Source organism: Podarcis filfolensis (assembly GCF_964270895.1).
Source record: "Podarcis filfolensis genome assembly, chromosome: 8".
Lineage (NCBI taxonomy): Eukaryota > Metazoa > Chordata > Lepidosauria > Squamata > Lacertidae > Podarcis > Podarcis filfolensis.
Window position 1 is genome coordinate 23890993 of NC_139611.1, and position 70881 is coordinate 23961873.

At 45.5% G+C, this 70881-nt stretch overlaps 3 protein-coding genes and 2 long non-coding RNA genes across 6 annotated transcripts in view; 4 read left to right on the forward strand and 1 right to left on the reverse strand.

Moving 5' to 3' along the window:
* The first annotated feature begins 9782 nt into the window (after positions 1–9782).
* Positions 9783–16304, forward strand: LOC310768504 (guanylin-like). Its single transcript, XM_083626630.1, has 3 exons — positions 9783–9909; positions 12372–12555; positions 14777–16304. Exons 1-3 carry the CDS (start codon positions 9838–9840, stop codon positions 14839–14841), a joined length of 321 nt encoding a protein of 106 aa, XP_083482756.1. The 5' UTR covers positions 9783–9837; the 3' UTR covers positions 14842–16304.
* A 3278-nt stretch (positions 16305–19582) lies between these two features.
* LOC310768175 lies at positions 19583–20996 on the reverse strand. Its single transcript, XR_014551195.1, has 2 exons — positions 20713–20996; positions 19583–20103 (listed from the first exon to the last, which is right to left on the reverse strand). It is a non-coding gene; the product is annotated as an uncharacterized lncRNA (long non-coding RNA).
* Positions 20997–39158: 18162 nt separating this feature from the next.
* LOC310768035 lies at positions 39159–40032 on the forward strand. The gene is made up of 3 exons (XR_014551169.1): positions 39159–39240; positions 39763–39858; positions 39952–40032. It is a non-coding gene; the product is annotated as an uncharacterized lncRNA (long non-coding RNA).
* Positions 40033–45833: 5801 nt separating this feature from the next.
* On the forward strand, positions 45834–63175 carry LOC310768094 (uncharacterized protein; the record flags this gene model as incomplete). The annotated part of the gene is made up of 17 exons (XM_083625804.1): positions 45834–45947; positions 46422–46528; positions 47188–47289; positions 47793–47894; positions 49493–49676; positions 50028–50134; positions 51191–51289; positions 51795–51896; positions 52915–53016; positions 54449–54550; positions 54974–55148; positions 56134–56237; positions 58232–58324; positions 59535–59663; positions 60378–60549; positions 61649–61755; positions 63138–63175. Exons 5-17 carry the CDS (start codon positions 49606–49608, stop codon positions 63173–63175), a joined length of 1401 nt encoding a protein of 466 aa, XP_083481930.1. The 5' UTR covers positions 45834–45947; positions 46422–46528; positions 47188–47289; positions 47793–47894; positions 49493–49605.
* Positions 63176–65861: 2686 nt separating this feature from the next.
* LOC310769399 (kelch-like protein 38) overlaps positions 65862–70881 on the forward strand; it is a 5358-nt gene continuing 338 nt past the window's right edge. The window contains exons 1-5 of one of the 2 annotated variants that reach the window (XM_083628714.1): positions 65862–65978; positions 67034–67148; positions 67246–67324; positions 68161–68388; positions 69695–70881. The exon at positions 69695–70881 is cut by the window's right edge and continues 338 nt beyond it. In XM_083628714.1, coding sequence (XP_083484840.1) covers positions 67082–67148; positions 67246–67324; positions 68161–68388; positions 69695–70881 — 1561 coding nt within the window. In that variant the 5' untranslated portion in view covers positions 65862–65978; positions 67034–67081. Of the gene's footprint in view, positions 65984–67033; positions 67149–67245; positions 67325–68160; positions 68389–69694 lie in introns of both variants that reach the window. The other variant, XM_083628715.1, reaches the window with a different exon arrangement.

Here is a 70881-nt window from a genome sequence, read left to right on the forward strand (position 1 = left end):
GAAAAGGTCGACAACTATGGGAAATGGGGCAGGGGGGTCACTGAAGGGAACTTTGCACCACGGGTCCGGATGTGCTTAAGACAGCCTGCTTCTGTAACATTCTAAGCGAACAGAAATTAAATAATAGAACAGGTCTTTCAAACAGGTACCTTTGAAGACAAGGCCAACCCATGTATGAGACAAGGTAAGGTGCCCACCTTAGGCGGCAGGTTCCACAGGGCAGCAGATCTCAATGTTACTCTTTCTTCCTCCCTTGTTCATGATCTTCCCTCACTCCTTCCTCCTTGGCAGCGAGGGAGCACCATTTTGAGGTCCACCTCGGGTGCCAAAACATCTTGGGCTAGCCTGTTTAAAGAGGATGCTGCCAACCCACATAGCATAGCTATCCGAAGAAAGTTCTGCTCCACCCAGTACATAGCTAAACTATGGGATTTGCGACCACAAGGTGATTTTCATTTCAATCTTAGTGACAAATCAGTGTCCTTGGTTTGACCTGTGGGCAGCAAGTAAGTTTAAAGAGTAGGGATGGGAGGGAAATTTAATTCAGTTTTCATTGAAAGGTGAAACTACCTAACTTTCTCCTTCTCCTTCTCCTTCTCCTTCTCCTTCTCCTTCTCCTTCTCCTTCTCCTTCTCCTTCTCCTTCTCCTTCTCCTTCTCCTTCTCCTTCTCCTTCTCCTTCTCCTTCTCCTTCTCCTTCTCCTTCTCCTTCTCCTTCTCCTTCTCCTTCTTCTTGAATGTTTCAGGAATGCTTCCCCCATCATTTATTTTATTTTTGCCACCCCTTGCCATTGGTTATTTGGTCCTGCTTGAGTCGACAACTGCTGCCGGGTGATCATTTTTTTTGACACACAAGACTTCAGAGGGAGGGAAGGAAGCATTGTTCTCACTCTGTACTGGCTTCACGGTGGCACCATATGATGGCATCTGAAGCCTACTCACAATGAGGGCAGTCTTCCCTGGCCCTCGCTCTGGAATCTTGTTTTTTTTTTTTAAATAAATTTTTATTGGGGTTTTACAAAAGAAAAAAATAAAAATTCACAGAATAAAAAGCCATAGATAAAAGTAAACATTACAAAAAAGAAAACACACAAAATACACAAAAGAAAAACAACAGCTAATTAAGAAAAGCTAAATTTGGAAAAAGAAATAAAACAAATCCATTTTTCCCAGTATCCTCAAATTCATGTGCTTATGTTCTTGACCTCCTCACACCTCCCCCTTTTGTATTCCCGTTTACATACTTGATTCAGCAAATTCTTACCCTTTTTCAAATATTTTAACTTTATACCATAACATATTATACGTCGATATTTTTAACCATTTATCAATACCTTTTTTACATAATCTTATTAACTTTTGTCACTGATTACCACTTATTACCAATCCAAGCATAATTTCAACATTCATTAATTTTATAGTATTTCTGAAGATAGTCTTTAAATTTCTTCCAGTCTTCTTCCACCAACTCTTCTCCCAGGTCTCGGATTCTGCCAGTCATTTCCGCTAATTCCATATATTCCATCAACTTCATCTGCCACTCTTCCAGGGTGGGTAGCTCTTGTGTCTTCCAATACTTTGCGATGAGAATTCTTGCTGCTGTTGTTGCATACATAAAGAAAGTTCTGTCCTTCTTTCGCTCTGGAATCTTGGGACATGGGGGGGGGGAGAATCTTGCCCAGCAACACCAAAGAACGTGATTTCTGCCACTGCTCATTTCACCCTGTAATTCAGCTGTGCCCCCTCCCCAATCCCCCATACGTGCCCCCTTGCAACCTGCAAACAGGGTGGCAAAACTGGAAGACGGGAATTTCTCTCAGTATCAGTTGCCTCACTTGCATTCCACCCTCGCCTGCAGTCATGTTTTAGTCGCAGGGCTGGAAATGGCTTGGTTCGATGTTGTAAAACAGGGTTCTCTCTGCTTCACTTCCAAAGAGCTCAGGGAACCCTCCTACTTTGAAATATAGAGCAAGGTTTCAGTTTGAGGGCATCTGTTCTGGTGCCTTGACTGCACTGGAACCTGATCGGATTATGCTTACAGAGGAGCTGACCCGTGACAGTCCCAGTGAAAATTTACCAGCTTTTTAGTGTGACTTTCTCCGAATGCACCCATTCTTGTATGCATTTAGAAGTTGGCTAATTTGGCTAAGGGGACTTAAGAAGTTGGGACTTGAGTGGGGACGTAAGATGGCTAAGAGGGCTAAGAAGACTTAAGTGGGCCAAAGTGGGCTGAAGTGAACTGAAGTAGGTCTGTTAGGGCCTATGTGGGTTGAAGTGGGCCAAAGTGGGCTAAAGGGACTTAAGTTGGCTAAGTGGCCTTGGCATTGATGCACATTCCTGTCTGCTCTCCAGCTAGGATTGCAGGAAAGTGCCTGCTAGACCTGACTGGGTCTTCATAGAATTGGGTATTCATGGAATTGTTGAATGGTAGAGTTGGAAGAGGACCCAAGAGTGATCTAGTCCAACCCCTTGCAATACAAAGAAAAAATCATTGACAGATCACCACCCCTATGAATTGCATGATGCAAGTCACCAGCATTTCAGATACAGGTCTTTTCCATGATCTAAGGCTACCACGGTCATTGAACAGGTGAAGAAAAGATGGTGGCCCCATGCAGACATCTTCTGCGTGCAATTCCCCAGGAAGGGGCTGCATGTTATAATGCAAAACTGTTTCTTGAAAGCATCTTACAAGGTTTCTTTTCTTTTCTTTTAACTGCATGGCCACAGAACACCTCTGATCAGCTTAAAATATTAAAGGAAGAAACAGTCAGCTCTCGGATAATCTCATAAGCACTTTTCTTTGTGAAAGTAGGTGGAATCTTTTTTTTTTTAAGGGACAAACAGAGCAGTTTGTAAAACAACAGCAACAAAAACTAACATCTGAAAATGGCAGTGGGGTCCAGAAACACACCCAACCTTCCCATCCCTAAGCATCACTCATGTGGGTTGAAGGTAAACCCTTACGACGATGTTTTTGGGAAAAATGCTTTCTTTAGTTGTAAATTAGTATGTACATAACGCAACGAGTCTCTTATTTGGGTCCAAAAGTACAGACTCGTCAGTTTATGGGTGGAAGAGAAATAGGCCTCATGACAAGGACCTCCAGAATAGCCTGGTGTAAATGTAAATGTCTGGGATGGTCCCATGATGAATGACATCAGCTGCCACTTAGAGAGGTGCCATTTGGGTAACATTTTAACTCCTGGAAAGGGCAGCAAAGGCACATGAGGGCCCTGACTCCTAGGTAATAACAGTACCATAAATATGATGAGGTAGCGAAAGGAAGGAAGAAGGTGTTTTTACACCGACCACCCGAGCTGGGTTGCAATCTATCCAGAATGCTGTAGCTTTCAGAAGATAATCCTAGTAGGACCAACCAAAATGAGAGAGGCGGATTTCATAATATATTTTTTCACCTCACAGTACTCATCCCCTGTGTCGGTGATTGGTGGGAAGGATCCTGTGGCATGGGATGAAAAGGATAATCAATTCAGAATTAACGGAGGAACAATTGCCCTCACTCGGGACGGTCTTCACAGCAGCACCAAATCCAATTGCCTACATCGGGGATGGGGAACCTGTGGCCCCTTCAAATGCCACTGTATTCCAGCTCCTATCAGCCCTAGCCAGCATGGCCAATGGTCAGGGATAACAAGGTTGTAGTTCAGAAACATCTGAGGACCACAGGTTCCCCACTCTTGGCCTGTATTAGATAGCCTATTCTGAGTGAGGGTAATGCTTGCAGCAGTAGCAACTAGTGGGCAACTAGGTGGGGCAGAAGGCAGGGAGCCCAACAACAGGTGAAGCCCAACAGCCGGAGGCAATGACCAGCCAAGCCAACTAATTCTAGGTTTCTTTCCCATTCTTCCATCTATTTCCATTCTCGTAAGATTAAGCACAAAGAAAATGGCAAGCAGGGATGCAAGTAAGACAAAAGCTATCCTTAGATTGACACCAGTTTCCCAAAGATAACAAACATTCATTTGACATAGAACCGTTATCCAATTATAGTGTGGCTTTCTCCCCCTCCCTAAAAGAAGCTCAACAACTTTGACCTGAACCCCCCAAAACAGGGCGTTCATTCCTAAAAAAAGCCTGAACCCCCCAAAAGGGGGTAGATCACTTCCAGTTTTTAACTCCGTGAGTAGATCGCAGTCTCTTGGGCGTTGGCCACCCCTGAATTATAGAATCAAAAACTGACAGCCTTTTCCTTAGCTCAGAAGCCAATAATATGTAACGTTTTCTTGTAGTTTGTTCAGCTAATAACTCTATACAGCTTGGAAGCTTGCATGCCTTTATAGCAAGAATGGGGAACCTCAGAACCCTGGGGCAAATGTTGCTCCCCCAGGCCTGTCTACCTGGTATTTGAGGCTCTTCTCAGGCATTACTCCCTCCCTAGACCCGACCCTTTACAACCCGAGGGTGTGACTCAACAAAATCTGGGCCTGTCTCCAGCTGACTTGGGCGAAACCCAGATCCCTCCAAATCAGTCCAATCTACCTTGCCCTTAGGACTCTGGCTGAATCCAGTGCACATCCCTAATATTTTCCTTCATAACACACGTTTATAAATGTGTTTTCTCTCAAGGAAAGCATTTCTAAAGTCTTAGGAAACAGCATCCTATTTCCATTTCCTTTCCATTTCATGTGTGCTCAGATCTTCTGTTCCATCTCCTTCTTTGTGGGGTGGGGCATTCAATGCACAAAAGCTTAACATTTAAATTGTACACATTTACACACATTTTGTGTGTGTTTTGCATGCATTCTTCTCCTGAATGACATATATTTGATTTTGATTTATTAGATTTCTATGCTGCTTTTCATTCAAGTGTTTTGTGGTATTCATTCTTTACATTAAATATTTGTGTGTGTGTGTGTGTGTGTGTGCATTTCTCGAAGTGCCACTGTACTGCAAAAATTTAGGGAAGCATTCTGACTCGTAGTTCTGTTCTGATCTACACAGAAGTCCAGAACTGGTGAAATGGGTCAGTGGATTGTAAAAAAAAAAAAAAAAGTGGACAAATGATGTTCTCCTCTTTCCCATTCTAAATATATTTTGACTTTTGCTTGTTTTTTTTTTTAGTCAAGAATTGCATTAGAACATTGAGAAAGTGTGAAATTGTGTGAATAGTTCAGCTCCAAATGGCATCTTACTCCAGGAGCTACAGATCAGGTTAGTTTGTACCAGAATTTGTAAATATCACATTTCTTAAGCCTCCCCATCTGAAATCTGCAGCGTTTTAACAGAAACCAGAGAGGTAGCTGAATAAGACATGCTGTTACTATCCCACCAGGCCTTGATTGATGTGGTCAGCAGATTGCATGCAGAGCCACATGGAAGTATGAAAAATTAATCCAACACTTGAGCCTTGGTTTGTTAGCAATGTCACGGGTCAGCTCCTCTGTAAGCATAATCCGATCAGGTTCCAGTGCAGTCAAGGCACCAGAACAGATGCCCTCAAACTGAAACCTTGCTCTATATTTCAAAGTAGGAGGGTTCCCTGAGCTCTTTGGACACACACTGCTTTCCATTAGGGAATATTGCCTAAAAATGGGTATATTAATAGAAATCAGCCCTAAAATGCTGGTGAGTTTTAATGGGGACTTGAAAAAGAAATCCATAAACTGATTTGGAGTACTGCCCTTAAAACTGGAGAATTGGGGAGAAGGTGACATGAGCAGAGTTGCCCTGCCCCCCCCCTGCGCATGCTCAGGTTGGTGTCCTTCAAAGAACACGTCAGAAGTCAGTTCCTCTTCTGATATATGAAAGGCAGCTGCGTCAATTGGCCCCAAGGTTGACATGGAAAAGTTAAACAATAAGCCTTCATCACCATTATTTGCAAACTTAAAATGTTGAGCAGACCTTCAAAGATGTGTGACTACCACCCCAAATAAAGCCCTCATGGTCTGTCCTCCTGAGAAATGGGGGGGTGGGGAGTTCTCAGGATCCTGGTCCCATCCATCTCCATAATCCTATGATTCTATTACTATTGTCGGCTTCCATGGTTTATGAATATGTTTATTGCGTGGCAAGTCCCCTCCCCCCATGAGAAATGAAGACACTGGACACATTATTTAAGGTTAATGGGCATAAAAAGGCCACAAATTTATTGATTACAGAATTGAAAGGTATTGGCCTTAGGCATTGGCTCCTATTGACTACCCGGCATGGAGACCGGGAAGGGTTATCCACAAGCCGTGGAAGTCCTGTTGAAGTACGCCAACTAGGATCCCACGGGTGTCACCGCTCGGGGGCGTGCCGGGGGCCCTTACCTCCCTAGGTTTCAGACAAGGCAACGCCCCCCGGAGTCCTCTACCGGACTACCCTTTCCCTTGGGGAAGGTGATGGCGCTTCCTTCCCCCCATTCATTTGCATAACAATTAACCCCTGCCAATGCCTAACCGCCAATACCGTGGAAGTTGTGACGTTTGCTACGAGGTAGGCGAAAAAACCAAAAGGCTTGAAGTGTGCCAACTTGGAAAAATTCCTACCAGGCCCCTTGCGGCGACCAACCGAAGTCCATAGCAAGGTCATAGCTAGCTAATCCTAAAGGGTGGGTGGGATGGGAAAACCGCTCGGCTGGGAAAGGGAAAAGAGGGCGGTCCCCGGGCGTGCCTGGCCTTAAATGGGCGAGGCCCCGCCTCCCCAGCCCGCCGATTGGCGGACGGGGTGGAAGGCACGCCCGGGGATTCCCTGTCCACGCGGGGGCAAGATCCCGCCCCCGCGTGTGTGGGTGGAGGGTTTAGCCCGCAACCCCCTCTCCTCCCAGGAGGAAATGGCTTTCTGCTTGGAGTGGTTTTGTTTTAAATGAATTTTAGAGTCCTTGGGTTGAATCTAGAGTTCAGGAGATGTAACAGGCCTGTAGGATGCTGGCTACCTAGCCTCTCCTCCCCATGGGACAGTATAGCCTGAGAAATTGTCCCGTTCCCCCCCCCTCACCGGTCCACAGCCCACTCCATTCAGTAGGAACCACCAATCCTCAGCCCACACCAACCTGCCCATTTCTGAAGATCTGCATCAGGAGACCTGCTGTGGTCGCTGCTGCCTTCAGAACTGCAGGTGGTGGCCACTGGAAGCGAAGCCTTCTTAGTGGTGGCACCACAGTTGAGGGATGCCATTTCCCAGGATGCCCTGTTGGTGCTGACTCTGTTTTCCTTTCGGCAGCCCATCAAAACTTCTTTTGTTGTCCGGGGCTTTTAATGGGAAAGTTTTAACTATGCGTTGATTGCTGCCTTTATGAGGTGCTCCTTCGCATGTCTACTCAGAGGTAAGCCCCACTTAATTCGATGGGACTTACTCCCAGGCAGATGAGAACAGGAGTGCAGCCTCGCAGTTGGTGTAATTTCAATTGGGGGTTTTAAATGCATCAATTGTTTAATATGCGAATTAAACAAATTAGGCTCCTCCCACCCACTTCCCCTGCTTTTGCATTACAGTGGTACCTTGGGTTACAGACGCTTCAGGTTACAGATGCTTCAGGTTACATACTCTGCTAACCCAGAAATAGTACCTCGGGTTAAGAACTTTGCTTAAGGATGAGAACAGAAATCGTGTGATGGCGGCAGCGGCAGGCCCCATTAGCTAAAGTGGTTATTCAGGTTAAGAACAGTTTCAGGTTAAGAACGGACATCCAGAACAAATTAAGTTCTTAACCCGAGGTACCACTGTATAGCATTGTTTCGGCTGCCTTGGAAGCTTCTACTGAAAGGTGGCCTTGGAAAAATAGAAATAAAATAAACAGGTCGTCGTAGGTTTCCCTTGAGCCAAGGGAAAGTTAAACATAAGCAACTGTAAAGCAGGATGGAATGGGTTGTTACTTTATATATACTTTCAGGAATGTTTATTATAGGGCGAGCAGTTGCACAACTCCTATCTACTTCAAAACTAAAACATGGCCTGTATCTTTTGCTGCCAGGAAAGAACATGTAGCTACCTCCAAAGTACAACATGGCAAAATACAAAAACAAAAAAACCCTTTCTTCACGTAATGGTTTGCTTTTCTTAGTGGAGGGCTGCAGTTGCAGGCTGAGGGCAGTCAACAGCAGCAAATCTTAAACTCAGTTCTCCGTGTTTCCATGTTAGTTTACTATTTTTCTTCTTCTAAAAGTCTCCATGAAAACTCACCCACATTTTAGCACACGTATCTGCTAGCCTACATATTCTCGTGCCCAACTTCCCCTAATACAGTCATACCTCGGGTTACAGACGCTTCAGGTTGCGTTTTTTCGGGTTACGGATGCACCAAAACCCAGAAGTACCGGAACGGGTTACTTCCGGGTTTCGGCGGCCGCGCATGCGCAGAAGCGCTAAATTGTGCTTTGCGCATGCGCAGAAGCGCCGAATTGCATGCGGATTGCAAATGCTGTGGGTTGTTAATGTGCTTCCCGCACGGATCATGTTCGCAACCCGAGCGTCCACTGTACAGACATTCTTACAAAGCAATGTAATGTATTTTTGCATGTCGTTCTCACTAATAGGTGGAATCTAGACACATATAAAAAACTTGGTGAAAATGCTTTTGTTTTAAAGCATTTTGAAAAATATATTAAATTTGCCATAAGCTCACCATCGCCATCTAGTGTCACATTTGTATAATGCACTTAAAACACACTTAAAACATTATATTTGAAGCTGTATAGTTGAGTCCATAGATGCATTTCAATGTCCACTTCTGGGCCATAGCATATGTATTTTTGTACACATTCCTTGGCTGGAGATCCTGCATTGCAAAATTCAAAGAAATGTGAATTTCAAAGGATGGCCTTATTTCAGTATACAAACAGTTTGGGGAAATGCATAGTGAATAGATTTGACTTTAAATGTGAACTGAAATGATCTGGAGAACACCAGGTTGGGGAAAGCTCCCATTTGGATTACAGTAATGTTTTGCACATGGGGCCACCCTTGAAGATGATACAAAAGCTTCAGTGACTGCCAGAATGTTAACCAGTTCTAAAGGAGTTGCATTAGCTTCATACCCACATCTGAGCCAAATCCAACACAAAAATGTAACATCAATTGAAAACATCAGTAAAGTCTGGGGGTAAAACAAACACTGTCCAAAGACCTGCCTGAACTTCATGGATTTTGTAAGACAGGCATAGGCAAACTCGGCCCTCAAGATGTTTTGGGACTACAATTCCCATCTCCCCTGACCACTGGTCCTGCTAGCTAGGGATGATGGGAGCTGTAGGCTCAAAACATCTTAAGGGCCATCTGAAGGGCACAACTCCTGTCTGTCTTCAATTGGCAAGGAGTTCCACAGGGCAGGGCCTGCCACATTAAAGGCTCGGTCCTTTGTGAAAGCCAACTGAACCTCAAGGGCATAGACGACCACCCAAATGACCCATCAGATCTCAGCGATGGAGGTGGAGCATAAGGAATTAAGCGGTCCTTCTTTTGGCCCAAGCACTTTAGGGCTTTGTGAATTCGCACCAAAACCTTGAAGCTGGTTCAGACCCTATTTGAAGTGGGAGTTGCTCAGCAGCCTACAGGATTGGTGTGTTTCCCCTGCCCTTTGGCTCTTAAAGCTATCCACCCATCACCTGCTGGCGACTCCATCCCAGCTGGGATATGGCAAGCAAAGTTCGTAGAAGGAAACACTCTTCTGACGAAGTGCCATAAAACAACAAAGATGTCAATGTTTTCTGGGCGGAGGCATTTCTTTGGGGCTATCACACTTCACAAACTGCCTAGGGGGTTGTCACCATCCTAGCCGGTGCCAATATACCTTAGTTATTCAATAACTAGAGGGCATCCTTTAAAAATCCAGCTCCGTCGCTGTCGAGCCAGTCCGCCCTGACATTCCAAGTGAGAACCAGAATCGTGACTCACCATGAACACCTACCTGGTGGCCACAGTCTGCCTGAGTGTGCTGGCCGTCCTCTCAGATGGGGTCGAAGTCAAGGTAAGAGTTGTGGAATCCTCCCAGGAGCGCCGTTCTGCCCTTATGGCATCACCTTGAAGGAAAGGGCTGTAGCTCAGTGGCTAGAGATCTTGATTCCTAGATGCCCTCGGTCCCAGGGTGACTCCTTGGCATCTCCAAATAGGGTGGAGATACACCTTTCCCAAAGACCCTGGGCAGCTACTGCCCGTCAGTGTAGGTGACAGCAAGATGTAAGTAATAATGTTCTGACCTGATACAGGGCAGCTTCCTTTGTTCATATTTGGACAGCTTTCCATTTAGAACTGGAATCCTTAGTTTTAAGGGAATGGACTATAGCAGAGGATTAGAGCATCAGCTTTGCAAGAGAAAGCTCCCAGGTTCAGTCCTTGCCATCTCCAGGAAGAGACCCCAATCTAGAACCCTGGAGAGCTGCTGCCAGTCTGTGTAGACCAGGGTTTCCCAAACTTGGGTCTCCAGCAGTTGTTGGACTACAACTCCCAAGTGTGGGAAACACTGGTATAGATTACGTTGAACCAGATGGGCCAATAATCTGACTCAATACAGGGCAGCTGCTTATTGATCACTTTGGGCTTTAACTCTGGGAGGTCTTAGATCCCGTGCATGTCCACTAAGAGCTGAACTTCTTCTTTTTTTCCAAGTACTAACCAGGCCTGACCCTGCTTAGCTTCTGAGATCAGACGAGATTGGGCGTGTGCAGGGTAGTATGGCCATAGAAAGAGGTGAACTTCTATAGTCTTAGTTGAAGGAGGCAAAACAAAGGAGACCCCTAAAGGAATAGCTTACAGCAAACAGTGGGTCCAGTTAATCATTTACCAAAAGATATGTACACAGTCAGACTATTAGCAGGAATTAGCAGTGAATTTACCAAGCAGCCACATGGCCGCTATTATTGAGGATTATTTTTCCTCTCTCTTCTTCGCTCTGTACTGAAATCCACCCCACCCAAATACTGGGAGAATCTCTAAAACAAATTATGGATTTGGACCTCGCACAGTTGGACACACCCTTCCTGTCACACCACTTACATGCCTTTCTCCTCCTTTCCTTATTGATGGGCATGTGTGCATTGAAAAACAACCACACTGCAACAAAGCAGTTTTGATGTGACTGTACAGTGGTACCTCTGAATGCGAACAGGATCCATTCCGGAGCCCCATTCACATCCAGAAGTGAACGCAACCCTTGTCAGCGCGTCTGCGCGTGTGCGGGTCATGATTCGCCACTTTTGCGCATGCACGTGACGTCATTTTGACTGTCTGTGCATGCGCACAAGGCAAAACCCGGAAGTAACGTGCTCCGTTACTTCCAGCTTACTGCAGCGCGCAACCCAAAAATACTTATCTCGAAGCTACTTCAACCCAAGGTATAACTGCACTGTGTGGTTGCCTGGAGATTCTTTCTCTGCTGTGTTTGAGCTGATGTGCACACGCATGCCAGCATATTGATAAAACACCCCATGAAAAGAATCTTGATACAGTTGGATGCACATTGGCAGGGCGGGAGACAATTTTCAGCCAGAGGGCCACACCTCTATTACATAAACTTCTAGGGGCCACATGATGGTGGGGAGGGAGTCAGAGGGAAAAAATGGCAGAGAAATGAATGTAGATTTTACCTTTGGGGCTAGTTTCTACACACACACGCGCACACACACACCTCTCTATATTCTATACAGGATGGGGGGAGGTGAGTTCATGTGGAAACTAGCCTAATGTACAAACATAAAATTTGGCCCCTGGAAAGTTGTCCACAGAGAAATGTGGACCTTGGGATAATTCTTTTTTTTTTTAAGGTTCCCTGTTCTACAGTAGCTTTATAGAGGGTTTGTGCATTGTTAGTTTTTAGCAGCCTCCAGGCAGGCTAGGCTCCTTGCAGAGCGCAGGATTTGATCAGGCAGCACAGCCTTGGAGGATGGTCTTCTGAGAACAGGCCTCTATCTTTATTGCTTTGCAAATACTTGCTAGGCAAGGATAAACCTTGCCCTTGAAATTTCCCAGCCAAGGGATTTACTTGAAGAGCAGGTTCCTTCACACAAACACACGCAGGTTTCTAAGTTACAGTTTGACCTTTTCAGTGGGTCTCCGTGCATGAGGATGTTCCTGGCAAGGCTCTAATGTGCAGTGGTGGCTGATGGGGCAGAAGGCAGGGGGACGACAACAGTAGGAGGAGACAGACCCAATGGCACACATTGCCCAATAATTCTGTTTGTCCCTCTGATGAATTCTGTAAGGGCAGATGACAACAGATCCCAATGTCTTCCCCCTCCTTCTTCCTAATGTAGATCTTCCCTCACCCCTTCTTCCCTGGGACAGATGGAGGCACCATTTTGGGGTCTACCTCAGGTGCCAAAATGTATCGGGCCAGTCCTGGCACTAAGACTGGGGAGGAGGGAGAAGGAACCTATTGCATGCCCTGCCGTGGGCAAGTGATGGTGATACTCTGTTCTAATTTCCCCTGGGCAGGTGGGAGACTACGTATTCCCCTTGGAATCAGTGAAGCAGCTGGAGGGCTTCTTCAAGGAGAGGTCCAAGAACGTACGCACGCGCATGGGCGCCACATTTGGTGCATGCAGAGACCCGAAAATGCCCTCAGAGTTTGCACCAGTCTGTGCATCCCCCAGAGCAGGAATACTGCTCCGACAACTCGGTATGTAGTGATGGTCAAGTGCATGCATGAGAAGGTGGGATGTCTCCTCGGCTTTGAACAGCCGGACAGTAGAGGCATATTCCAGATGGGCCTCTGTGCAAGTTTGCTTTGCAGCTACAATATCAGACCAGCTCTGCTCATCTTGCCCAACATTCTATTATCACAGTGACCAACCAGATGCCTGGGGGAAGCCCAGAAGCAGGACCAATGAGCCCAAGACCCCTCTTCCCATCTGCAATACTCAGATGCTGGTACTCAGAGGCATATCACCTCTACTCGTGGAGTGAAAAACTAGTAGCCATTGATAACCTCACCCTCCATTGATTTGTCTGATCCTCTTGTAATGCTGTCCAAGTTGGTAGACCTCACTGCCTCTTGTGGGAGTGAACCCCCCCAGTTTAACAGTTGACTCCTTGAAGGAAATGCTTTATCTAGACCCGTGGTTCCCAACAGAGGAGGGCAATTTGATTTTTAAGCGGGGCAATTTGAGAATGAGTCATTAACAGTTAATGGCCTTTTAGGCTTCCTCCACATGAATTCACGTTTGGAAGAATAAGAATTATATATCCGGGGGGGGGGGCGTGTCAGGATTTTAGAGATGCTTGGTGGCGCATGGCCCAAAAAAAGGTTCAGAACCACTTATCTAGACTGTCCTGAATCTTCCAACACTCACCTCATTGGATGGCCCCATTGGGTTCGAAAATTACAAGAGAGAAAGGTAAACTTTGATCCAGCAGAGATCATCTGGGGTCTTATTCCTCCTCCTCTCCTCAGATGGCTTTAAAGGGGGTTTGACAAATTCATGGGAGAAGAAGGCTATAAATGGCTCCTTGCCACAATGGCTTTGCTCTGTCTCCACTGCAACATTTTCCAGAGGAGTAACCAGGGATGTCTTAAGCATATGCGGCGCCAGGGTGCAAAGATCCGCCCGATGCCCCCCCCCTCAGGTTTCCCAGTCCCAGGTGTGCAGGAGGGCAGAGCCGGCCAACTGCCTCAGCGTCTCGCTGGCTCGGTCGCCCCCGAACTCGCGGCGCAGAGCCGCCCATAGCAGAAGAGCCTGGCGTTCCAACCAGCGGGTGGGCTCTTCTCGGGACTCAACTCTCGGGCCCCGGACTCTCGGCCTGGCGCCCCTGAGAGCCCGGCACCCAGGTGCCCCACATCCCTAGTGCATATGGGTAAGATGGCCCTGTTTCTATGTTGCTGCACAAACAAGAGAATTTTCTTGTGACACCTTGAAGAGTAACAGGCTTATGCTGGGGACTAGTCTTCAAATGGTTATGTCATAATAAATGTGTTAGACTCTAAAGTGCCTCTAGATTCCCTGTTGTTATTTTCCTACTTGCTAGGTGACAGGAACTGGGCAGAGGAGGAATGGTGGAGACCGCCTCCCCATCCTGACTCTTCCAAAGAAGGAGAAGAAGACAGTTCAGGATTGCAACAGTGGTTTTAGGGAGGTCACAGCTCAGAGGCAGATGAGGGGAAAAGCTGGGAAATAATGGGAGAGGAGGAGGAGAAAGAGGACACACCGGGGGGGGCGACAGCTGACAGACACAGTGTCTTTAGAAAGCATTCCAGACCCTCCCTCCCAGACCTGATGAGCCCTGAAATTTGGAGAGCAAAGAGCTCAGAGAAAAAGCGCCCAAGGGCAACTGTAGGGGAGGTGATGACAATGACGAATGAGGAAGGGGGTGGAAAGTCACTCAGGACAACACCATTATCCAAGAGGCTGTGTTCCAAAGCCTCTCTCTGTAAATATTGAATAAAAAGTGGAAGGTAAGAAACTTTTCCTTGTCTTTGTACATCCCTGGCAACCAGCTGTGGGAGTTGCTTACAGCCGCCTGACTCTAGGGAGTGAGACCTCCCTCTTAATAGGCTTCCTAACCAGTGCTACCCTCCTTCTCAATAGGCTTCCTAACCCGGATCGAGGCCATATCTAGGCCAGGGATGAGGAAACCAAAGCCTTCCAGATGTTCTTGAACTACACTTCCCATCATCTGTGGCCATTGGCCATGCTGGCCGGTGATGATGGCAGCTGAAGTCCAACATCTGGAGGCCTAGAGGTTCCTCATCCCTGGTGAAGTGACATGGTTGAGATGATTAGCGGTGAAGCCCCAGAGGTACACATGGATCCCCTCCTCTCTCAGTCCCAATTGGAGTACTTGAGTCACCCAAAGAGTCGCCCCAAAGTCACCCAAAGAGTCTTTCTTTTTCTTTGCTTCAGAAATGATCAGCAGAGATGCTGCAACCTGTGAGATTTGTGCCAACGTTGCCTGCTCTGGATGCTAATGAAGAAGACCACTACCATCTCTGCTGGCTTTCTAAGTGGATCCTGACAACTGGCCCTTGCTGCTACTGCTGCCTTTTTCTCATCCAAACCAACAGAGGACACCTCTGCCCACTTGCACAGATTGGCTGGGCCGTTGTGTCCCTGCTGCTGCTACCCAGCCTTGGCTTCCTGGACCCCATCCCTAAAACCTCTATGAGCACAATTCAGAGTCCATGTCAGAAGGGAGAGTGCAAAGGACAGAAAGTTGGGCTGCGGAAGGAAGGAGAATGGTTGAAAGGAAGGTGATTGGTCACTGCAAAAAATAATAATAATGACATCTGTTCCATGTAATTTTTCGTCTGCTTTTTAAAAATTGAAAACCAGCTGTGTGAGTTTGCAAATGCGAACAGAAAAAAGAGGGTGGGGAGAGGAAGTTTTTGTTGCCAGACATGTTTCCTAGTCAAAATCTAGACTTGGCTGTATTTCCCCCTGAACAGGCTCCAGATACATTTTCCCCTACAGGAATAAAAGCAGCTGGGGTGATATTTTGAGCAAAAGGGGCAATCTGGCTCCCCTCTCCTCTACTTACTCTTCCCTCAAGATTACAGCCTCCTGCAGCTGATTCTCAATGAGAAGTAATAGTACATCTCAGGAATGTTAGATGCTGCCTAAAGTCATTTTTTCACCCCTCACTCTGCCATTCTTAGGTCAGTTCTCCACATTTCCGCACCTGTTTGTCATTTTAAAAAGCTCTCAGGAAAATTCACCAGCATTTTGGTGCAAATTTCTCTTAAAATGCTCACATTCCCATGCGATTTCCCCTAACGTGAATATTTTTGCAAAGCAATTTCCCCTAATATAATGCATTTCTGCCTCCTATTTTCACTGTTGTAGGTACATGCTTATCCATACTTTGGCCTAGCATACATTTTTTTGACTGGAGGGCTGCATTGCAAAATCTAGAGGTGTACGGATTTTGAACAATGGCTGTGCTTCAGCCTGGAAAGTACAAATCAGGCACTTTAAGCTTTAAATGCAAACTGAACTGAACCGAATATCTCCCCTATCGCAATCCAGCAGCCAGTTTCTGGCCATCAGCTTTGAGGTGCATGGCAGCGGAGTATAGAGGTAGCAGAGAGGAACCAGAAATCCCAATTTCTTTCCAGCATTTTCCTTCCATCCCCAGCAAACCTTACCTGTTCCCATGGTCTCCCTCTCCCTCTCCTCAGAGCCAGTTGATTTGGATGGTGCCCCTGCTTCTTGATAGCCACACATTTTAAAATGAAATCAATATGCAGACTAAAACACTGTGTAGCACACATAACACTTCTATTTGAGTTTAAATACCCTTTTGTTCTCTGTTGGTGCTTTGGTCGTTTGGTTTTGATGGCGATCTCTTAAGCAAAACTGGCTTCTGACATGCAAAACTGGCTTCCTCGTGGATATCCCTGTTTGGTGTGTCCAAAATAAAGATTTCCAGTGCACTGATGCTCTCTGCCTTTACTACTTTGATGTGAAAATGGTTTGGCTCATTCAATTATTACAGTCATTTTATTATTTATACCCCCACCCATCTGGCTGGTTTTCGCCAGCCCCATTTTCCCAAAAATTCCCTATTGCAAGGAAAAAACTCTCTCCATGTAGGCATTAAGTAATAATAATCATACTAATGCCAAATTATTATTTATACCCCACCGACTTGGCTGGGTTTCCCCAGCCACTCTGGGTGGCTCCCAACAGAATATTAAAAACCACGACAAAACATCAAACATTAAAAACTTCCCTAAACAGGGCTGCCTTCAGATGTCTTCTAAAAGTCAGATAGTTGTTTGTTTTCTTGACATCTGATGGGTGGGTGCCACTACCAAGAAGGCCCTCTGCCTGGTTCCCTGTAACATCACATCTTGCAGGGAGGGAATCTCCAGAAGGCCCAAGGGCTGGACCTCAGAGTCCAGGCTGAACGATGGGGTTGGAGACACTCCTTCAGGTATGCTGGGCCGAGGCCGTTTAGGGCTTTAAAGGTCAACACCAACACTTTGAATTGTGTTCGGAAACGTACTGGGAGCCAATGTAGGCCTTTCAGGACTGGTGTTATATGGTCTTGGCAGCCCCTCCCAGTCCCCAGTCTAGCTGCCACATTCTGGATTAGTTGTAGTTTCTGTGTCACTTTCAAAGGTAGAGTGCATTGCAGGAGATAACCTGTTTTGCATGTGGACAGCTTTATCTCCAGCATCTCCAGGTGGGTCTGGAAGAGGCCCCAGTTTGAAAGCCCAGATATACACCACCAGTCCCTATGTAACCTTAATGGCATCCATCTGTTTCAAGCAACAACGGAGTGCATCTCTGGGGGGAAGTCAAACCACTGTGTTAGCATCTCTGAAGTGACCTTCCCAGGGTGTAAGCCTGTGCAGTGTGTATGGAGTTCCTGGGCTGCCCAGACGAGAAGACCCCGCTCTCGGCTTCGCTGATGTGATCCAAAGGAAAGCAGAGTAATACATTTGGCACCAGCTTGGCTGCAGGAGTTGCCGGAAGGAGGTGTACAAGGCAGCATCCAGCCATCTTAGGGACTCCACTCTGGATTGGTGTAGTGCTTGCTCCTTACACATCTCCCAAAATTGTCCCACAACGCATGGGTACAAAATTTTCCTCTGGGTTTACTCCTGAATACTTTCTCATGAATGAGCATAGCCACAAGGCAGGGGAGCTTTAGGATCAGAGTTTTCCTTCTCCTGATAAGCTACCTTGCCAAGTTGATGGACCCCATCTGCCCCTCACTTCCCTCTGCAGCACATGCAGAATAATAATAATAATAAACAACAGAAACCGCCTTCTTGATTGTTGGTCTCGCCTTCTCAACCTGCAGTATTGCACTAAACGTATCAATTGCATGTCTCAGTATAAGGGAAAGGGAAAGGGAAAGGGACCCCTGACCATTAGGTCCAGTCGTGGCCGACTCTGGGGTTGCGGCGCTCATCTCGCTTTATTGGCCGGGGGAGCTGGCGTACAGCTTCCGGGTCATGTGGCCAGCATGACTAAGCCGCTTCTGACGAACCAGAGCAGCACACAGAAATGTCGTTTACCTTCCCGCTGGAGCGGTACCTATTTATCTACTTGCACTTTGACATGCTTTCGAACTGCTAGGTTGGCAGGAGCAGGGACCAAGCAGTGGGAGCTCACCCCGTTGCGGGGATTCGAACCGCTGACCTTCTGATCGGCAAGTCCTAGGCTCTGTGGTTTAACCCACAGCACCACCCATGTCCCTATCCAGTATAAGGTAGCTTCCTTTATATGTTCTCAACCCTGTTTGTGGGCAAAACAAATAAATGAATAAATGGGAGGTAACACTTTCACCAAATTTCCCGGGGTGGAGAGGGGAGGAGAAATTATCCAACAGCTTCTCAAAGGTAATTCTTCACAGCAAGCGTACTTTCATGATTACAAATTGGGAAACGAAACAATACAACTCTCTCCCTATGTGTGCGGCTCTGCACGTACACGCATGCCCATGTATACAAAAGAGCTACCTAGGATGAAAAGAGATGAGCTGAATTCAATAAAGCTAATGCAACTGGAATGCAGAAAACGGTTCATTCAGGAATGTGTTGACTCAGCTCAGATTAGGATATGCAAACACTGGACCGGAGGCAGGCATGGCACAACGGCAGCTTAGAGACGGGGGCCCAAAAATTAAGAATGCAAGGAGAGCCTGCTGGATCAGACCAGTGCCCCATCTAGACCACCATATTGTCCTTGCAGTTGCCAATCAGATGCCTGCCAGAGACCTGCAAGGAGGTTTCTGAGCACAGGAACACTCTCCCCCTTGTGATTCTCAGCAGCAGGTGCTCAGATCCATAATGCTTCTGATAGTGGAGGTGGAACATAGGACACTGATGGACTTCTCCAAAAACCCGACGTCATCCAATTCACTCAAAAACAGTGCCAAACACCTGCAAATCGCCCCTGCAACATTTGGGGGTGCAAACCCCACATTTCACAACAGTCCATAAAACAAGCCCTCGGCACCCTAACCCGCAGGGTCACGATTTCGCCAAAAGCCTGTTGTCATCCAATTCACTAAAAAATGGTGCCAAATCCTACATTTCATGGTAGGCCATAAAATGAGCCCTCGGTGCCACAGGTAACATTAGCCCCTGTCCCTCTTTCCTTCCCTCCCAAGTTAACAAGACAAGAATAATCAGCAGATCTGGGACATCCCTGTTACTATGTAAGAGAAAGGAAAGGTAGTTTTACTTTATCTTTTCCTCCCAAATCTGTTATCATTTTTACATATTTATGCAAGAATCAACATTCAATATTCAACCATCCTACCCCTGTCCCCAAATAAGCACCAAATGTTTATTTAATTACATTTAACATTTAAGTCATTTCAGTTTTTAAATAAAGGTACCATTCCAAAAATCATTGTGTGTCCATAGAGGCTTATAACCATGTTCTATCAATGCTGCATATGTAATAAATCTATGACATAAGATTCAACTGCAATTCTTTACACAAAATGAGAATTAACATCTTGAATTTCAAGCAGCACAGCATTGTATCCTGCTGAGTTAGAATAGACGCATTGAAATTGATGGACCTAAGTTAGTTGGACCAATGTTGGATACAACCCAAAATGTCCTTGGCTGAGCCAGCTAAGGATGCTCCATCTTCCCTAATATGTGCCTCCTCTTTCATTGCTAGTGATTTTCACCCAGCCACAAAACCATGAACTAAGCAGAAGTATTGATGAGGTTGTGCTCATGTAACCACGTATTTATTTGAGATTTGTGCATGAACAACATGGAAGTGCAAATCCTTTAACAGTTGCTACAATGACCAGGTAACGGAAGGGTCAAACACCCAGCGGGAGATGCCTTCTCCATGTGAGAAGGGATGTTTTGTTGATGGCTGTCATTGACAAGAGCGATGCACACACTGAAACACAGTTCAGAAATAGTTGAAAAGTAGGACACATTTGCTGAACCTCTCCATCAGGAAGGACAGTAAACATGAAAGCTCTGGGGAGGTTTGCCTGGAATTGCCACATCTCAGAAATTGATGTGAAGATTCAGGAGAGCTAAAAGAACATCGCTGCTCCTTCCAAACCTCAGCAGGAAGGAAGGAGAGAACAAGTCAAGGGCACAATCAGAAATCTCAGGTCTTCTGCTAGCTTTTGCTAATCGATCCTTCTGCCAGGCACATCATCTACCACCATCAATAACAGCTAGTGCAGTCAGCATTGGCACAGATATCACACAGAACAATGTTGGGCACAGCAAGATCTGTTCAAGAAAAAGACCAGGTTGATTGTTTCCTGATGTTATAAGTGATGCTTAAACAGACACTCACATTCCCTGCGAATGAAGGTAGGTGGGGAGCTAGCTAGAATGCACATTTTGTTTCGAATACCTATGATCTCTCTTCAGCTGCATGTTTCCATAAAGAGTGCGCAGGAGGTACACATCCTGGATTCAATCACCATTGTAGAATCCCTCCAGATGATGCCCATGATGAGAGCTGCTCCCCATAGGTGGCTCCTTGTATAACTTATGCCAGGGGTCACCAAGGGGATGCCTGTGGGCACCATGGTGCCCATGAGGTTTTCCCCTGGTGCCCACAAAGATGTCCATCCCCAATTTCCTCCCTGCCACATTTTCTAAAAGGGATAATGGAGGATGCAACAAGGAGGATGCTTGCTTCCAGTGCCTCGTAAGTGTGAAAACAGGATGGCAGAAGGCAGACAGGTTGGTTGGGCAGCACCCGGTTTGCCCAAAAGGACAAGCCTTCACAAGTTTCAGCTTTTAATGCCCACAACCCCACCCTTCCATGCGAAAGGAAACAGGGGCTTCCTATGAGACAGAGCAAGGAGATCAGGAGCCCTCACAACTCACCAAGCCTCTTGAAAATTATGGGGGGGCATGTTTCCCTTTACAGATGCCCTGGAATTCTTCCAGCAGCTCTGGGTTTCCACAGAGAATAAAGAAGGTGAGCTGGTTTCTCATGTGGAGGGGGGCAGATCCCGCATTCCTTTCCAAGAGCTCCTTCAGCTTTTTCGCAGACTCCAAGGAAAATGCAATGTCTCCAACCTGACCCAAGATAACCAAAACATCAAAGAAACAACAAGATTAGGGTGGTCCAGGAAGCTCCCCAAGCTGAGCTCTGGACTAAGGCTGGAAACAACCCTGATATTCTATTATTCATGAATTCCTTCCTTCCTTCCTGAATTCCACTCATCCTGAATTCTAGTTCCTCTTCAAGGACTTCTAAACTTAATTCTGGAACTGGACTGTAAACATCTATCTGATCATCATTTTCCCTTCCTTTACTTGGGAAGCTTCCTTATCCAGAGTCAGGCCACTGATCCATCTAGCTTAGTATTGTCTACACCAACTTTTTCACACAGGGCATAGTTAGAATTTGCTCCCATAAGATGCAGTAACTTCTAGAGGCCAGGTGGAAGATGCTTCATGACACCCAACCATAAGTGTATTTGTGGAGATGGGGAACTTGAGGATATGAGTCACTGTTTATTTTACTGATCCATCATAAAGGAAGTCTGAATGATAGGTGTTGGACACCAGCGCCTCTTTGAAACGGAAGTTTATGTGCTTATTAAATTCTGATAAGGGTGACAGTGTGTGTGTGTGTGTGTGTGTGTCTTTGTAAGCAAAATGAAAAAAATTAACTTTTTTTTAAAAAAAGGTCATAGCAGCAATTACCAACATAATGCAGCTTTTTAAAAAATAATTATAATTTATTATATATATGATAGTTCAGCCTGGATAGCTCTGTTGACTGCTGATAAAGCTACTTCCACTGTACAGAGGAGGTGGGGTTGTGGGCTTCACAGCCCCACCACGCACGCAGCGGCTGGAGCCCAGCCCCGCGCGATTGGGGGGATTCCCAGCTGCGTCACACCCTGGCCAGCCAATCAGCTGGCTCTGGGGGCATGGCCTGCTATATTTGAGGCAGGACCCAGCCAGGGATCTCCCTCTTTCCCCACCTGCCAGCTGTTCCTGCTTTATCACTGCTGATAATGCCAAGGTTGCAGGTTCAATGCCTGCATGGGACAGCTGTATATTCCTGCCTTGCAGGGGGTTGAACTTGGGGGTTCCAACACTACAGTTCTATGATTCTAATACACACACACTGGATTCTCTGACTGTTACTTCTGTTGTCTTAATGGTACCATCAGCATCGTGGTGATGCTCATACATCATTTGCCTGACTCTTTAGGGCTTGCAAGGAAGCTCCACTAGGTTCACCCAGGAGCAATCCCTTGGCAGCTATTTCAACCCTTTCATTGTAGGTTGCAGTAGCTGCGTCCCTGTTTGCTTGAGCCACTCACCCACCCTGACACAGCTCCCACCTGTCCCCAGGGCTCAGAATTCCTTCACACCCCCTTAGTCTCTTGGATCTCTTGACAACACAGGTGGGGAACCTCAGAACCAAGGTCCAAAGGTGCTGGCCCTCCAGGGTGTTTTATCTGGCCCCCACAACACTCCCCACTGATTTGCGTCACCGCTCCCCCCTGTAATTTTCCCTGGCTGACTGTGTCCTAGAACTCTGATAACATGTCTTTGATGTTTGGATTGAAGATAGAGATGGGTGCGTGAATGGATGGGCGTATCTATTCCAATAAATATTTATTGCTTGTAGTCAGAGGCCATTGCAAATACAGTAAAATGCTTATTATCACAGACATAAAACAGCAGGTGTGCAGCTGAGCTCCTTGTTGCCTCCAACATTGTGCCTCTACCTGACTGGTTTTGGCTTTGCCACCTTGTTTTCGGTGTTTATTAAGAAGATTCCTACAGGACCAGGCTAGTGGCTCATCTAGTCCAGAGCACAAGAGCACTCCAGAAAATTCCAGAAAATGGAATTCAGAAGCATTCTTGCCTCTGACCATTGAAGCAGAGCCCAGCTAGTAGCTACTTATAACCTTGTCCTTGATGAATTTGTCTAATCTTCTTTTAAATAGCCCTGTCAGAAATCCTAAACAATGATGAGCTAGATGGACCAAGCCAAGGGTCTGGCTCTAGATAAAGCAGTTCCCAATATTCCTCCTTCTCTAGAGGCGCTTTCTTCAGGACATGGGATTCAGAGCTGCACACTCTTGCCTTTGATGCAATCAGAAACTAGGGACAACCTGGAACTGGCATGAGTGTCAGGAAATTCGCTTGGTTCAACTTAAGAAATCATTTCTCTGAACACAGTATGCTTATTGTGCCGTGTTGTTGCCCTCTACTGGCCATCGATGGAAAGACTCAAATTTCAGCTTCCGTATTTTTTCAGAGACTGCAAAATACAATAAGTACTTTCTTGCTGAAATGCAAACAAAATCAATTTCCTTTTCCATTCGTATCCACAGGTTCTGTTTCTTGCTTTAGATGAGGTGTAGAGAACCTGTGGCCCTCCAGTTGCTGCCAAACTACAACTCTCATCAGACCTGGCTATTGGCCACATTTGCTGGCGCTGATGGGAGTTGTAGTTTGACCACATCAGGAGGAACGAGGGGTTCCCCATACCTGCTTCAGGTGCTTGCTTAGAATGTTCTTAGTTAGAATGTTCTTAGTTAGAGAGCCAGTGTGGTGTAGTGATTAAGAGTGGTAGACTCGTAATCTGGTGAACCGGGTTTGCGTCTCCGCTCCTCCACATGCAGCTGCTGGGTGACCTTGGGCTAGTCACACTTCTCTGAAGTCTCTCAGCCCCACTCACCTCACAGAGTGTTTGTTGTGGGGGAGGAAGGGAACGGAGAATGTTAGCCACTTTGAGACTCCTTCGGGTAGTGATAAAGCGGGACCTCAAATCCAAACTCTTCTTCTTCTTCTTCGTCATGTAGGCCTACCCTGTTGTGTGGCCCAGTCACGTTGCTTGAACCATCAAAGATGTTCTATTGCGGCTGTTGCCTTAAATTCGTTTTCAAGTCTTAAAATGTACAACACTCTTGAAGTTTTGTATGTTGAACAGTATAAACACGTCTGCTTGTAGCATGGGGGCAGGGAGCGGAAAGCAGTGTACCAGCTAGACAACTTTGCAACACTTCTCTTTCTGAAACCTGCGTCACACAGAATGGTGCCTTGCCCTACGTTTGTGTCAAAATGCTTAGAGTTCTCCCCTTCCCAAACCACTGAGCTTCTGGTTTGCTTTTTTAAAAGGCCACATGTACATTAGGCATGCCCTGTCCTGGGGGTATCTATGACCTGGTCACACCTATGACTCAAATGAGTCATGAGTAGTCCACTGAATCAGTGCTCATGTCTTCCTTGCGGGCTTCTCAGAGGCATCTGTGTGACCACTGTGAAGGCTCGACGCTGAACGAGATGGGCATTTATCCTGATCCAACAGGGCTCATTTTATGTACATATGATCTGGTGTTCTGTCAGTTTTTGGTTTGCCAATAAGGTCTCAAAAATTTAATCTTTTCCCAGTACTGCTATTTACCACAGTTCCACAGACTCCCTTCTTGGGGAAGTTAGTTCAGGTTCAATGTTCTGCCCTATAATTTCCACACTTTAGACAGATGGAAAGAATTCGTTCAGCTTCTCTGCAGTCTCCTTATCCTCCTTTAGCACCTCTTTCACTTCCTTGTTGTTCAGAGGTCCTCCTACCTCCCTAGCTGATCTCCTGCCTGTAAGGTATTCAAATACTGGTATTTTGCAGCTGGGTCTCAATGTTTTTAGTGATGTGCTCCTCCATTTCCTTTCTGGAATCCCTTATTTTTGGGGTTGCCACAACCCAGAACTGTTGAATCATAGAATTGTAGAGTGGGAAGGGACCCCCAAGGTTCATCTTGTCCAATCCTGCCCACAGCCCTCCTGGGGTGGGCTTGAACCACCAACCTTCTGGTTAACAGGAAGGTAGCACCTCATGAATTAATCTAAGGCTTAAATCGGGGGGGGGGGCACTATGACAGCTTCTGGGTTTTGCTAGACTCCAGCCCTCTTCATCCCTGAATATTGACCATGGAGTACAACATCTGGAGGGCAGGAGTTTGTCTATGCCTGCTTCACTTTCTAAACTGTGGTGAGGTGGGAGCTGACATGTGATCGCCTCTCCCCACTCCCCACCCCACCCCAGATTTCCAAGATGGGAATCGGAAGTCGAAGGGGGAGTCATGTGCAGGAGAGATCTGTTGCCTTCAAGTTCTGCTTGCTGGTTTTCAGAGGGATCTGACTGGCCATTCCATGCAAGCAGAAAATGCTGGATCAGATGGGCATTTGGTCCAATCCAGCAGGGCACTGTGGCATGTTCATCGTGCATGAATTGGGCCAAAGTTTACTGAAACACTTTTTCCAGGCCTGCAATGCAATCCCCACTGTAGCCAAACGGGAGGTGAAGGTAGCAAAAGCAAGATGTGCCAAAGGCCAAGTACCAAACCAGTTCAGCTTGCAAAGCCTGTTAGAATATTTCACTTCCATCTGTAGCTAGCGGGGAGAGCCCAGCACTGGCTGGGATTCCCCCCTCCCCCCGAAACTCAAAAATATTGTGTTTTTCAAATGAATAGTGTAATTTGTGAGTTTGGACCCATTGCAAAGTCATGCCAAAGTCACATTTCAGTCTGCCATCTTGATTCAAACTGGCACCCTGGAATCCAAATGGTGATGATTCCATTGAGCACATGGCTTGATAATACAGTGGTACCTCGGGTTACATCCGCCTCAGGTTACAGACTCCGCTAACCCTGAAATAGTGCTTCAGGTTAAGAACTTTGCTTCAGGATGAGAAGAGAAATTGTGCTCTGGCGGTGCGGCAGCAGGAGGCCCCATTAGCTAAAGTGGTGCTTCAGGTTACGAACAGTTTCAGGTTAAGAATGGACCTCCAGAATGAATTAAGTACTTAACCTGAGGTACCACTGTATGGACAGATTAGCTACATACAAACGAATTGTATGTTGGCACAAAATAAGAATGGATAAACATGAAGAAATCTGGAATGAATATTTAAGCAATAAGGCGGATAGTGGTGGGAAGTAGGGAGAGGAGAGAGAGGTGGGAAAATATTGTTTAAAAAGGTGTAGTCATAGGTATATCAGTGTATTCAGATCTGAACTGTCAAATTGTGTTATTATTGTTATTATGGTTTTTGTTGTATGTGTCTTTTGCGGTTGAAGTTTGTATCGAAAAAATGATTAAACAATATATTTTTTTAAGTCTCCCACGCCTCAGCTCAGGAACCAGGGGTGTCAACTTGGATAAAATATTGGGAGGAGCCAGGTAAGCCCCACCTGCATAATCAATCACATGATGCAGTGCACACACACCAATTGAATAGCGTCCCCTGCCTCCTCAAATGTTTTATTGGGGGGATGAAAGGACCTCAGCCCCTAGGAGTTGGCTCCTGTGTCAGGAACTCTCGTGTCAAATATGGCAAAAATATCTCAAGAGGTCACCAAGTCTATGTCAAAGAACAGGCAAAATCATACCAAAGTGATGTTTTGGTCCACCATCTTGATTCAAAATGGCGCCTGGCATACAAACGGCACCAAAGTCTACCACCTCCGCCTCAGGAACTCTCGGGATGCGTTTGGTGACATTGTTCTTCTTATTATTACTATCATCATCATTAATATATCATCACCATCACTATTTATTTAGTCATTACCCACCCTTGACTGTAAGTTCCCAAGCTGGGTTACAACACTGAAAATAATATTTAAAATAATTTAAAAGAACTTTCAACCATAAGCACATCTCAGATATTTTTTGAGATACACATCTCAAATTGGGGTGTCCAAATATTGACACAGACCCCATCCCCACCTCTGAAAACGCTTGTGCCAAATTTGGCAGAGATATCAGGAGTGTGACTACAATATCTCAGGAGGTAGCTGAACCTGTAGGGAACAGACAAACCACTTTCCAAAGTTTATAGGAGAAGTGGAACGGTCCAGTGCTTGAGATGCATCGCAGACAAACTCGCTGGGGCATCTGGCTGGGGATGCTTCTGAAATTCTCCTACTCAGCATTCCTTCTTGATTTTGGGGGCTTCTGGATTAACTGGCCTAAATCTTGTTTCTAAAGCAAAACCAAAGCATTCGGAGTTCTCAGCTGCTCTGAGGTTGTCACCACCTGACTCAAGCGAAGCCTAGAATCCCTACAGTTAGGAGGATTTAGTTTAATATTCAGGGCTTTGGCTGAATCCAGTGTCCAGCCCTATAAATAAACATGAATGCGTAAGTAAAATGATATTTGGAGAGCCCCTGAATCAAAACTGTATTTTTCCCCCTAATCGTTCATGGATTTTCTTGTTTATGTTTTGTCGCGTTACTTTAAAAAGCACAATTTGTGTGCACATATAATGTGTTGTAGCCAGCTAACATCTACTCAGAACAGAGCCATTCAAACAGAGGGACCTGTGTTAATCATATTCATTAATTTAACTGGGACTGCTCTGAATAGGGCTGGCATTGGTTACAAACCACTGCATTTTTCCTCTGCTGTGCTCTCCTTGATAACCCTATGCTGTCTTCAATGTTTATAGTCTGTCGACCAAATCGCCATAGACCGATTAAAAACAAGTTATTCGAAAAATTGTACGCAGCCTTGAAGGCCTATTGGCGGAAAAGCAGCAAAGAATTTACAAAATTAAATAAATGCATCATCTGCACACACATCGCAGGAAGACTCTGCCAATGGCAGCGCCCGCCACCCCAGTGCATGCTGCACATGTTCAGAGAAATGTACCATCCCATTTATACTTTATGTGATGTAAACACACTTGATATCCAGGAGATAAGGCAATGAGTGTTTCTGATTGATGGAAGATCACCAGCCAGGATTCTGTTGCAAGAGGAAGAAGAGGAAGAGCCCCAGGAACATTGACATCCTGCTTCCTCCCTCCTTGTGGAAACCTCTATGAAGAGATTTCTGAGCTGTCATAACAGGTAGGTTGGGGGATGAGTATCTTCCATGCTACACCTATTGTGTCTGAAATACAAGTCCATTAACTGTGTCTAAGTCTCTGGAGATGTGTATCTCGTCTCCATGCATGACACCAGGATGAGTTGGCGCAAAGGCCGAATAAAACCCTCCAATGAATAAAAATTCTAGACCTCATGGCATTCATTACCCACCCAATCTGGGACAGGGGTGAGATGATTTCCAGCACTGTTATTGCGCCTCCGGTTTGCTCTGTCTGCTCCTCCTGAATTTTGGTTTAACTTGCAGGATTTTTTTAAAAAAATAATTCCAGAAAAGAAGTACAGTGGTACCTCCAGTTGTGAACGGGATCTGTTCCGGAGGTCCGGCCTGGATCCCGAGGTTTTTGAAACTGGAGGAGAAGCAGTAGACCGCTTCTGTGCATGTGCATGAGGCGAAACACTTCCAGGTTTGCCGCTTTTGCAACCTGAAGTTTATGTTACCCTCGGGTAACGTAAGCTGAGGTGCTACTGTATGCAGCCAAAGGGAAAATGCACATTGATTAAGCAGTGGACAAAAGCAATCTTGATGCAATTGTACGTTTCCAAGCACAATTCAAAGTGTTGGTGCTGACCTTTAAAGCCCTAAATGGCCTCGGTCCAGTATACCTGAAGGAGCATCTCCACCCCCATTGTTCTGCCTGGACACTGAGGTCCAGCGCCAAGGGCCTTCTCGCGGTTCCCTCGCTGTGAGAAGCCAAGTTACAGGGAACCAGGCACAGGGCCTTCTCAGTAGTGGCACCCACCCTGTGGAACACCCTCCCACCAGATGTCAAAGAGAAAAACAACTACCAGACTTTTAGAAGACATCTGAAGGCAGCCCTGTTGAAAGTGCCCAGAGTGGCTGGGGAAACCCAGCCAGATGGGTGGGGTATAAATAAATTATTATTATTATTATTATTATTATTATTATTATTATTATTATTATTATTATTATTACTGGATGTATGACTGCATTAAGATTCTTCTACCGTGATCTTCTGTGGATGCCCATGAAACCCTCACTGATCATACACCAGACCCAAGTACCCTTGATGCAGCAATATGTACAATAAAATCCAGCATGACTTTTTTAAAAAGTTAATACTCAGCTAATGATCATTAATGTTGAAGAGGGGGAAAGACTGTTCAGTTAGTTCAGAACATGCTTTTGCATGCGGAAGATGCTCAGCATCACCAGGCGTGGCTGAGAAAGACCCAGGGGAGAAGTTCAATTTCCATCACATTTAAAGGTGAGACTATATAATTGGCACTTTCCAAAGCAATACAGGAACCGAAACACAGGCAACTTTCAAAATTTGCACTTCTCCAAATTTTGCAATGCTGTTCGTCAGTCACGTAATATATAGGGGGGAAATGAATGAAAAGGTTTTTCCTCCTCATTTATGCCACCAGAACTCATGGACATGAGTTGAATGTTGAAAGATTCACCTTTTATCATATGTGGTGGATGTGTAAGGCAATAAAAGCATTCTGGGAAATGATATATAATGAATTGGAAAAAATGTTTAGAATAACTTTTATTAAAAAAACCACACAGAGGCTTTTCTATTAAGAATTGTAGGTGCCAAAATTCCAAGGGAGCAGAAATTACTTTTTATGTATGCGACAACAGCCGTGTGGATGTTGTTAACTCAGAGATGGAAAGAAGATAAAGTCCCTACCAGAGAAGAATGGCAAATGAAGTTGTTGGACTATGCTGAAATGGCAAAACTGACCAGAAAGGTCAGGAACCAGGAAGACCAAAACTTTAATAAGGAATGGGGGAAATTTACAATTTAATCTTAAAAACTACTGTAAACGGTTGAAAACATTAGCAGGACTGCGATAACACTTGTAATGTAATGAGAACTATGGATACAATGGAGTTACATAAAAAATCTTGGATTATTTAAAAAAAGATGCAGTGGAAAAGGTTTAATAACAGAACCCACAGAGGGGAAGGTCGGAAGTCCAGAGATTCGGGAGAATCTTGTAACTTTGGGTGTGTTGTGGGATGTTTGTCTATGGAACTCACTGCCACAGGAAGCAGTGATGGGCATCAACTTGAAGAAGAAGAAGAAGAAGAAGAAGAGTTTGGACTTGATATCCCGCCTTTCACTCCCCTTCAGGAGTCTCAAAGCGGCTAACAGTCTCCTTTCCCCTCCTCCAGTGGCGTAGTAATTTGCGCCCCCTAACCCATGGAGCCAGGTAGGGGCAGAGAGCTGCGAGTGCGAGCGCGCCCCCCCCAGATGTTGCGCCCGGTGCGGCCGGCCCCCCCTGCACCCCCACGCTACGCCACTGCCCTCTTCCCCCACAACAAACACTCTGTGAGGTGAGTGGGGCTGAGAGACTTCAAAGAAGTGTGACTAGCCCAAGGTCACCCAGCAGCTGCATGTGGAGGAGCGGGGACGTGAACCCGGTTCACCAGATTACGAGACTGCCGCTCTTAACCACTACACCACACTGGCTCTCTTGGATGTCTTTAAAAGAGGATCGGACAAATTCCTAGAGGACAAGTCTATCAATGGATACTAGCCATGATGGCTGTGCCCAGCCGGCCTCCATGGTCAGAGACAGTAATGCTTTGGAATACCAATTGCTGGGAATTGCAGGAGAGGAGAGAGCTCTTGTGCTCAGGTCCTGCTACTGGGCTTCCCACAGGCATCCGGTCAACCACTATGAGGACAGAATGCTGGTGGGGTGGGGTGCATAAAGATGCATCAATTATATTAGGCAAAATTGCGTACATGTGTGTGTGTTAGAAGAAATTCACACTAAAATGCTGGTGGATTTTCCTGAGGGCTTCTTTATTAAAATTGTCAACCCGGTATGGAAATGTGAATACTGGAAAAATAAGAAATCAAGATAACACTTTTTAAAATTATTAATAAATTAATAAAAATTAATAAAAGCATGGAAATGGTTTATTGAATATTTACAGATAAATTGTAAACAGATAAAAACTTTGGCAGGATTAATATAATAACCTGCAGTTTCATTAGAGTATATATTTGGAGAAGATGAATAAACAAGCAAATTAAGTTAATCTGGATATGCAGAAGATATTAAAAATCAATTTAAGGAACCGCAGAAAGAGGGGGAAGGACGTCAGGTTCTGAAATGTCAAAATGATTGTAAAATCAGTGAAATGTATAAACTTGAAAAGTATATATATATATATATATATATATATATATATATATATATATATGGAATGTGAATAAGTGAAGGTAAGTTTGAAAAAGTGAGAACCCAGGAGAAACTGAAAATATCAGATTTGCCCTTCCCTGGAGAATTTGCTTGACACTTCCTACCCGCAAACTTCGTTTCAGGTGTCATCTTCTTGTGCAGTTTGGTTCTCGTTGCTATGTGGCTGGCCTTTTTTGTTCCTCATCCTGAAATCACCCTTAGGAGCACTGCCAGTGCAGAGCAAGTGCTAGGAATGCAGAAGTTCCTGGGTCCCGTCCCTTGGCAATTGTTGATGGGAACAGCACATGACTCCAGAGCTCCAAAGCTTGCAGTAGCTGTCCATTTGCTACCAGGCCAGGTTCCCAAAACAGGAACTTAAGAAGCAGCCTTAAACTGAGTCAAACCATTGATTCATCTAGCTAAATACTTTCTGCACTGACTGGCAGCGCCTCTCCAGAGTTTCGGCCAAGATTTTTCCCCAGTCCTACCTGGAGATGCTGGGGATTGAACCTGGGACCTTCTAGATTCAAAGCAGATACTCTTACCACTGAGCTACTGTGCTCCAACACTGAGCCTCCATACCCACTAACATTTCTCCCATGAAAATAGGGACGTCCTAAATAATAATAATAATAATAATAATAATAATAATAATAATAATAATGTTATTATTTATATGCCAGCCATCTGACTGGGTTGCCCCAACCACTTTGGGTGCCATCCAACATATATAAAAGCATAATAAAACATTAAACATTAAAAAAATTTCCCTATACAGGGCTGCCTTCAGATGGCTTCTAAAGATTGTATAGTTACTTATTTCCTTGGCTCGGGGGTTGCATAACTCCATACCCTTCAACATTTCTCCTATGAAAATAGGGATGTTCTAAGGAAAAGTGGGACATTCCAGGATCAAATCAGAAACTGGGACAACTTCTGTAAATCCAGGAGTGTCCCCGGAAAATAAGGACACTTGGAGTTTCTGAACCTCATACCATCCCCATTAACCCCAGGAACTCACTCTCAGCTCAATAAATAACCCATACTAGAAGATAAACTTGTGTTTGTTTCTGCTTCTGCCATAAACCCATCAAAATGCTTCAACCGGAACACCTCAAGTTCCAGTTTCAAGAGATTGTGACGTCCCTGGGGCAGTTGCGTTTTCTCTAACCGCTCTGCATGGACACTTACCCTACCTTCCGTTGACATTTGACCTTGTGGGTGGAGCATGGGGAGCCGCCTGAATACAGAAGCTCTTCTCTGCACCTCTGGAAGTTATTGTGAAGAAACACAAGATGGATGGTGTCAACAGGATAAGGCTTCCTGGTCGCCAAATGTCAGCAGGGCAACAATGCAGCCGAACAGGAAATGCAAAAGGTCAGGTTACGCATGGCAGTGGGTTCCAGGTGCTCATAAAACCATCGTTCCTCAGGATTGAACACACACAGTTTCCACAAGATGAAGGTCTTCCAGAGCACGGTAAGAATTCTCCCATCATTTCCTAAACCCAAAGCAGCATGTTTCCTTTCCACTTTTCAGCATTAGTACTGTGTTGAGATGGACAATTATGTACAACATTAACCATCCATAGTAAGAGGAGTGAAAGAGATGGGAAGCAAAATATCAAAGATGGGGATGGGAAGCAGGGAATTGTCCCATTTTTTCCCTTCTGTCATGATACTATAACTCAACATCCATTGGTCAGAATGAGAGGTCCACTTCCTGGAAAATTCAGCAGATCTCTCCTTCCATCTACGCTGTGTTAATTCTTCTTCTTATCTGTTGTCTTCCTTCAGCTCCTTGGGGTGCTCTTGGCTCTGTCCCTCACAGGTAAGTGTCCACAGCCCCCTTGTGAGGTTTTGATCCAGCCATTGGGGAGGGAGCAGGTGTGCCTAGAGATACAGGAAGCTCCCTTATATTCGGTCAGACCACTTGTCCATCTAGTTCAGTGTTGTCCACACTAACTGGCTGCTGCTCTCCAGGGTTTGAGACTGAAATCTCTCCCAGCCCTACCTGCAGATGCTGAGGATTGAATATGGGAACATGTGTAAGGCAAATAAGATGCTCTACCACTGACCTGCAGCCCTTGATCTAATGCATAACATGGTTAGACCACAAAAATATTAGACTAGGCCAAAAATATGCCTCAGCCTGCATGTCGAAAGGGGACTCTAATCACTCAGTCTTCATAACAGTGGATGACCATCCCTTTATTAATACAGAAACTTCAGAGGAAATGTAAAAGGTAAGGTAAAGGTAAAGGGCCCCTGGACAGTTAAGTCCAGTCAAAGGTGACTATGGGGTGTGGCGCTCACCTTGCTTTCAGGCTGAGGGAGCCAGCGTTTGTCCACAGACAGCTTTCCGGGTCATGTGGCCATCATAACTAAACCGCTTCTGGCACAATGGAACACTGTGATGGAAACCAGGGCGCACGGAAACACCGTTTACCTTCCCGCCGCAGTGATACCTATTTATCTCCTTGCACTGGAGCGCTTTTGAACTGCTACGTTGGCAGGAGCTGGGACAGAGCAACGGGAGCTCACCCCATCGCGGGGATTCGAACCACCAACCTTCTGATCAGCAAGCCCAAGAGGCTCAGTGGTTTAGACCACAGTGCCACCCGTGTCCCTCTTGAAAATGTACCTCTGGTTCGACTATAAGCTAATTCAAGTTCTGGGAGGAACTATTTGTTGACTGATTTTTTTATTATTGCAAATTTATTAAGGGACATGTGAAGTGGGGAGGAAGGGGGACAGAATAAAAACAAAATGGTCAGCTTACATCCCACCCCCACCCCGGAGCCAAGTTCTGAGCCCAGATGTGTGCTTGGGAAAATCCACCAGAAATGTTGTTGAGGGGAAGACATCGAGGTGCAGTTGGGGTGGGCCGAAGCCAGGGAGACCCCACCTCAAATCTTGATTGAGCCATTCATAGTCTTCACTGAGAGACCCTGGACCACTCAACAGCTCTCTGTCCATGAGTGCTGCCCCTTAGGCAATACTGGGTGAGATAGACCATCTTGGTATTAGAAGAAGAAGAAGAAGAGTTTGGACTTGATATCCCGCCTTTCACTCCCCTTCAGGAGTCTCAAAGCGGCTAACAATCTCCTTTCCCTTCCTCCCCCACAACAAACACTCTGTGAGGTGAGTGGGGCTGAGAGACTTCAAAGAAGTGTGACTGGCCCAAGGTCACCCAGCAGCTGCATGTGGAGGAGCGGAGACACGAACCCGGTTCCCCAGATTACGAGACTACCGCTCTTAACCACTACACCACACTGGCTCTCAGTGTGGTGGCTCACTGGCTCTCAGAGAAGGAGGAGAAGGAGAAGAAGGAAAGGGAAAGTTTTCCTCCCACTGCAATTTTTTTTTATTTTTATTATTATTATTATTATTATTATTATTATTATTATTATTATTCTATCCCATCTTTCCTCCTAGGAGCTCAAAGTGGCATCCATGGTCCTCCCTTCCACCCAATTTTATATTCACGCCAACCCGGTGAGATAGGTTAGGCTGAGAGGCTGTGGCTGACCTAAGGTCACCTTATGAGCTTCATGGCCAAGGCAATTTGAACCCTGGCCTCCCAGGTCCTAGTATTTCCCTTCATCCATCAAGGGGGTAAAGGGTTAAAGACCAGCCTTTCAATTCCACCTCCAATGTCAGAGTCTGTCTCAACAGCCCCATCTCCCCACCTGCAGCTTACTTCAGAAAAGCCCTCTCTGCAATGACTAGTTGTACACATGGAGTCTCATCTAGTTAAGCCCCAGGTTTCTGCATCACTTCTGGTCTAAACCGGTGGTAACCTGCTGTTTCTTTTCTTTAGGTGCTCAGGAGGTTAAACAACCCCCTGCAAAAGGTCAGTAATTTTCCTTTTCTCTTTCTGTTCCTCGGCTACAGACACAGATGCACAAACCGGATAGTTCAAGCTCCTCTTGTATTGGGGAACTGGAGCTTGAGACATCCTGGGGTAGGGGTGGGGTGGATGTGATCCGCTCTGGCCTATGGTTTTTCAGAGGTGCCTCTGGCTGGTGGGCTGGTGGGTGGGTTCATTTCTTTCTTTGCTATTTTATTTTCAATATTTACGAATAACTCCCAAAAACCTTTCTAGTCTATGGTTAAAAAAATAATTATTCTAACTTTAAATGATCATTCTAATTTGTAAATTTAAAAATATGTATTATTACTTGTATTAACAGGATATTGGTGTTTTATTGGTAATGTGCATTTTAGATTTTATGTAATCTGCTTAGAGGTTTTGATAATTAATCCTATATAAGGTAAAGGACCCCTGACCATTAGGTCCAGTCGTGACTGACTCTGGGGTTGCGGCGCTCATCTCGCTTTATTGGCCGAGGGAGCCGGCATACAGCTTCCGGGTCATGTGGCCAGCATGACTAAGCCGCTTCTGGTGAACCAGAGCAGCACACGGAAATGCCGTTTACCTTCCCGCCGGAGTAGACCTATTTATCTACTTGCACTTTGACGTGCTTTAGAACTGCTAGGTTGGCAGGAGCAGGGACCAAGCAATGGGACCTCACCCTGTTTCGGGGATTCGAACCGCTGACCTTCTGATCGGCAAGTCCTAGGTTCTGTGGTTTAACCCACAGTGCCGGCTTAATTATCGAAACCCAAACCATTAAGCGATTTACAATTGATAACATGCCGCTGTAATTTTGTAAGCTCTCTGGCAAAAAACAGCTGAGTATATAGCTCTGATGAAGGTTGGATGAGGTGATCTTTGGGGACCCTTTCTATGGGTGTAGCCTAGGGGGGCAGGGGGGCTGCTGTCCCCCATCAGTAAAAATCAATACAAATAAATACAAATCTGAGGTTCTGCCCCTCAACAAAAGCCTGCCCCCCTAACAAAAATCCTGGCTATGCCCATGGCCTCTTCCAACTCTACAATTCTACGGTTCTATATTGCAGCATTAAAAAAAAAAATAGTTGTGACTTTCCAGCGTTCTTATTTCTTTGAAGGGAAGACCAAAGGCACCTGCTTCCTTTGAAAGTCGGTTTTTCATTCCCTTCCCCCCCACTTCTTTTGCAGAATGCAAGACCCGTTGGTTTGACCGCGACAATCCTTCCGGGACTGGGGACTACGAACTCCTGTCCCAGTTCTGGGATGAAAATCCCCACATCATCTGCCCCCAGCCGCTTGCAATTGAGGTCCAGACAGTGGATGGGATTCCGGCATCTGAGACTGGGCAGAAGTTTTCTGTGTGAGATTCCATGTCCTCTATTCTACGGGTTCTTATCTTTGGATTTCTGCCTCTTGCGGCTGCCTTTCCTTGGCCCATCCCTGACACCCTGTTCTTCCCTGTGTTCCCAACAGGAATGATGCCACCAGTGGCTTTGCTTGTATCAATGCCCAGCAAGAAAAGGGCAAGTCATGCCGTGACTATCAAGTGCGCTTCATTTGCCCCGAAGCCTACTGTCCTACTGGTGAGCATTTCCATAGTTCTGTTACCAATACCATAATTACTTGAAAGGACTGCCGTGTATTTATTTAGGAATCTGATTCAAGATGAATATTGGGGGCCTGTGCACACTCATAATAGACTGTTATGAGTTTTGGGGGGGAGAGTCATTCTGGATGATGCCCTAAGTCTCTTCCAATTATTGGGATCCTGCACCTGTGGGTATAGAATGTATACTAGCAAGTTTGCCAATCTGGTTCCTATCTCAAGGCAATGGCTTTGGCTGACTAGTTATGTCTCACGATTTAGCATATCCAAAGAAGTTGCTCTGTGCCATGGAACAAATGGGGGGGGGGGCTTTCTGGCTGGTACTTAGGAGAACAAAAGCCAGAGTTGTTGTGCGAGAGTGAAAAACCTGAGCCCTGAATGCTGGAAACTGGAGGACACAGAGATATGACTTGCTCATTGCTGCGCTTTGGGGCTCCCCTGGAAACCTAATAGGAACCCAAGATCTGATGGGTTGTTAATGCTATGAGCCCATCCATCCAATGCTCAGGATGTATACATGTGTAAATAAACGTATAGCCTAAAGAGACCCCAGTCTCCACTGACCTTCGTTTCAAGGAGACCAAACCCTGGGTAAGCACTGGTGGAACCCACTTGGAGATTGGGGTAGCATGTAACAATATATATTGGTCCAGGGTGGGGAGGAGGCTAGAGTTCCATCAGATCCTTCTCCTTCTGCCTTGACTACAAATGGGAGTCCAAAGGATAAGACAGGTGCCTGAGCAGGGCTTAGTCAGAAGGGTAAGGTGCTTGGGCGTTGCTGTGTTATGTTGCCAAGTATTTTGCAAATGCTTGCTTGCTTGGTCACATAGCACATCTCTTCCTGAAGGCCAAGACAGAATCACATGAAAACCAAAGCCAGTCACCCAACCAAATAACCTAGAAGAAATGCCAGAAAAATATTACAGAATTGCATCATATTCAAGTATCCCTGAAATCTCCCCATGGTTGCAGGCTTAGTCCAGAACGCAAATGTTTCAAAGTTAAGGACATAGACAAAAGGAAGAGGAAATCTTCTCACACTGCATAGTTCAACTGTGCTCCCACAAGATCTAGTGATGGCCACCAAATTGGAAGGCTTTAAAATAGACAGATTCATGGAGGAGCAGGCTATCAATGGCTACTGGCCACAAAAATTGCCTCTGAAGACCAGTTGTTGGACATCACAAGTGGGGAGAGTGGCTGCTGCACTCTGATCCTGATTCCAAGTTTCCCATAGGCATCTGTTTGCCCAATATGAGAACAGGATACTGGACTAGATTGGCCAATGACCAGTTCAAGCAGGTTCTTCTGATGTTCTTAAAGGCAGTCTAAGCAGGTGGTGGTCAGAAAGCCTTTGAAAGGTTCTCCAGGTTAGCATGCCTTTTTAGTGTCACACTGTCACAGCTGATTATAGAAACTTCCCTCACATCAATTAGATTAGCTCCAGCATGGCCACTACCACCCATTTTACGTTGGTACATGGTGCACAAACAAACCTAACAGCACTCCCTCAAGCCAAATATACCAATAATGTGCAGCAACCTACAGTACAGACTTCAATACCTATCATTACCAATTCAAATCCTGAGGAGGGGATGCTTATGGAATAAGTACAAAGAACTGGTTGGGGTTGGGAGATAATGTACAGGTTGAAATGTGTCACAGGTTAAAAAAAAACAGAGGAATCAACAAAGTGCTTTAGTAAATGGAATGCAAGCAAGCAAGCTATGTTCTTTCTCCTTATAGCCTCCAGCCCTTCAGCAACATCGACACCAGAGACTTTACCTCCTGCTCAGACATTTCACCCTGAACCAGAGCCAACCCCCAGTGCTGAGGGTCAGAAGGGAGGTAATAATGGAAACAGGGATGTCAAATCAACTGGTTGGGATCTGTTGCCCTTTAAGTCATCCAGCATATGACTTCCGGGAGGTGGAAAGAACTTCTGGGTGGAGATATCACCCAACTGCATCTTCTTTGGAGGGTGGACTGCACTGGACACTCACGATATCATTTGTGATATTTGATTAATTTACAAATATAAAAACCTGGAGTAGATTAAAGTAAGTGGGCTTTCCTTCATTTGGGCACAGAGAAATGTCTTCAGCTGCTACTCCCATGTCTGCGCCCAAATTTCATTTCTTTATTCTCTCTTCAGTCCCCAGCCCCCAGGCTCCAGGGGGACCAGAGACGACTTTACCTCCAGTCCAGACACCTCAGCCTGGACCAGAACAAACCACCAGTGCCGAGAGTCAGAAAGGAGGTAAGAACAGGAAAAAGATATGACAAGGCACAGACTCATTTGGGCTCGGCTGCTCTTGTGTCATGTAGACTATAGCACAGTCCTCAGTTTTGAGTTAAGATAGGAATTTCTGCATAGAATCACCACCTGGTTACATTTGCTTTGGATGACAGACCTTACTGGGCACTCAATGTCCTTTGTGATATATACTTGTTGCAAATATAGATACCTAGCAGGAGAGGAGGAAAACCATCAATGGGTCAAAAATCCCCATGGAGAAATGTATGCATCTGATATGACTGTGGCTGCACCACAAGTTTCACTTCTGACATTTCTTATCAGCCCCCAGCCCCCAGGCTCCATTGAAACCGGAGACAACTTTACCTCCAGTCCAGACACCTCACCTTGGACCAGAACAAACCACCATTCTGAAGGGAGGTAGGAATGGAAACAGAGGTATCTAATCAACTGATTGGGATCTGTTGCCATTTGAATCATCTAGAACAGTAATTTCTGAACTCTTTCTTCAGCCCCCACTCCACAGGTTCCATTGAGACCAGAGACGACTTTACCTCCAGTCCAGACACCTCACCCTGGACCAGAACAAACCACCATTCTGAAGGGAGGTAGGAATGGAAACAGAGGTGTCTAATCAACTGGTTGGGATCTGTTGCCATTTGAGTCATCTAGAACAGTTGTTCCTAATTAGCTAAGTACTGCAGGCCCCCTGTTTTTGAAAAGCCAAGCCATGCACCCCATGCTTTTGAAAATTTTGATATCTCTATAGTAGCTTTTGTTTTGTGAATGGTGCCACGGACCACCTGGGTGGGTTATGCAGACCCCCTGGGGTCCGCAGATCACCAATTGGGAACCACTGATTTAGAATATTGTGTGTTCCCCACGTCTAAGAAGTGACTAGAATTTCTGGGAAGAGATGCCACCCAACTGCATTTTATTTGGGTGGTAGACTGCACTGAACACCCACAATGTCCTTTGTGTTATTTGCTTAATTTACAAATATAAATGTCAAGAATGAATTGATGCAAGTGGGCATTCCTTCAAGGAGGCACAGAACCCCACAGAGAAATGTATTCAGCTGCTACTCTCAAGTCTGCACCACAAGTTTAATCTCTGAACTCTTTCTTCAGAACCCACTCCCCAGGTTCCATTGAGACCGGAGACAACTTTACCTCCAGTCCAGACACCTCACCCTGGACCAGAACAAACCACCATTCTGAAGGGAGGTAGGAATGGAAACAGAGGTGTCTAATCAACTGGTTGGGATCTGTTTGCCATTTGAGTCATCTAGAACAATAATCTCTGAACTCTTTCTTCAGCCCCCACTCCCCAGGTTCCATTGAGACCAGAGACAACTTTACCTCCAGTCCAGACGCCTCACCTTGGACCAGAACAAACCACCATTCTGAAGGGAGGTAGGAATGGAAACAGAGGTGTCTAATCAACTGGTTGGGATCTATTGCCATTTGAGTTTTCTAGAACAATAATTTCTGAACTCTTTCTTCAGCCCCCACTCCTCAGGTTCCATTGAGACCAGAGACAACTTTCCCTCCAGCCCAGACACCTCACCCTGGACCAGAACAAACCACCATTCTGAAGGGAGGTAGGTATGATAGAAAAGTTTGTTTTTCAGGGCAGGTTTGGGTTACCAAGTGTTTTCTTTTTCTTTTTCTTTTTCCCTGCCTGCAAACAGTTAATGAATGGCAGCTTCTGATTGGCCAGGGTTCCAAGAGAGGGAGTTGAAAAGGAAAGGATTTGGAGAGACAGGTTTTAGGTTGGGAGACAGGTTTCAGTTTGGGAGATAGGGGGTGAGAAGAGAAAAAGTTGGTTCTGGGTAGAAACATCCACTCTCAGGAATATATCAAAAGCTACATAAAGGAGTCTCTGAGTTTAGTGTGAAGGACAGTGTATGGTGTCCCATGAGAGTAATAGGCCAAGAATTAACTGGGAGGCTGAGGCTGAGCCAGGAGAAGTAGAAGCTGGAAAGATACAGTCTACTTAAGTCTCATTCCAGTCAGGAGGGGAGAGATTCTGCTACAAAAGTGAAATACTCCCAAACCAGTTAAGAGGGGTGTGGTGATCCCTTGAGTCTGTTACTTGGAGTACCTCAGCAGTAGGGTTGTCAAAGGGGTGTGTAACTGACAAGAAGTACCACCTTGTTTAAGAACCAAGGTATTAAGCAGTAACAGCTGTGCAACTGAGAAAGAACTGAAGTGAAATAACTGGAAATAAGCTGAACATTTACCCTTTAGTCTAAAAACCTGTAACATCTACCTGAAGCGAAGTAACTGAACATAAGCAACTGAAGTTTAAAACAAACTGTGCTTGATCAGAAGTCCATAACAACCCTTAGGTTTAGTATAAATATTATTAGGTGAACGGTTTCCTGAAATAACATTATAACCAGAAGTGTCCTTTGTTTAATAAAATATTTCTTGTTTATTTGATCAAATCCTGCATGAGACTCCAAACCATGAAGTTTTCCCTCACACAAGTCCCCACTAGATAATATGGGGTAATTTGTAGAAATTCATGTAATTGGTGTACTGTGAGATGGTTGCACTATATTTACGTGAGGGCAGGCCCAATGGCGCCAAGGGGAGGGAATGTCATTGCGCCGTCACAGTACGAATAGAAACAGAGATGTCTAATCAACTGGTTGGGATCTGTTGCCATTTGAGTCATCCAGAACAGTTGTTCCTATTTAGCTAAGCACTGCAGGCCCTCTGTTTTTCAAAAGTCAAGCCATGCAATCCGTGCTTTTGAAAATTTTGATATCTCTGTAGAACTTTTTGTTATGTGAATGGTGCCACAGACCCTCTGAGTGTCCACAGATCACCAATTGGGAACCACTGTTCTAGAGTATTGTGTCTTCCCCACATCTAAGAGGTCACTAGAATTTCTAGGAAGAGATGCCACCCAACTGAATTTCCTTTGGGTGGTAGACTGCACTGAACACCCACAATGTCTTTTGTGATATTTGCTTAATTTACAAATATAAATGTCAAGAATGAATTGAAGCAAGTGGGCATTCCTTCAAGGAGGCACAGAACCCCACAGAGAAATGTATTCAGCTGCTACTCTCAAGTCTGCACCACAAGTTTAATCTCTGAACTCTTTCTTCAGAACCCACTCCCCAAGTTCCATTGAGACCAGAGACGACTTTACCTCCAGTCCAGACACCTCACCCTGGACCAGAACAAACCACCATTCTGAAGGGAGGTAGGAATGGAAACAGAGGTGTCTAATCAATTGGTTGGGATCTGTTGCCATTTGAGTCATCTAGAACAATAATCTCTGAACTCTTTCTTCAGAGCCCACTCCCCAGGTTCCACTGAGACCAGAAACGACTTTACCTCCAGTCCAGACGCCTCACCCTGGACCAGAACAAACCACCATTCTGAAGGGAGGTAGGAATGGAAACAGAGGTGTCTAATCAATTGGTTGGGATCTGTTGCCATTTGAGTCATCTAGAACAGTAGTTTGTAATTAGCTAAGTGCTGCTGGCCCTCTGTTTTTGAAAAGCAAAACCATGCACTCCATGCTTTTGAAAATTTGACTTACCTATAGTAGTTTCTGTTATGTGAATGGTGCCAGGGACACCCCTGGGTGTGTTATGCAGACCCCCCCCCCAGGGTTCTCAGATCACCAGTTGAGAACCACTGATCTAGAATATTTTGTGTTCCCCACGTCTAAGAGGTGACTAGAATTTCTGGGAAGAGATGGCACTCAACTGCATTTTATTTGGGTGGTAGACTGCACTGAACACCCACAATGTCCTTTGTGTTATTTGCTTAATTTACAAATATAAATGTCAAGAATCAATTGAAGCAAGTGGGCATTCCTTCAAGGAGCCTCAGAACCCCACAGTTCAGCTACCACTCCCAAGTCTGCACCCCAAGTTTAATCTCTGAACTCTTTCTTCAGAGCCCACTCCCCAGGTTCCATTAAGACCAGAAACAACATTCCCTCCAGCCCAGACACCTCACCTTGGACCAGAACAAACCACAAGTGCCGAAGGTCAGAAAGGAGGTAAGAAAAAGGGAAAGAGGTGGCAAGGCACAGAATTAATTTAGCTTTTTTGACGTGTCATGTAGAATATTGGGCAGTCCTCACTTTTGAGTTGAGATAGGAATTTCTGCACACAGGTACCACCTGGTTCCATTTTCTTTGGATGACAGGGCTTCCTGGACACTCAACATCCTTTCTGATATTTGTTTGATTTGCAAATATCAAATTTGCAAATCAAACAAATCCACCTGTCATGAGTGGAGGAAAACAGGCTGGCCTTTCATGGGTCAAAAATCCCCATGGAGAAATATATGCATCTGATACTACTAAGGCTGAACCACAAGTTTCACCTATGGCATTTTTCTTCAGCCCCCACTCCCCACGTTCCATTAAGACCATTAAGACCAGAGACTACTTTACCTCCAGCCCAGACGCCTCACCCTGGACCAGAACAAACCACCAGTGCAGGGGGTCAGAAGGGGGGTAAGAACAGGAGAAAGAGGTGGCTAATCAGACCCAGTTGGGCTCTGCTGATGTTTGCATGATCTGGACTGAATCTAGATTCAGACTTCACCATCTAGTCCAGCTTCCTGTTTTCCACCCTGGCCAACCATATACCCCTGGGAAACCCACATGCCTCCCTCCCCCCAAAAAAGATATAACACAAGTTTCACCTCTAATCTTCTTCTTCAGCTCCCACCGCCCAAGCTCAATTGGGACCAGAGACAACTTTTCCTCCAGCTCAGACACCTCAACCTGGACCAGAAGAAACCACCAGTGCTGAGAGTAAAAAGGGAGGTAAGAAAGGATTTAACCTGGGTCCTTCTGCATGCAAAGCAGATGATCTACCACTGAACTACAGCACTTCCTCAACCTTTGAAAGATTGATGAACTAGGAGAGGGGTATAGATCAATGTTTGTGAGGGGCAGTTTCTCAAAACTCTTTTGGCCCAGCCCCAAGTTTCCAAATAGATACACTTAAATGGTTCAGAATTAGGTCCTTGGACCCCATTGGTGTGTTCACAGCGCATCCTCGGTTGGTACGGTATGGGAGGCAATCATTATCTACTTTGTATCCATCTCTGTAGAAAATGATGGTCATTTCAATGATGATGACGATGATGAGTCAGAGTGTGGAGAGGAACATTTTGCATCTCTAGCACCAACCCCTGACTCAGAGCAGATTCTTACCCAAAGTCCCCAGAAAGGTAGGGATGAGCAGAGAGGAGAGACAGACAAATAACAATTGGTAAAGGGAGGGACGCCCTTCTAATCTGTTGGTGGGTCACATGCCAGTATTGGGCAGGGCTGAATCCAGTGGTGGATGGGATCAATTTGAGTGTTAATTTGATTTGTATATTGGTTAAAAATAAAAAATACTAAATATGGTAAAATAAAAGGAGAATTCCCTAGATGCCTAGATCCAGGTTTGGGGCAAGTACTTTTTGGTGGCATAGTCCCAGCAGAGATTTAAAATCACAAAACATGCAGCCAAGTAAAGTGTGGAAACAGAGGCCGTTAAACTTTTTAAAATATCCCTGTTGCTTCCAAATTTCCCAACTTCCCTTAGAAAAGAAAGAGACCACACATTTGGTAAGTTAAAAATGGTTTACTTACCAACTCATCAAAGGTCAGATTCATGTGCTTTTCTATACAGTAGCAAGAAAGACAGGCAGTAAGTATAACTTAGGTTCCAAAATGGTTCCAAATGTTTTCTAAGTTATTTGTTTAGAAAAACAATGACAGCTTGCTAAAGCCACATAGTTTAAGCTCGGAGGATCGAGCTTAAGCCTGGTAGGGTTCACACAGTGGAAGGAAAGAACCAAGGCTTGATAACCTCTCAAGGTTAGGGGGAGTAACCTAGCTAAGTTTGACAGAACAGTCTACTCTATGGTCTTAACCCATTCATGCATTAAGCCTATGAGTCTGGATTTATCCCACACAGAGCTTAGTGTCTGGGGGTCACAACCACCTTCTCTGCCACCCCCTTCTTTCTCTCTGCTACCCCCTTATCTCTCTCTCTCTCTGTCACCCTCTTCTCTCCCTCTCTTTCATCTCTTTCTGTGACCCCCTCTCTCTGTCACCCCTTTCTTTCTCCCTGCCCCCAGTGGGCTACCAGAGAAGAGTCAGCTCATTCTTGCCAGAGAGATGAGTTAATCACATTCAGAGGGCTCCCCCGCCCCAACTCTCCTACTTATATCACTCCATTCATTTCATATATTTTCCATTGCATTTTTTCTCACTCACTCCCTTCCCTGGCTCCACTCCAGCTGCATGAAATTAGGATGAGGGCTGCATGGGCCCATGGTTCACGATCTAGCTCAAGATTGTCTACACTGATTGTCAGTAGCTCTCCAGGTGTTTCAAGCTGGAGCTCTTCCCATCCCTACCTGGAGTTGCCAGGCATTGAACCTGGAACCTTCTGCATATTGCAAAGTTACAGCCCTTCCTCATAAAGATGTCCACAGAGTTGTATGCAGCATTAATCCTACCCAGAGTAGACCCTTTGAAATCAATGAGCATGGAGGGCTTGGATCCATTAATTTTAATGGGTCTACTTTGAGCAGGACTTAGTTGGGTGCAACCCTTAGATATAGATTTCCTGTAGGTGTAAAAGACTAGTCTACACCAGAATCTCAGCCTCCTGCACCAACTGCACATCTGCAAGCCCATCACAATGTGTGCATGAAAACGTGCTGTGGTTTTACTTAGGGATGCTGCTTCTGCATCCTCATTCAAATCTCTCCCTGGATTTTGGAGTTTTAGATTATGTGGCCTTGTTCCCCAATAGAACCTTTGCACAAGGAATTCTCCATCTTTTTCTTATTTTCCAAATGTTGAATGGAACCACACTATGTGCACACCTTTTGCGTCAGTTTTCAGTCCCTTTTAGTTCAAATGTGGGGAACCTTTGACCCATCAGCCCCAGCAAGCATGACGAATGGCCACGGCTCATGGGAGTTGTAGTTCTGAAGCATCTAGAGGGTCAAAGGTTGCCCACTTTTGGTGCCCCTTTTCTGCCTCTTCTTCTATACATGCACCAATAAAACAGATGTATCTGTACTTTGTGTTTTGGTTTCAGGAGATTTTTAACTTTGTTGTCTTGTATTTTTGTTCTTGTTAATCCTCCAGTTTGCAATACACGCTGGTTTGACGAAGATGATCCTTCTGGAACTGGGGACTACGAATTCTTCTTTGACATCTTGGACAAGTATCCCAATGACATTTGCTCTGAACCAACAGCTATAGAGGTCCAGACATTGGATGGGACCCCAGCTTCTGAGACTGGGCAGATATTTACTACGTGAGAATTTAGTATTGTGTGAAATGGGTCTTGGAAATTGGTGGGTTTGGGGGGGGGTTGGTGCTTTTTTACTGTGCCTTGAGCTTTCATTTTGTGTCCAAACTAGGGATAGGAAAGAATAATAGAATAGTAGAGTTGGAAGGGATCCCAAGGGTCACCTAGTCAAGGAATCACAGCTAAAGAATCCATGAAAGATGGCCATCTAACTTCTGTTTCAAAACTTCCAATGAATGAGAGTCCACTACCTCTGAATAAGCATGCACAATGTTGCACTGGCGATGTGGTTTAGTTCTTGTCGTAAAAGAAATGCAAAGCTCGACTTCAACTTTTACTTTTATTGGAATACCTGTGACTATCTTATGGCATGACTAGGCAGTCCCCTTTCATTATTGCAGTTTAAGGCGTTGAAAATGCATTGAAAACCCTATGTGATAGCACGAGACAAGGCTATTGAGACTCTTTTTCTCTGAACAGCAATGATGCTCGCACTGGCTTTTCCTGCATCCATGCCTCCCAGGGAAAAGGCAAGCGCTGTCATGACTACCAGGTGCGATTTACCTGCCCACTGTCTTTCTGCTCTGGTAAGTTTTTAACAGCTTTGTTCTTTGAATCCTGTTGATGAAATTCTTCCTGGTTCAGTGTGTAGAACAGATAATAGAATGCAGTCAGACAAACTACAGATTGTAGGTTAAGTAACACATGGATCATAGAGTTGAAAGAGACTGCAAGAGTCCTCTAGTCCAACCACTGCAATGCAGGATTTTTTTTGCCTAATAATAATAATAATAATAATTTATTTATACCCCGCCCATCTGGCTGGGCTTCCCCAGCCACTCTGGGAGGCTTCCAACAAAATATTAAAATACCGTAGTACATCAAACATTAAAAGCTTCCCTAAACAGGGCTGCCTTCAGATGTCTTCTAAAAGTCTGGTAGTTGTTGTTCTCTTTGACATCTGATGGGAGGGCATTCCACAGGGCGGGCACCACTACCGAGAAGGCCCTCTGACTGGTTCCCTGTAACTTGGCTTCTCACAGTGAGGGAACCCCCAGAAGGCCCTCGGCACTGGACCTCAGTGTCCAGGTAGAACGATGGGAGTGGAGACGCTCCTTCATGAATGAAGGAGGAAGGAGAGGGGAAAAGACAAATGAATGTTTGGCTAATACACAAAAAATGTAGCTCCTTCTTTGGAGAGCCTGCTCCATCACAGTGGCCTGAAACTCACAATCCTTTCCTATAGGTGGTGAGATCCCAATCACCCCGGGACTAGAACCTGTTACACCTCCTGCCCCAACTCCCACCTTGAAACAAGTTGAAAGCAGTCCAGAAATCCCAGTGAAAGGTACGTATGCCACCCTATAGCTATTCCAAGAAATACTTGGGCTATATAACCAAAGTGTCAAAGAATCCTGTCCGCGTGCTGGAGAAAAAGCCCTTCTCTGGATGCCATTCTTGGGAGAAGAACTAAAAGGTGAAAAATTTAACACACTTTGGTAACAGGAAGTGGAACTACAGGAGCTGAAAGCTACATGAACTTGCTCAAATTCCAGAATTAATTTTAGGAATCCTTCTACATCATTTGTCTGGAATCCCGGGGAATGGAAAGCAGGACAAAGTTAGCTGAAGAGCCAATAAAGAAATAGTAGAAATAATCCCATCTCCTAGCAGTGGCAGATTATATACACGTTATGCAGTATACAGTCCTAAGGAAGATAGCATCTGGAGGTGGAGCTCAAAGAACAAGTGCCTAAGGAATAAGCAGAGGGCCATAGCATTTCCTGGGAGGGATGACTGCATCGCATTGGTCCTCATCTTTTAGCCTCAAATTGGAATCTTCCTCCATAGGTGGTGAAATCCCATCCACACCGGGTCCAGAGCCAGTAACATCTCCTGCCCCAATACCAACCTTGGAAGAAATTAAAGGCAGTCCAAAAATCCCAGTAAAAGGTAGGCATGCAACACTACAGCTATCTTGAGAGATTCTGGGGATTCATACAGAAGTGTCAAAGGTCCTATCCACGTGCTGGAAGAAAAGCTGTTCTCTGGACGCTATTCTTGGGAGAAGACCCGAAAAGTGGATAATTTCACACACTTTGGTAACATGAAGTGGAACTACAGGAACTGAAAGCTACACAAACTTGCTCAAATTCCAGAATTTATTTTAGGAATCCTTCTACATCATTTGTCTGGAATCCCGGGGGAATGGAAAGCAGGACAAAGTTAACTAAAGAGCCAATAAAGAAATAGTAGAAATAATCCCATCTCCTAGCATTGGTGGACTTTGGGCTTTTAAATTTCAGCAGCACTCTATGCAACACCCCAAAACATTTTTTGGGGGGGAGCTCAACTCTCACCTTCTGTTCTAAGTCATTGTTGTGGGACTCCCTGTGGCACCTTCTTGACTCAGTGCTCAGTGTGGGCGAACCGGTTGTTCTCCCCTAAATCTGCCTTTGCTCCTAGATCTATTCCTAATAAATAAATAAATAAAAACTCATCTATGTTGGTCCCAGACGATTGCCTTAACTGACAGATCACAACCATGCCTTCCTCCACATTCTGCCTTCTAGTAGACTTCTCCTTGCTCTAAGTAATAGTGGTCAGCACTAATGTAATGTATGATGTTGGTCCTTTGTTTTTGTTTTGCTTTGGTTCTTGTCTGTTGTTTGTAAGTTTTTGGCGGTTTTAAATTTGGAGGTTTAAGTACATTATGTTGGTATGGGAAACTGTCGTGTGATGGGCCAATGGCCGTAATAAAGATCAATACAATACAATAGCAGTGCTCACCTGACCTGTCATCACTGGTGTTGCTGCAGCTTACTAGGAGTGACTGGTGGCAGAGAGGTTGGCATGGTGCAAATGCACCAGCAGGAACACTGGATTGGTTCCAGCAGTGCATTCTACCACAACGACCATGCTTCTGCCTTGCCACTGCTCAGAAGTCAAAGCACTGCAGCCCCACCAAGTGCAACTGGCTCTTACCTTAACATGTCAGCCCCCAAGTAAGTACGCTCTCCCACCTACCCACACACCACAACACAGCTCACCACAGCAGGGAAAAAAAACAAGGTATGTCATCAACACAGAGCCTGTTTCAAGAAATGCTCCATTTGGGACATGTGCAAGAGTCAAAAGTGGTGTCCACAGGCTGGAGAGCAAGTTGTTCTCTGTGTGCTGTCTTTGGAGAAAGACCTAGAATTGGGATGGGAAACTTGTGGACCTTCCAGATTTTGCTGGACTCCCAGCATCCCAGACAGTTGAACATGCTGGCTGAGGAGTATAGGAAATGGAGTCCAACAACATATAGGGGTCATAAAGTCCCACAGCCTGACCTAGAAGATAAAAAAATGGAAATTATAGATGTGTGTATAGATGTAGATATCATACAAGAGATTCCAATTAATTTGAAAAATGTGCATAGCACTGAATTCCTAATTCAGAGGCCTTTGATTTGACTATCCTTGGACACTGGCAAGGCACCAAGCCTTCTCCTCTTTAGATGCTTCATAAGCATTCTAAGAAACCTCCTATCGCTTCTCTTTTGGTAGAGTCTCCTTCCACTTGCAAGACCCGCTGGTTTAACGAAGACAATCCTTCAGGTGATGGGGACCAGGAATTCCTTTTTAACCTCATTCAAAAGCACCCTCAGGAGATATGCAGAATGCCACTCGCGATCGAGGTCCAGACTGTGGATGGGATCCCAGCTTTGAAGGCTGGGCAACCGATTGCTGTGTGAGATGTTAAACCTTTCTTGTATACAATGCAATTTTTAATTGCCTAGCTGCAAAGCTGCAGAAACATAGGAAGCTTCCTTACCCCTGAGTCAAACCAATTGCCCATCTTGCTCAGTATTGTAAAAACTGACTGGCAGCAGCTCTCTAGGATCGCTGGCAGGGATCTCTCCAAGTTCTCCCTGGAGATGCTGGTGACTGAGCCTGGTACCTTCAGCTTGCAAGGCAGATGCTCTACCACTGAGTTACAGCCCTCCACCTATTTCTATGGTTGCAGACTTTGCTCTGTCTCAATACCTCCTAACATTCTGTGCACTGCAACTGCAACCTATCTGCTTCTTTCTCTGAGCAGGCATGATGTCATCACTGGCTTTTCCTGCATCAATGCTAAACAAGCGAAAGGGCAACTCTGCTACGACTACCGGGTACGGTTCACCTGTTCAGCACCCTTTTGCTCCAGTAAGTTTCTAAGCGTGCTCTTCTAATAATTATGCAGTGATAATTTGCTTTAGTTTGCAGGAATGAATGCTCTCACCTTTAGCTTATAGTGTTCCCCGTACAGGTAAACAGAAGAGAAAAAATAATGCAGCCACCATCTTCTGTCAGTCTGGTGCAGCTTGGGGTGGTGTCATAATCCCACATTTCACATAAATAGCCATATTTCAAATTAGAAAATGCAAATGGTCAGACCTCTGGTCAGACCTTCTGCTCTGGTCAGACCTCACCTGGAGTACTGTGTCCAGTTCTGGGCACCACAGTTCAAGAAGGACACTGACAAACTGGAACGTGTCCAGAGGAGGGCAACCAAAATGGTCAAAGGCCTGGAAACGATGCCTTATGAGGAACGGCTAAGGGAGCTGGGCATGTTTAGCCTGGAGAAGAGGAGGTTAAGGGGTGATATGATAGCCATGTTCAAATATATAAAAGGATGTCACATAGAGGAGGGAGAAAGGTTGTTTTCTGCTGCTCCAGAGAAGCGGACACGGAGCAATGGATCCAAACTACAAGAAAGAAGATTCCACCTAAACATTAGGAAGAACTTCCTGACAGTAAGAGCTGTTCGACAGTGGAATTTGCTGCCAAGGAGTGTGGTGGAGTCTCCTTCTTTGGAGGTCTTTAAGCAGAGGCTTGACAACCATATGTCAGGAGTGCTCTGATGGTGTTTCCTGCTTGGCAGGGGGTTGGACTCGATGGCCCTTGTGGTCTCTTCCAACTCTATGATTCTATGATTCTATAAATATCCCCACCACCAAGGAATGGCACAGATGAACAGCATTCTCTAGACTACAAGCCCATCACATTCTGAAAGCAGGTAGCTCAAACAGGTGAACTAAGACACAGATTACGTACACGTTGTGCCGTATACAGTCCTAAGGAAGGTAGCATCTGGAGATGGAAAGCGAGGAACAATTGCCTAAGGAAGAAGCAGAGGGACATAGCATTTCCTGGGAGGGATGACTCCATCACATTGGTCCTCATCCTTTAGCCTCAAATTGCAATCTGCTTTCTCCATAGGTGTGATCCCTCCCACCCCGGGACCAGAGCCTGTTACACCTCCTGCCCCAACTCCCACCTTGAAACAAGTTGAAAGCAGTCCAGAAATCCCAGTGAAAGGTACGTATGCCACCCTATAGCTATTCCAAGAAATACTTGGGCTATATAACCAAAGTGTCAGAGATCCTATCCATGTGTGGGAGAAAAAGCCCTTCTCTGGGTGCCATTCTTGGGAGAAGAACCAAAAGGTGGAAAATTCCATACACTTTGGTAACAGGAAGTGGAACTACAGGAGCTGAAAGCTACATGAACTTGCTCAAATTCTGGAATTAATTTTAGGAATCCTTCTACGTCATTTGTCTGGAATCCTGGGGGAATGGAAAGCAGGAAAGCAAGTTAGCTAAAGAGCCAGTAAAGAAATAGTAGAAATAATCCCATCTCCTAGCAGTGGCAGATTATATACACGTTATGCAGTATACAGTCGTAAGGAAGATAGCATCTGGAGGTGGAGCTCAAAGAACAATTGCCTAAGGGATAAGCAGAGGGCCATAGCATTTCCTGGGAGGGATGACTGCATCGCATTGGTCCTCATCTTTTAGCCTCAAATTGGAATCTTCCTTCATAGGTGGTGAAATCCCATCCACACCAGGTCCAGAGCCAGTAACATCTCCTGCCCCAATACCAACCTTGGAAGAAATTAAAGGCAGTCCAAAAATCCCAGTAAAAGGTAGGCATGCAACACTACAGCTATCTTGAGAGATTCTGGGGATTCATACAGAAGTGTCAAAAGTCCTATCCATGTGCTAGAGAGAAAAGTGGCCTTGGGGTGCCATTCTTAGGAGAAGACCTAGCAGGTTTGGTAACATGAAGTGGAAAGCAAATGTGAAGGGACTGTAAACTAAAGCAAACTGAACATTCCCCCAGGACTAATCTTAGAATTTTTCCTAGTTAATCCCACCAGAATACAAGGGGAGTGGCAGGCAGGGCAAAGTAAACAAAAGATACAATAGAGGGTTGATAGAAATTATCTCGTTCCCCAACATCAAGCCCTGTAGCCCAATACTCTCAAGTCTACAATCACAGTCAGAAAGCCAGAACACAGGGAGTTGAAAAACCAACTGTTGGTTAAGTCCCACATTGTATGCACTATACGTTTGGGTTGTATACTGGATTCGTCCAAATCCCAAACTGAATCAGGTCAATTCTGGGGGTCTGGGGTTGGGTTCAACCAAGTCAAGTCACAACAGCACTGGATAGCCCTGGGTTAGGCCATCTGGGAGAAAGGGCATTGAACAGGAAAACTACAGGGGGTCTCTCTGACCAGAACATTTGCCAGTGAGCAAAGGATTCAATACTTTGAGTTGAGCAAAGGATTCATTCATGTGGGCTGGTGCAGTCCTGTAGGGAAGGTTGAGATTTTTTGGCAGGGGAGATGCAAATTCTCCTCCTTCCTTTTTCCCTCTCCTTCCCTTATGTTTAATTAGGGTTCTGAAAACCGTAATTAAACATTGACCCCACCCCAAATTGATTTAGTTCTGGATCTGGGGCAGGTGGTCTCCAGACTGGGTCAGGGGAGAGGCACATATCCCCTCTATATATGATCCTTGAGAAGGGGTGAAAAGGAAGAACAAAGAAAGGGATGGTGAAGGTCAAATAAATAATGGAATGTATCTTTTCCTTTAAGGCCTCCCACAGTCACACTGGTCCCCTTCCTTCAGCCTCAAACTCATAATCTTTTTCCATAGGTGGTGAGATCCAGTCCACACCAGCACCAGAGCCCGTTACACCTCCTGCTCCAACTCCCACCTTGGAGCAAGTGCAAAGCAGTCCAAATATCCCAGCAAAAGGTATGTAAGCAACACCAGTGCTGTTTCAAGAGATGGACTGTTTGGAATAAATAAGGGTAACCTATAGTATTCCCCTGGTAGAGAGCAGATTGCTTTTAGGATATTCTATACATCCCTAACCCTTTTGCCTAGAAGGAAACAGGAAACAACAGAGAAAGCAGAAAGAGCTTAAAACTAAATACAGTGGTACCTCGGGTTACGCCTCAGATTACAAACGCCTCAGATTACAAACGCTTCAGGTTACAAACTCCAATAACCTGGAAGAGTTGCCTCGAGTTGAGAACTTTGCCCCAGGATGAGAACGGAAATCGTGTACCAGCGGCACAGCGGCAGCAAGAGGCCCCATTAGCGAAAGCACGCCTCTAGTTAAGAACAGTTTCAGGTTAAGAACGGACCTCCGGAATGAATTAAGTTCGTAACTAGAGGTACCACTGTATAGGAAACTTACCAGGAGAGAGGAAATTAAGTAGGAAACTTATTGGAGGCGATTTTATTTATTCAAAGTAGGAAAAATCACAGAAGCATTTTTTTTTTTTAATGACTTGCCCTCAAAGAAATACTGGTCCATTTATCTAAATAAGAGTGGGGTTGAACAGTTAACAAAGGGACCTTTTCATTTGGACTTCCTTGAGCACAGTTGGTCAAAGCACACCATAACTGCTTCTGTATAAAAGAAAGCCCTGTGCTCCGCACATTCACTATAGTAGGTAACCAAAGTGGATAAAATTAGCAAACACAGGAGCCCCTCCAGAGGAGATTAAGCCTGCCAAACTGCAGGTGTATACGTTTAGTTGCTTTATATGGGGGAAGTAAAAGGCATTTTCCCCCCTCCCCATAATTTCTTGGGGAAGGGATTTGTCTCTTGCTCTTTTTTACCTCGAAATAATTAAGAGCTGGCTAAGCGGCATGTATTCCTGCATATACAGTGGTACCTCAGGTTACATACGCTTCAGGTTACATACGCTTCAGGTTACAGACTCTGCTAACCCAGAAATAGTGCTTCAGGTTAAGAACTTTGCTTCAGGATGAGAACAAAAATCGTGCTCTGGTGGCGCGGCTGCAGCAGGAGGCCCCATTAGCTAAAGTGGTGCTTCAGGTTAAACACAGTTTCAGGTTAAGTACGGACCTCCAGAACGAATTAAGTACTTAACCCGAGGTACCACTGTATTTATATATTGCAGCCTCACACCAACCTTTCCATTTGGGGGCTGAGTTCAAACCCCACTCAGACCAGGGTTTAAATTCCCACTTAGCCATGGAGGTTTATCCTACCTCAGAGGGTTGTCGTGTGGATTAAAAAAATTAAGTGAGGAACCATGTATCATGCCACCTTGTGCTCCTTGGGGGATAGGTATGATAGAAATGAAATAATGAAGTAAATAGCATTCATGCAAGAACATTTTCACTCCAGCCATCAACCTCTTTTCTACAGGTGACCAGAATCAACCTGGGGCAGGATTAGAGCCTGTTACCCTTCTAGCCCCAACTGCTGTCTCTCCAGAAGTGAAAACTGGGTCCCAAGTTCAAGAGCAAGGTGTGTGTGTGTGTGCGTGCGTGCGCATGAGCAATATGCCTTCAGTTGTGTTGCCTGCTCCAAGTTGGCAGAAGCATGGTTGCTTAAAACCAACTTAATTAAAACTTGTGTGGTTATTCTTTTTATAGGATTGTCTCCAAAGTTAGTCCTGCTCAGAGGAGATCTATTGAAAATAATGAACATGACTAAGTTAGGTCCATTAATTTCAATAGGTCTACTCTGAGTAAAACTCAGTTGACTACCGCTCCAGTATCTTGAAGGGCAGGCATGGGCTGGTTGGCTGAAACACTGGGCAGGAGCAATCCACTCTGCAGCATGTTGTTGTAGCTCCAGCTTGTTTCCACTTGGGGGCAAGCAAAGAACGCTTTCCCATTGTTATCACTGTTTAATCAGCTACAACTCACATTTCTTTTTCTCCTTCAGCTTGCAAGACCAATTGGTTTGACCGGGATAATCCTTCTGGGACTGGGGACTACGAACTCCTCTCTGATATCATGGATGAAAATGAAATTGACGCAATCTGTCTTGATCCAATTGCAATTGAGGTCCAGACAGTGGATGGGATCCCAGCTTCTGAGACTGGGCAACAGTTTGCTGTGTAAGATTCCATGGGATGAGTTTGGAGATGATTGGCAGAAGTTGTCTGAGCTGGCTCTTAAGTGAGCCTAGTTGGCTGTCTATAAACAATTTTCTTTGGCAACCAAGACTCCTCCACGATGTATCTGGCAGATGTTGTGTACACTGCTTCTTTATCAGCTATGAAGGTCTCCCCAGATATCTCATAGACACAGGTTTACCATCTCCAGAGAGAAGGTGGCCTTGAATGGGAATGATAAGGGCGTTTGCCTTTATGAGAACTTTGGAGATCTGTGAGTGGGTTGAGTGAAATCATAGAATTGTAGGGTTGGAAGTAGCCTCCAACCACCAGTAGTTCAACTCGCTGCAATGTAGGAATCATAGATAAATAATTCCTGACAGAGGGCCACCCAACCTCCAATGAAGTAGAGTCTACCCCATTCCAAGAGCCAAGCAGCTCATACCAAAAGAAAGTCCTTCCTAATGTCTACTCAGAATCTGCTTTCTTGCAAATTGAAATAAGCATTGTGGACCTAATTCTAAGATTTGTTCTGTCCTCTGGAATAGGCACATGGGGTGTTTGCAGCTGAGGCTGTCATGGAACTGAAGCTATCATCCCATGTTGGAAGCATCATTCTATGGCAGGCATAGGCAAACATGGCCCTCCAGATTTTTTGGGACTACAACTCCCATCATCCCTAGCTAACAGGACCAGTGGTCAGGGATGGTGGGAGTTGTAGTCCCAAAACATCTGGAGGGCCAAGTTTGCCTATGCCTATTCTATAGCTGGTCAGTTGGGTGCTTGCAGCCCTGGAAGGACAGCTTCAGTTGCACGACAGCTTCAGGGTCTGACTTCCCCATAAGCCATGACAGCTTCCTTCACTCCTGTTTGTGGGTTTGGCTTTCCCTGCCTCCCTGGCCATGTTGGGATGTCACCTCAAATGACTGCCAGAGCTCTATCTCCTTCAGCTGTTCCATGTCTGCTTTGCCTCCTGTGATCCAAACAGGAATGATTCTACCCGCGGATTTGCCTGCGTCAATGCCCACCAGGGAAAAGGTGTCATATGCCTTGATTATCAGGTGCGGTTCACCTGTCCTGATTCCTTCTGTGGTGAGTAACAAAGACCCCGCCCAGCTCAATCATACAAGAAAGCAGAGCTGATTGAAAAGGCTTTGCATTAAGGATAAGGTGGCGGGGTGTCTTGCTTTGCAGGGAGCAGTCCTCTATTTGAATAAAAAAGTCATAGAATTGTATAGTGGGAAGGGTCCACCCTTCACCTAGGTTGGATCTAGACACATCAAAGAAGCGATCCAGTTAAATGCGTTGTAAACTTCATACAGTGAAGTTCCATTGGCAAAAAATGGGACTCCACAGAGCCATTTGATGTCATAGTGTTTTAACACATATAAAGCTATGCATATAAAGTCGCTGAGTCCCTAGTCCAGTGATGGCAAACTTTTTAGAGACCGAGTGTCCAAACTGCAACCCAAAACCCACTTATTTATCGCAAAGTGCCAACGTGGCAATTTAACCTATATATCTCTTTTTTTTCTGTGTGTTTCACGTTTCTTCTTTATGACTGCTGTTGTAATAAATAATCCTTCATAAAAGTTACGGCATTACATTCTTCATTAAATTATCTTTCCATTGACATATAACTTTATGGTGTAACTCAGTACTTTTTTTTCTTAAAAAAATGTATAGGGTTACTCTCATTTTGACTCAAGAAAATCACCACTGGGGAAAAATAAATACAGTTCAAATTGGGGGAAATAAATACAGTGAATTTCTTCTCCTGTTAGATTCACAAAATGTTTAGGGGTATGCGTCCCCCTGCATCCCCAAAGAAAAAAAACACTAGTATTACTCCAAAACAAAGTGGTGTTATGAGCCTTCAAACCTAGGAAATACATTTTTTATTTTTTTAGAAGGTTCCACAATTTTGGCCACTAGTGTACACTGGAGGGCTGTACTAAGAGCCACCCTCTCCCTGTTTTGATATGAGATAATAATGATTGTCTGCGTGCGCACAAACAAATAAATATAAATAAATAAATAAACCCAGCCAGATGGGCGGGGTATAAATAATATGTTGTTGTTATTATTATTATTATTATTATTATTATTATTATTATTATTATTTGCCATTTCTTTGGCTACCGTTTGATCACAGCCTCCACGGAATGAATTTCTCTGTTGGCTTCCATGGGGAAGTGCCGTGAACTTGTAAACCCAGCAGCCCCTTCTTAGGTTGCCGCCTTTATATGCTTACTGGCCTGGGAGTTAAGCCCTGCTGCACTCAAGGCGGCTTACTCCCGAGTAGGAAAAACAGACTGGCGGGAGGCCCTGGCGCATCAAAAGTCAATGCCTGCTCAGCCCCTCACTCGCTAGCCAGGTCCTGGTGCCACAGGCTTTGGATGGCACAAGCCCTCCTCTCCTCCTTCTCCCTCACCCCAGGCACAGAAGCTACAGCCCTGCTGGGACAATGGTGTGCATGCCCACAGAGAGGGCTCTGTGTCCTGTCTGGCCCACGTGTCATAGCTTTGCCACCACTGCCCTAGTCCAACCCCCTACAATGCAGAAATCACAGCTAAAGACTCTCTGACAGATGGCCATCCCAATTTTGCTTTAAGAACTTCCAATGAAGCAGAGTCCGCCACCTTCCAAGGTGGTCCATTCCACTGTCGAACAGCTATTACTGTCAGAAAGTTCTTCCTAGGTAAAGGTAAAGGGACCCCCGACCATTAGGTCCAGTCGTGACTGACTCTGGGGTTGCAGCGCTCATCTCGCTTTATTGGCCGAGGGACCCGGCATACAGCTTCCAGGTCATGTGGCCAGCATGACTAAGCCGCTTCTGGCGAACCAGAGCAGCGCACAGAAACGCCATTTACCTTCCCGCCAGAGTGGTACCTATTTATCTACTTGCACTTTGATGTGCTTTTGAACTGCTAGGTTGGCAGGAGCAGGGACAGAGCAACGGGAGCTCACCCCGTTGTGGGGATTCGAACCGCCAACCTTCTGATCGGCAAGTCCTAGGCTCTGTGGTTTAACCCACAGCGCCACCCGCATCCCTAATGTCACCTAAATTACATATATGTTTCCAGCAGGAAAAGGCCAGCCTGGAGTGGAATCCACATCTGCTGTGACTGCTGCACCTGTACCAGCAACACAGGAGACGAACCAGTTCCCCACTCAAGGTAAGGAATGGAGGTGTGCGCAGCTGAAGAACTAGAAAACGTGAAACATTAAGCCACACAGCTCCTCATATACACAAATATTATCACATTATTACATTTTTTTTGTCGCGTTTATATTCCACGGAGCTGTGACCTTCATTGGGGGAGAAAATTTTCAGGCAAGGAAATGCTTTCCAGACACCGCTCTGCACTTCCTGTCCTGCAGAGTTGAGGAAAGGCAATGGCAGAGCACATGGGAAACATAGAATCATAGAACTTCAGAGTGGGAAGAGACCCAATGGTCATCTAGTCCAAACCCCCTGCAATGCAGGAATAATCCAGCTTCAATCCCAGCATTTCTACGGATTGTTCCAATTCAGCAGTAATCGGGGGGGGAGGGGTTTCCCAGGGAAAGCGACAGAGCGAAAGGAAAACCTCTGGGACCCTGTGCCTTGAAATCACAGAACGAAGAGAAGAGATTATGGGACTAAGGGAAGTGTAGATGAGCCCTCGGTGTGGAGGTGTTACTAAAGGAAAAGGCTTCAGCATCTATCCTGATTTTCCCATTTCTTTCCTTTTTTTAAAAAAAAATTATTAATAATTTCAACATAACAAATTATCAAAGCATATCATACTAATTATTTCCCCCCTTTTCCCCACCACCCCTTTGAACCCTCCCCCCGCCCAGACTTCCCTCAGCTCCTCTCTCTGATTTCTCAGCACATACTATCCTCTGCATGTTATGAAATTATATATATCCTTACCTTATCTATCTAGTTACAGATAGGTAGCCGTGTTGGTCTGCCATAGTCAAAACAAAAAAAAAATTTTTTCTTCCAGTAGCATCTTAAATACCAACTAAGTTAGTTCTTGGTATGAGCTTTCGTGTGCATGCACACTTCTTCAATGTATCTGAAGAAGTGTGCATGCACACGAAAGCTCATACCAAGAACTTATCTATCTACTCTGTTAGCAACCAATAGATTTGTGTATGTTTATTCAAAACCTGCCAAGGAGTCCAGTTCATTTTGTTTTCTTTTTAGATAATTTGTAAAAAGCTCCCATTCTTCCAAGTCACAGTTGTCCTTGTCCCGCAATTTGTATGTCAATTTAGCCAGCTCTGCGTAATTCATCCATTTTTCTTGCCACTGTTCTTTCGTTGGGAGATTTTCCCATTTCTTTCCAAGATCTCCCTTCTCAGAAGTAATGGCGCCAATCACTTTCCCAACAGGCCAGGATCAGTCTGGGCTGACGCCTGCAGCTAGCACACCTGTTGACTCTCTACCTGTGCAGACAACGACAGCTAATACCCCCATCGACACTGTGCCAGTCCAAACAACTCCCCAAAGCCCTGCACCAGGTAAGGAGCAAAATCCAAGTGAAAAATTCTAGCCATGAATTGTACATCTCATTATCATTATTATTAACTGGACGCAAAGCTATTGTGTCTGGATCTCAGGGGACTGCAACACTCTTCATGTTGCATCTCTTTAATTTTGCGTGAATTAGGCTGTTTTCTGTTCGTTTGCCCACCATGCTGACTTGCAACTATGCTGACACGTAGGCCTGTGTTTCTCAGAAGTTCAGTTCATTTGGACCTCTGTGGGTGGCGCTGTGGGTTAAACCACAGAACCTAGGACTTGCCGATCAGAAGGTCGGCGGTTTGAATCCCCGCAACAGGGTGAGCTCCCGTTGCTCAGTCCCTGCTCCTGCCAACCTAGCAGTTCTAAAGCACGTCAAAGTGCAAGTAGATAAATAGGTACCGCTCTGGCGGGAAGGTAAACGGCATTTCCGTGTGCTGCTCTGGTTCGCTAGAAGTGGCTTAGTCATGCTGGCCACATGACCTGGAAGCTGTACGCTGGCTCCCTTGGCCAATAAAGCAAGATGAGCGCCACAACCCCAGAGTCGGCCACGACTGGACCTAATGGTCAGGGGTCCTTTTACCTTTACATGCTCTGAAAACATCGATGTCCATGGGTTTACTTTTATTGCAACCATAAGCAGAGAAGAATATGGGGCTGGAAGGTTTGCAACAATTTCTAATACTCTACTCTCTTGGTTTCTTCTCCCTTAGTTTGCAAGACAAAATGGTTAAACCGGGACAATCCCAGTGCAACTGGGGACTATGAGCTGATATACTACCTCAAAAAGGACTATCCAAAAGCCATTTGCAACAAGCCAATTGCTATCGAGGTCCAAACTGTGGATGGAATCCCAGCTTCTCAGACAGGACAGATATTTTCCAGGTGAGAATTCCTCTCTGACTTGGGAAGACGGAGATGGTGGCTATAGGTTGCATCCAGTGTTAATTCCAATCTGTTGAATTAATGAGCATGACTAAAATAGGTCCATTAATTTCATCAGCTCCTCTCTAAGTAGAACTTAATTGGATAGAACTGTATAATTTTGTTTTGTTTTGCATTTAAGACCAGGGTGGAATCTACACACATTTTTTAAAAAACGCTGTGAAAATGCTTTTTTAAAAAAATCTAGTGTTGCATTTGTATATTGCACTTTACAACACATTTAAAACGTTTTATTTGCAGCTGTACAGCTGAGTCCCAGGACTGGGATGATGAATCGGGTGGCTTAACTCTGAGAGGCAGAATGCTCTTTCAGAGTTAGAGAATGGTTGTCCCTGAAATGACCCTCACAGGAATTTGAACGGTGTACTCGTGCCATCAGTTTCAATGTATGGCTATTTTGGCAATCTGCCTTATTTCACCTACAAATGATTTTTTTAAAAAATGGAAGGAAATTTGAGAAAGTCACCCTAAACAAATAACAGCAGCAATTAGAAAAAACAGAATCAGAGAATTGTGGTGTTGGAAGGGACAACTAGTTCAACCCTTGCAATACAGGAATTGAAACTAAAGAATCTCTGACAGATGGCCATCCAACCTCTGTTTAAAAACTTCCAAGGAGAGTCCACTACCTTCCAATGGAGTCCATTTCACTGTTAAACAGCTCTTGCCATCAGAAAGTTTGTCAGCCCTTGTAAAGGCACAATAAGTTGACAGGCAGTTCCTGCAAACCCCACTTTGCCACGACTTTTCCTGTCCTGCACCTGCTACCATCTATGGCATCAGGTGTGGGGCAGGTGACTATAGCTTAGCAAAAACAGCCTTGTGGGCCAAACAGGGAGGGTTGCCAGGTCTAGTTGGGCCTGTTGGCTGAAGGTTCCCAACTTCTGATGTAAGCAGGAAAACAATCTGTGCAGTCCACTGGAGTTCAACCAGCTTTTGCCACCTATACTGGAAATCAGGAACTGGCCACTCTCTCAAATATGGCTACTATTTTTTTCCCATACCTGTCCCCCATACTCTGCCTTGTGTCGTTGAACAGGAATGATGTAGTCAATGGGTTCGCTTGCATCAATGCCCAGCAAGGAAAAAGGGGTGTCTGCCACGACTATAAGGTCCAGTTCACCTGCCCAGAATCTTTCTGTTCAGGTGAGTGTCGATATCACATCCAGTTCTTATATGGAGCAGCCAGGGGAAATGGGTCATGCAAAGGATTCCCCTCTTCCAAGTTAACAGTGAACTTACCCAATATCACATGTCATGTGCCCAGTATTCACCGTGCCAACTCTATTTTCCTGTGACTTGGCTAGATGTGTCTGAAATGCTTGTCATCTGAATTTCTCCCCAGAGTGGGGAGTTTTTGAACTCTTGGTCTTATTTCTGCAGGGGGAGCCAATGTCTTGAGAATCCGCCATTGTTATGTATAGTTTTTAATTTCCAAATTGCACATACACACCGTTTGCTGCTGGAGAAGGGGGAGCAATGTGATTCAGTTTGCATTTAAAGGCTAATCCACACTTTCTGAAACAATACGCAAACTGAAACACAGCCATTCTTTGGCATTTGCACTTCTCTGAATTGTGCTTTTTGGTTCTCCAGTCAAGTAATGTGTGCAAAAATGCACCCACAAATGAAAAATATGCATAAAAATGGATATCATTGCAAAAATTATATACAAAAAATGTATGGGAGGCAGTGGCGTAGCGTGGGTTGTCAGCACCCGGGGCAAGGCAAGTAATTTGCGCCCCCTAACCCGTGGATTTGCGCCCCCTAACCCGTGGATTTGCGCCCCCTAACCAATGGATTTGCCCTAAACCCAGATGTTGCGCCCGGTGCGGCCGGCCCCCCCTGCACCCCCCACGCTACGCCACTGATGGGAGGAAGTGCTTTGCAAAAACGCGTTAGGAAAAAATTGTACTAAAATGTTGGTGAATGTTCATGAGGATTTATTATTATTATTGCTATCTGATGAGGAAATGCAGAGATCTGAATTTAAGGCTGGGAAAATGAGGAAATGAGAGAAACTGAAATTGGCAGATTCATCTATCTCTGTTTGCTGCATCTTCCCATTCTTTCAGGTCTCTCTATCAACACTACTGACATACATGGATTAAACACTGCCAAAAGGGGGGGTGCAATTGTATGTATGATTGCAAAAGGATTCATGTGTGGTGTTTTACCAATGCTTTGTGCCTGTGTGTATGCTGAGAAAAATGGCAAAAAAGCAAAGTTGATCTAATTATGCATACAGTTGGTGTCGTCCTCATTCTTTGCTTTATCAAAGTGCTGATGTACCAGTGAAACACTGCACAAAATTAATCCTGAAGCAATTGTACATACAACCACAGCAGAGTTCCTTTGTTTCAGTGTTTTATCTATGCAAATATGTCAATAAATGAAAAGATTCTCGGACCATCATGCTTGTTTAATGAATTACCAGTACACAGGGAAGTTGAGCTTTAGAGATATGGGGAGGAAGGAACTGAATCAGTCCAGATTTTCATGCTGGATTTCTGTTTCCTCTCCTTAAGGAAATGACCAGAAAGGTGTGAAGGAAGAATCCCCATGAGCAGTCAGCTGCAGTCTTCAGCTTCTACCCATCTCTGGAAGAAGGTGGTGTCTTCTCATTCATCCTTGCTGCTGGCCTATGGCTCATACTTAATGCAATAAAGTCTCAAACGCAACCCCCAACCTTGATGGCGGTGTCTAATTCTCTTCACAGTTACTGTGCAACTGCTCAAAAGGCTTCAGATTTAACAGTTTACAGGAACAACAGTGATGGAGCTGACATTATGTCATGTGAAAACAATGGAAAGGGTCACAGTTCAATGGCAGAGCATCTGTTCTACATGCAGAATGTCTCTGGTTCAGTCCCCGGCATATCCAGGTAGGGCTGGTAAAGATTCCTACCTGAAGCCCAGGAGAACTGCTACCAGTCTAAGATAAATAGGCACATGACCTGGCTTGGTATAAAACAGCTTCCTATTTAAATCATAATAATCATCATCATCATCATCATAAATTTTTATTTATACCCTGCCCTTGTCGGTTCAAAAACTGGGCTCAGGGCAGCTAACAACAAATTTAAAGCACTTAATTGTAAAAGCAGCATAAAATACAGTATAAAAACATGAATAACAATAAAATTCAAAGTTCAGAAATCAATTTAGGGGAAATCCATCTAATAAGCTTAGATAATCACCAGGGCTAGCTGTCTGAATTAGTCCTACTCGGGCCAGCAAGGAGGCCAGGGGAGAATTAGCTGTGGGGTCTCAGAGTGGGTGATCTTCATAAAAGGGGAGGGGGAAGGAAGAGAAGGGAAATAAAAGATCAGGCTGAATTCAAATTAAAGGCCAGGTGGAATAGCTCTGTCTTACAGGCCCGACAGAAGGAGGTTAAATCAGCCCTTTATTTAGAACCATTAGGTCTAGCATCTTACTTCATATTTGGAAGACGGACCAGAACTCATTGGTAGAGGACATGTTTTGCATACAGAAGGTCCCAGGGAAACCAGAGAGGACCTGTAGCCGAAACCTTATTTGAAGTTGTTTGCAAATATTTTTGAAACAAATGAATATAGCTTGTTAAAAATAAGAAGAATTAACGAAGTATCTGTACTAGTAATTGGTTTTTTTCTGGTGGTAGGCAACACACTTGAAGCATTCAGCTTAAAGGAAGGTTGTGGACTAATACAACCTTCCCTAACCTAGAGCTCTCTGGGTGTTCTCACACTCTCTAACTCTCATTATCCCTGACCATTGGCCATGCTGGCTGTGGTTGATAGAAGTCCAATGATACTTGGAGGGCTGCAAGATCCCCATCCCTGATTTAACAGATCAGGTTGGGGAAGGTTGGACTGGCATCAGTTTCACGTGGTACGTGACCACTCTTAAAATGCCCAGCAATATATGATGGAAGGATAAAGGTTCACCATCCATTCTGCAATGGGACAGAGGTTTTTGGGTGGTTCGGAACCCAATGAACACACAAATGGGGTGTAGGCTAAAGATGTTATTGCACAGCCCAAAGAGAACCACAAAGCACTGCAATTAGTTTACATCCCTCAGATTGCTGTGAACCCTATCAGCAATGGTCATGAGTCCTGAAGGTGGAGCTTGGCTGGTACACAGCACTCTCGGTGGATAGCCTTTCATAGACATTCCACCAGAAGAGGCTTTCTCAGGGCTTGTACACTGTTCTGTATAACGTAGTTTCTGGGAGAACACACCAGCTACCCACCAAACTAAAAGACACCTGGGTAGGCAGCCCAAACAGGTAACTTCTAAGTGTGGGATCAGCAGAAGCCTATCTTAAATATTAAGATTCCCACATGGTGACATAAAATCTGTGAGAAACCACTATTTTATGGAATAACAGGATAGGAACAGAAGTAACCCTGCAAAGCCTTTCTAGACACAAAAGGAACATTGCCGCACACCTCAAAACAGCAACGATTTCCTGCAATATCCCAATATACCATCCCTGACTTAATGGATCGGGTTGGGAAAGGCTGAACTAATATCATTCTCATGTGGGGAGTGGCGAACCTCCTGCAATACTCTTAAAATGTTTACACTAGTTATTCTGACTCTGGGTGAAAACAGTCTTTATGGGCTAAGGGAGGGAAACATTTAGGGTGACAGTAGGAGGTGCCTGTCAGGAGCTCGTCCTACACTCGAGTAGGACCCTGGCAGAGACACATGCAGTACCTCAGTACCTCAGAGCCAGATGGACAGATTGACAAGGTGGAGGCCGGGCTATCAGGAAACTAGTGGTCTGGAAATGTAACAACCAGCTGCTCAGATCAGGAGAAGGCAGAAGCTTTTTCCCCATCAGGGTGTTCGCTCAATGTTAGTGGACTCCCTTTCCCAACAACCCTTCCTTCCAGAATTCCTCTTTCCCTGTTTGCCCACCTTTCACTTACCTGCATGCCCTTTTACTTAAAACCAGAGATGACCCTTGGCTGTTGGCTTCCTCCTCTTCCTCTGTCTAACATTTGCCTTTGTAGAACTCGGCAGGAAAGAGGCTGGAGAAAAATCTAGAATTAGTTGCCTCTGTCTATCATCGGCTCTGGCGCCACCTGCTGTTGGCTCCCTGCCTTCCACCCTAGAGGTTCCAATGGGCACAAACCACCATGGCCCTAGACCCAGTGTCTACTTGGAGGCTGGATTGCCCACCAGCCAACAGGACATACGCGCTCTCTCTGCCTCTCTGCACCCAATGGACAACATGCACAGTTGATGTCACAATAGCTGCACTTCAGAGTGTCCCTGGCAGGCCTTCATCAACAACAGGCACTCACCTTGAGCAAGAGGCCCTAGAGATGGCATGGGGCCGCAACAGTGACTTGAAGAGCAGGCCCTTTTGAGGAGGTGAGGTGAGAGGGGCATATGCAGGTGGGCAGCATCTTCTGCCATTGATGGTGCTGTCCTTTGGGTGAAAACTTCACAAGCTCCTTAACACTGTGGTCACTCTTCCCTGGGGTAGAATCAGTAATTCAGAGCTTCACAAACACACACTCCTCCCTTCATGCAAACCATTCATGCTACCACAACTGAATGAAATGTTGCAGCCAAGCAGATAACCTGAAGAAGAGGGGCCAGTGAGGGATGTAGCACAGGAAGCCTCGGCTGGAATCCAGTTTGAAAATGAATCCAGAAATCAGTTTCAGTCAATAGTGCCTGCTTGCTGCTCTAGCACCATTTGCAGCAAGTCTCATTTTTGCTCAAAAATCTTGGGGAAATGTTCCCCATGTTATAAGCTAATTTCACTCTGAACTCTCTTTAATGCTGGCCATCAGGGATAGAGGAAATTCTTGTTCTGTACACATTTTAGGCAAGCTGGCTAAATTTGTCATTCTGAGGCAAGTACATGGAACTAAACACAGCTGTCATTCAAACTGCTGTTCAGTTAAAAAGAAAATCCATCAAAACCTGTATTTTTTTTATAAGGAGATGTATAACCCCCCCCAAAAAAACCCCACATTTTTAGGGGTATTGCATATGAAAATATGCATTGTAGTGGGAAATTGTAGCTGTGCATTTTAGGGAGAAAATGTGTATTAAAAATTGCAATACATAGAATTTAAACATTATTTTGAAATATATCTTTTTAAGAAGAAGATCTTCACAGAATGAGATTAAGTGCACTTAATTTTGAAATCATGCTGAAATGCCATGGAATGGAAAGAGACTGATCTATCCATCCCTATTTGTCACTACAAAACAGACTATCTGAGAAGGTGGCAGATTCCCCTTCACTGGAGGTTTTCAGGCAGAGGTTGAATGGCCACCTGTCAGGAGTTCTTCTGTTGTGATTCCTGCATTGCAAGAAGTTGAAGTAGATGACCTTTGGGGTCCCTTACAAGTCTATAATTCTAAGATTCTATACAGCTGTATAACTCATCTCTCTCTCTCTCTCACGACAGCTTCCCCTTCCACTTCTCCTCTCATCTACTTCCTTCATCCTGCTTGTCATGAGTTCCAGTCATAAAAGGGAGCAGCCAGAAACCTTCAAACCAAGACCTCTCGGCTTAACACAAGGTAACCCCCCAAGACCTCTTATGCCAAAGAACTGGGGCCATCTTATCAAATGACCAGCTGTTGTCTCCCTGACCTCCTCCCCTCTCCCTGACTCCAGGTCTAGCAGAGATGTATGAGGAAGAGCTGCTCTATGATGCCACCCTCATAGCCGATGGACAAAGATTCCCTTGCCACAGGTAGGCCTTGATTTTTCTGAGCAATGTGAAGGCTGCCCAGAACTCATTGTTTGAATGTAAAGGTTGCACAAAGAGCATCTCAGGTTCATCTGCCTTGAAAAAGGAAAAGGGGAAAAAATCAAGTAGGTGAGGGCAGGGAACATTTTTTCAACCTTAAGGTCATATTCCATTCTCAGCAATGTCAAGGGGTGGGAGTCAGGAGTAGGTCAGTAATAATTCACACGGTGTCAGGAAGTTAACTCTTGATTCAGAGAAATCAAGCAGTACAAGCCTAGTGAACACAACTCTTCCTGGTAGCTATTGCCTCAAGGAAAATCACTTGCCAGGACTGAAGGTCCCCACTGTCCCACAGCACTCCTCCTCCACTGGTTCCTTCTCAAGCAATTTGAGGTCTTGCGTGTCTTTGCTCCACCCTCTTCATACCCCTTCGGGTTCTGAGAGACGGGAGGGGAGGGAAGCTGGTCACAGCAAGAGGGAGAGATAGCCTGGCTTCATCCCCAGCCTGACTCATCTCTGCCTCTTGGCCCCTTTTCCTCTCCAGCCTCCAATTCTGCCTCTGCTTCTGGACTGCTGTCTTCCACAGTCTCCTCCCGCTCACTAAACCATTCCCTCTTCAGCTCCCAACACCTCCTCCTCTCAATCTGCTCCCTCTTCTCCCTCTGACCACTCATCATCATTCCACCACCACTCCCCTGGCACTGAGCCTTCTTCCCTTGGGGTTCCCCAGCTGGTGCCTCCTACCAGTCCTCTGCATCCAGCCAGTCCATGGCAGGCAACCTTCCAAGGGTCTGAACTTGGCCTCCAGCAATTGCAGTTCTCTCTTTCCTTCCCTGCAGAGCCCTGCTAGCAGCTATTAGCCCCTACTTTCGGGATGTTTTTATCAATACCTGGAAAGAATCTGGTGGGAAAGAAGTTCTGCTTCAGGAGGTGTCTCCATTCATCATCGAAAACATCCTGAAATATATCTACACAGAGGACATAACACTCACCCCTGAGCTGGCGCCGCACCTCTTTGCTGGGGCCAACCGCTTACAGATCATACCGCTGCAGAACCTCTGCTGTAGGTAAGTCACTGCATCTTTCTTCTCACACCATGCAGTTCCACAATTTGACAGGTGCAATGTACATCACACCATGAGCATGCAAATTCCAACTTGGATGGCTTTAAAAGAGATAAATTTGTGGAGGATCAGGCTATCAGTGCCACTAATCCTGATGGTTATGGTCTACTTCCACTATTGGAAGCAGCATACTTCTGCATGCCAGAGTGCTCTTCCCCTCAAGTCCTGCTTATCTGCTGCCCATGGACATCTGGTTGCCCACTGTGAAAACAGGAGGGTGGCCTAGAGGAACCATTGGTCTGATCCAGCAGGACTCTTCTTATGCTTGTAGTGCATAATATCTTATCAGGATTCTTTTAGCCTAGGAATGGAGAACCTGTAGTGCTACTGGACCACCAGATCCCATCATTCCCATCAATGGTCAAGGATGATGGGAACTGGAGTCCAGCATCATTTGAAGCAAGGTCCTTCAACCTTGGAGCTTCAGAACTACAACTCCCAATATCCCTGACCATTGACTATGCTAGCTGGGGATGATGGAAGTTGTAGTTCAAAAAACATTTAGGGACTCAAGGCTGAAAAATAAAGTAAGGTCACAAGTTAGTCACACCTACTTTAGCTAAATTTGGAGTGAGGGGTGAGGGATAATGAAGAGTTGCTGCAAAGAGACAGCTTTGAAATCTGCTGTTGCTGTCTCATGGAACGTTGAATATGGACACAAATGGAGAATCTAAAAATGTCTACAAAATTCTGGGTTTCTTTATGGTTATAAGAGTTATATCCATAGAGAAATCCAAAGGAGTCTCCAACCAGTTTGTCAAGGCCCTTGGACTATGGATACAACTATGGGATTGCTTCATCCAACACAGCTTCCCAGTATTTGTTACATGGCCAAAGGATCTTCAGGACTAATGTAAAATCATGAGACAGCGGGTTCCCATATTAGCATGCATTTTCCCATAAGCAAATTCCTGCTGGATCATCCGGTCCACGCGGATCTCAGAGTGGCCATCCACATGTCTAGATAGGAAACTCATAAGCAGGACGTGGGTTCAAGAGCATTCTTCCCAGTTGTGATTCCCTGAAGCTGGAATTCAGAGGCATACTGGCTCCAACAGGGGAGGTAGATCAACAGAACCATCATGGAGGGCAGCCCTTGGTAGCCTTATGAATTTGTCTAATCCTCTTTCAAAGCCTTCCAATTGGGTGGCCATTTGGCGGTCCTGAGGCTAACCACCAGGTTTCACGGTGGGAGTCATGCAGGTTCCTCTGCGCCACAGGCCTTCCTGTTCCTTTTTTCGCCTTCCAGGTTCCTTGGGAAAAATCTCTCTGTGCAGAACTGCTTTGAGATGTATTCTTTGGCAAGGACGCATAAGAGTCCTGCCCTCCTCCATGCGGTCATACGCTTCCTCACCAGAAAATTCAGCCAGGTCTGCGAGCATGAGAGTTTCCGCCAGCTGGACCTCAGCACACTCATCACCCTGATATCCTCCAGCAACCTTGAAGTGGCTTCAGAGATCAAGGTCTATCGGGCAGTGCGACTCTGGGTGCAAGGGCAATCCAGCAAGCATGGCCCTTTGCTAGGAGACCTGATGCGCCATGTCCGCTTCCCGCTCTTCAGTCCGGAGGAGCAAGTCGAACTACAGAGGGACTTGGAGAAGTGGAAGGACCTCAGGCTCGAGTGGAAGGTGCTGGATGGCGAGGAGAGGTTTCGTCACATCAAGGGCCTCCGGCAGGGCATGTACAAGCCGCACATCCTATGCATTGACACCCAGATGTGCGAGTACCAGGAGCTGGAGAGTGAAGAGGCCCACATGGGCTGCTATGACCCACAGACCGAACTGTGGGAGAAGCTTCCCGGCCTGCAGTCCTTGACGCATGCGTGTTGCGCCACAGCTGGTGAGAAGATCTATGTCTCTGGAGGCATCTGTAAGAACTCTTACTCCACCGCCGTCTATGAGTTCAGCTCTTTCAGAAACCAGTGGCTGCAGCTCGCACCCATGACTGTGCCCAGGGCTGCACATGGCTTCCTGTTCCACAACCAGAAGCTCTATGCCATGGGGGGATGGTGTCAGTTCCAAAGCTTCCTCAACTTGGCTGAGGCTTTTGACCTCGCGACAGGGACGTGGGCTACGATCGCAAAGCTCCCGTTTGCCCTGAGCCACCCGGCCTCCAGCGTCTTCCAGAACAAGCTGTACCTCCTTGGCGGCGCGACGGGAGTTTCTGGCCAGTGGCTGTTCCACAAAGGCTTCCTGATCTACGAGACCAGCTCCAACACATGGACTCAGGTGCCTCTGTCCACAGGTTTCTTTGCTGCAGGAGCTGTGGCTGGGGACAGGGGGATCTATGTGATCGGGGGGTACATCGAGAAGAAAATGCGGGACTGGGTTGAAGGGCTCCTCATCCCCGAGAACCGCCACAGCTCTCGCAAGTGCTTCTTGGTCAACGAGACTGGCAAAATTAGTGGCAACATTGGTATGCCCAAACTGCCGCGTG

Bases quoted from the DNA above. Each gene is read 5' to 3' on its own strand.
- LOC310768504 (XM_083626630.1), top strand. From the start codon at position 9,838: ATGAACACCTACCTGGTGGCCACAGTCTGCCTGAGTGTGCTGGCCGTC. The intron at 9,910-12,371 runs GTAAGAGTTGTG...TCCCCTGGGCAG, and splicing joins CAGATGGGGTCGAAGTCAAG to GTGGGAGACTACGTATTCCC. The intron at 12,556-14,776 runs GTATGTAGTGAT...TCTTTGCTTCAG, and splicing joins AATACTGCTCCGACAACTCG to AAATGATCAGCAGAGATGCT.